At 43.4% G+C, this 72,089-nt stretch overlaps 1 pseudogene; it reads left to right on the top strand.

Annotated features, from left to right (window-relative positions):
• Nucleotides 1–33,586: 33,586 nt before the first annotated feature.
• On the top strand, nucleotides 33,587–33,705 carry LOC135052604 (5S ribosomal RNA; annotated as a pseudogene).
• The last annotated feature ends 38,384 nt before the right edge of the window (nucleotides 33,706–72,089 follow it).

Raw genomic sequence — 72,089 nt, 5'->3', positions numbered from 1 at the left:
GTCCAGTGTTTAGAAGGTCAGGCATCGCAACCGACACAATTGGACTCTCCTTGTGGATTTGTGATTTCGAAGAACGCACAGTTCTTTGCGGTGCTTTTGCCAGCTTGAGTCTTTTCATTTTTCTAGCGAGAGGCTGAGTGCTTCCATCCTCATGTGAAGCTGAACCACTAGCCATGAACATAGGCCAGGGCCTCAGCCGTTCCTTGCCACTCCGTGTGGTAAATGGCATATTGGCAAGTTTACGCTTCTCCTCCGACAATTTTATTTTAGATTTTGGAGTCCTTTTTTTACTGATATTTGGTGTTTTGGATTTTACATGCTCTGTACTATGACATTGGGCATCGGCCTTGGCAGACGACGTTGCTGGCATTTCATCGTCTCGGCCATGACTAGTGGCAGCAGCTTCAGCACGAGGTGGAAGTGGATCTTGATCTTTCCCTAATTTTGGAACCTCAACATTTTTGTTCTCCATATTTTAATAGGCACAACTAAAAGGCACCTCAGGTAAACAATGGAGATGGATGGATACTAGTATACAATTATGGATGGACTGCCGAGTGCCGACACAGAGGTAGCTACAGCCGTGGACTACCGTACTGTGTCTGCTGCTAATATAGACTGGATGATAATGAGATGAAATCAATATAATATCACTAGTACTGCAGCCGGACAGGTATGTATATTTATTATGTAATGACTGATGACGGACCTGCTGGACACTGTCAGCTCAGCAGCACCGCAGACTGCTACAGTAAGCTTCTATACTATAGTAGTATGTACAAAGAAGAAAGAAAAAAAAAAAACCACGGGGAGGTGGTATACAATTATGGATGGACTGCCGAGTGCCGACACAGAGGTAGCTACAGCCGTGGACTACCGTACTGTGTCTGCTGCTAATATAGACTGGATGATAATGAGATGAAATCAATATAATATCACTAGTACTGCAGCCGGACAGGTATGTATATTTATTATGTAATGACTGATGACGGACCTGCTGGACACTGTCAGCTCAGCAGCACCGCAGACTGCTACAGTAAGCTACTATACTATAGTAGTATGTACAAAGAAGAAAGAAAAAAAAAAACCACGGGGAGGTGGTATACAATTATGGATGGACTGCCGAGTGCCGACACAGAGGTAGCTACAGCCGTGGACTACCGTACTGTGTCTGCTGCTAATATAGACTGGATGATAATGAGATGAAATCAATATAATATCACTAGTACTGCAGCCGGACAGGTATGTATATTTATTATGTAATGACTGATGACGGACCTGCTGGACACTGTCAGCTCAGCAGCACCGCAGACTGCTACAGTAAGCTACTATACTATAGTAGTATGTACAAAGAAGAAAGAAAAAAAAAAACCACGGGGAGGTGGTATACAATTATGGATGGACTGCCGAGTGCCGACACAGAGGTAGCTACAGCCGTGGACTAACGTACTGTGTCTGCTGCTAATATAGACTGGATGATAATGAGATGAAATCAATATAATATCACTAGTACTGCAGCCGGACAGGTATGTATATTTATTATGTAATGACTGATGACGGACCTGCTGGACACTGTCAGCTCAGCAGCACCGCAGACTGCTACAGTAAGCTACTATACTATAGTAGTATGTACAAAGAAGAAAGAAAAAAAAAAAAACCACGGGGAGGTGGTATACAATTATGGATGGACTGCCGAGTGCCGACACAGAGGTAGCTACAGCCGTGGACTAACGTACTGTGTCTGCTGCTAATATAGACTGGATGATAATGAGATGAAATCAATATAATATCACTAGTACTGCAGCTGGACAGGTATGTATATTTATTATGTAATGACTGATGACGGACCTGCTGGACACTGTCAGCTCAGCAGCACCGCAGACTGCTACAATAAGCTACTATACTATAGTAGTATGTACAAAGAAGAAAGAAAAAAAAAAACCACGGGGAGGTGGTATACAATTATGGATGGACTGCCGAGTGCCGACACAGAGGTAGCTACAGCCGTGGACTACCGTACTGTGTCTGCTGCTAATATAGACTGGATGATAATGAGATGAAATCAATATAATATCACTAGTACTGCAGCCGGACAGGTATGTATATTTATTATGTAATGACTGATGACGGACCTGCTGGACACTGTCAGCTCAGCAGCACCGCAGACTGCTACAGTAAGCTACTATACTATAGTAGTATGTACAAAGAAGAAAGAAAAAAAAAAAACCACGGGGAGGTGGTATACAATTATGGATGGACTGCCGAGTGCCGACACAGAGGTAGCTACAGCCGTGGACTACCGTACTGTGTCTGCTGCTAATATAGACTGGATGATAATGAGATGAAATCAATATAATATCACTAGTACTGCAGCCGGACAGGTATGTATATTTATTATGTAATGACTGATGACGGACCTGCTGGACACTGTCAGCTCAGCAGCACCGCAGACTGCTACAGTAAGCTACTATACTATAGTAGTATGTACAAAGAAGAAAGAAAAAAAAAAACCACGGGGAGGTGGTATACAATTATGGATGGACTGCCGAGTGCCGACACAGAGGTAGCTACAGCCGTGGACTAACGTACTGTGTCTGCTGCTAATATAGACTGGATGATAATGAGATGAAATCAATATAATATCACTAGTACTGCAGCCGGACAGGTATGTATATTTATTATGTAATGACTGATGACGGACCTGCTGGACACTGTCAGCTCAGCAGCACCGCAGACTGCTACAGTAAGCTACTATACTATAGTAGTATGTACAAAGAAGAAAGAAAAGAAAAAACCACGGGGAGGTGGTATACAATTATGGATGGACTGCCGAGTGCCGACACAGAGGTAGCTACAGCCGTGGACTAACGTACTGTGTCTGCTGCTAATATAGACTGGATGATAATGAGATGAAATCAATATAATATCACTAGTACTGCAGCCGGACAGGTATGTATATTTATTATGTAATGACTGATGATGGACCTGCTGGACACTGTCAGCTCAGCAGCACCGCAGACTGCTACAGTAAGCTACTATACTATAGTAGTATGTACAAAGAAGAAAGAAAAAAAAACCACGGGGAGGTGGTATACAATTATGGATGGACTGCCGAGTGCCGACACAGAGGTAGCTACAGCCGTGGACTAACGTACTGTGTCTGCTGCTAATATAGACTGGATGATAATGAGATGAAATCAATATAATATCACTAGTACTGCAGCCGGACAGGTATGTATATTTATTATGTAATGACTGATGACGGACCTGCTGGACACTGTCAGCTCAGCAGCACCGCAGACTGCTACAGTAAGCTACTATACTATAGTAGTATGTACAAAGAAGAAAGAAAAAAAAAAACCACGGGGAGGTGGTATACAATTATGGATGGACTGCCGAGTGCCGACACAGAGGTAGCTACAGCCGTGGACTAACGTACTGTGTCTGCTGCTAATATAGACTGGATGATAATGAGATGAAATCAATATAATATCACTAGTACTGCAGCCGGACAGGTATGTATATTTATTATGTAATGACTGATGACGGACCTGCTGGACACTGTCAGCTCAGCAGCACCGCAGACTGCTACAGTAAGCTACTATACTATAGTAGTATGTACAAAGAAGAAAGAAAAAGAAAAAAACCACGGGGAGGTGGTATACAATTATGGATGGACTGCCGAGTGCCGACACAGAGGTAGCTACAGCCGTGGACTAACGTACTGTGTCTGCTGCTAATATAGACTGGATGATAATGAGATGAAATCAATATAATATCACTAGTACTGCAGCCGGACAGGTATGTATATTTATTATGTAATGACTGATGACGGACCTGCTGGACACTGTCAGCTCAGCAGCACCGCAGACTGCTACAGTAAGCTACTATACTATAGTAGTATGTACAAAGAAGAAAGAAAAAAAAACCACGGGGAGGTGGTATACAATTATGGATGGACTGCCGAGTGCCGACACAGAGGTAGCTACAGCCGTGGACTAACGTACTGTGTCTGCTGCTAATATAGACTGGATGATAATGAGATGAAATCAATATATATGTATATATAATATCACTAGTACTGCAGCCGGACAGGTATATATATTTATTATGTAATGACTGATGACGGACCTGCTGGACACTGTCAGCTCAGCAGCACCGCAGACTGCTACAGTAAGCTACTATAGTAGTATGTATAAAGAAAAATGAAAAAAAAAAAAACCACGGGTAGGTGGTATACAATATTATATATATATATATATATATTATATACAATTATATATATATATATATATATATTAAACTGGTGGTGGTGATTGATTATTAAACTGGTGGTCAGGTCACTGGTCACACTATCAGCAACTTGCAAGTAGTACTCCTAAGCAGACAATCACAAAATATATTATACTGGTCTGGTGGTCAGTGTGGTCACAATGGCAGTGTGGCACTGACTCTGGCAGCAAAAGTGTGCACTGTACGTTATATGTACTCCTGAGTCCTGCTCTCAGACTCTAACTGCTCCCCACTGTCAGTGTCTCCCCCACAAGTCAGATAATTAATACAGTCACACTATCTAATCTATATCACTTCAGCAAGTAGTAGTAGTATAGTAGTACTCCTCCTAATAATGCTCCCCAAAATTACTACTACTGTGTCTCTCTCTACTGTCTCACTCTCTTCTCTAAACGGAGAGGACGCCAGCCACGTCCTCTCCCTATGAATCTCAATGCACGTGTGAAAATGGCGGCGACGCGCGGCTCCTTATATAGAATCCGAGTCTCGCGATAGAATCCGAGCCTCGCGAGAATCCGACAGCGGGATGATGACGTTCGGGCGCGCTCGGGTTAACCGAGCAAGGCGGGAAGATCCGAGTCGCTCGGACCCGTGTAAAAAAACCTGAAGTTCGGGCGGGTTCGGTTTCCGAGGAACCGAACCCGCTCATCTCTAAATATAACTCTCTCTAATTACTGAGTTCACTTTATAACCGGATATACATACACTTTGCTCTTTGGTATATTACTTTTTAACCTCTGTCGGGTACCCGAATATAACTACTATACATCAGTGTCCCTGTCCCAGTTCTGTCCAGTAACCTGTGCACAATATTTGTTATTTTATTTGGAAAACAAGGTACAATCCCAATTAGATTGGGCCCTTCAATGCCCCCGGTCCAGTTATGGATGGTTAGTGATCCACAAGGAGTGGGAATTAACTTGGGGAACTGTGGTGGAATGTCACTTACAGTAAGTCTTTTCACAGCCTAAGCGTTTCCAACTGTATTAGATAGTGTATCTTCAATAGTAATCCTTGGGCAGATATATGTATAAAACGTTTCACCGTCTCTGGCCATACACTTTCTTACTGCAATCCACATGGGCATGAACAGTTTAATGGACTTATTGCTTGTAGAGAGTATCGCACTATGACTGGGGCACCTCAGTCAGCGTTCACTAGAGGTTTAAGGTGCAGTTATAACACAGCTTCCACGCCTCCTGCACTTCTGTACAGTATAAGGATATCTCTCCTAATAGGGCAGAGTCAACAGTGATGCGTATAATAAAGTCAGTGTTCCTTAATGAGATAATGGGTTACTCAGTTTCTGAGACTTCTGGGACTATGGCATGCAGTGCGGGGCACTTTGAATGCTAGATGCCACCCGGGGCAGCCAGAGCCCTTACCGGCCTCACTGGCGTCTCTGCTCCCGGGGTCTCAGCGTCCGCTAGTCCTGTGCCTCCTGTTCCTGTTCAGTCACTCTCCCGTTGCTGGGCGGTGTAAGGGATTTCCCCTTCGGTGCCATCGGACGCCTTACACCGCGCCGTCCATGATAGCCGCTTCCACTCTGGCGGGGTCACCGGCCAAGGACCGACCTCTCTGGTCACTCCAGGTGCCATCTGGTAAGGACGCGGGTCACCTCCAGTATCTCTACTCGCACGCACTTCTCCTCTCCATATCAGTTCTTCCTCGGCGTCTGATGTCACATTTTCCCTTTCAAACAATCCTGTCGCTCTCTGGCTTCCTGCTCTCTCCTCAGGCGTTTTCCTCTCCTGGGTCTCTAAGTCTGCCAGATTGTCTCCGTCTCAATTCTGAAGGTTGTCTAGCAACCAGTTGTATGTCAAACTCCATAGCCACACTTCTGTTACCCCCATGAGCGCGGGGTTGAAACCACAGTTTGTAATCCACTTAAAAGGGAAGTCCAACAACAGTGGGGTGTCACACCTGACACTCCCATGTGTCAAGAGCATGTTGCCTACGTACGACGGCTACGTTACCACACAGTTATGCTCTTTATTCACAAGTGGGCATGTGACTGAGTTGCTTACAGCTATGCATTGCCCATAATTGTGTATGTTTGGTTCAGGTGCATGTGCAATGCAAAAACATGCATCAATAAATGCATTTCACATACAGTAACTAACTGCAATAGTAAATTAAGTTGGAAGTTCTGGAGCTGAGCATTTTGTACAAGATGGAAGAGTTTAAGTTGGTGGGTCTGTAGAAATATAATTAACATATAGTACTGATTTAACTATACTGACTGCTTTTTTATCATGTATGTACTGATTCAGTGTTTCTAGTAAATGCATGCATTTTGGTTTAGAAGTATAAAAGTACTCTGCCTTGATTGGCAGCTACTGTATATATGTTTACATGATCCAGGTGTCTGCTTGCTGTAAGATAGCTAATAACAGGGGTGGCTGTGACAGCTGCCGTTATATCTTGTTAGTTGAAAAAAAAATAAAGTAATAATAAGCCTTTTGAAGAGAGATAAGTTGCTGTTTGCATGATTATGATGAATGGTGACCGCTAAAGTACTGACTCAGAGAGAGAATTCGATTCATGAAATTCTTGTAGCAGTATTATTCTATGAGGTGCCAGGAAACATTCACAAGTCCTCAGAACACTTGGTGCTCTGTGTAGCCTCACATAAAGCAACACAGAGCTCTTTGTTATGCTAAGTCTGTAATATCTTACTGCCAAAACGCAGAATGTGCTTTTGTTACAGCACACGGCCTGCTCATCTTCCCAAGGGTCTCCCTCAGGCTCCAATATCTCAGTATAAAGGTAGAACTAGCAATGTTTACTAAATAAGAAAGAAGGATTTAAATATTTTCTTGCCAATGAATAACGACTTTCTTTGACTCTGATACATTATCATAAGAGAGAAGTGCAATTTAAAACTTTCACCTAGTGGTATGACTTCATTTTAGCATACAGTACCTCATTTTACTAGCGGTTATTTTGTAAACGGGGGAGGAATAAAACTAGCTTTTTTAAAACGCACCTGCAGCTATTTTTCGTATTGCATTGTCATGGCCTGTTTGAGCGAGTATGTTGAGCATAATTTTCATACCTTCCAACATTTTACACATAAAAATCGGTACAAATTAGAAAAGGGGGTGTGACCATGGGTAAAGGGGTGTGGCCACATCCATTTTCCTATACTTTCAATGGAAGTTTGGAGAGCCAAAAATCGGTACAGACCATTAAAAAAAGGTACTGTACCTGGTAAAAAGGTACAGTTGTAGGGTATGAATTTTGCAACTAATTCAGAAATATGCCTACCTGCAAAATAAAAACTCAATATCAAGTGCATGTATTAGTCCGCCCCATTAATTTGAACTTCTCTGATGTGTCTTTTACAGTTCTGCTTGTCAGACCATAGTCACATCTGTAATTCATTATAGTAAGGGACTTAAAGGCTGCCTTTATTTTAACTGTCAATGTTACTTTTAAATAATTTTTTTCTTTTAATATGTGCTTAGAGAAAGTAAAGGGTTGCATTGAAAGCAGTGGAGGTGCAAAATAACCATTAGAGCTGGCCAGGGCCGGATTTACCGCTAGGCATCCGAGGCATGCACTTAGGGCCCGGTGAGTCTCAGGGGCCCAGCCGCGCCCGTCGACGTTGATAAGGAGCAGCACTGCAGAGGACTCGTGACTACTACGCTGCTGCCACCTAGGAGAGAGACATTACTGGTGTCTGTGCCACTCCGGCTGACGCGCTCTCTGCACTCCCTGCTCCGAGACTGCTGCGGGAATGGCAGCTCATTGTGTGCCCATGACAGTGTCTTACTGTTACAGTCAGTGCAGTGCTGCTCGATAGATCCCAGCGGCTCGGCTCCACGGTGCTCATCCGCCTGGCCCTACCCTCCCGCCCGCCTCTGTGCCCGCCCACCGGATCCCATAGGCTCCATGGTGACGGTCCTCCTCCGCCAGTCCCTCCCCTCCCATCTGCCTGCGTGCCCGCTTGCCGGCTCCCATCGGCTCCATAGTGACAGTCCTCCTCCGCTCGGCCCCCTATCCGTTTGATAGATAGACAGTGTCTAGTTAGACAGTCAATAGATAGACACCATATATTAGACAGACATTAGGTCGACGGGGTCAAAAGGTCGACAGGGTCAAAAGGTTGACACGAAAAAGGTCAAAAGGTCGACAAGTCAAAAGGTCAATATGGTCAAAAGGTCGACATGTAAATGGTCAACATAAAAAAGATAGACAAATGTTTTTTTTTTAATGTAACCTGTTTTTGGACTATTTCAGACTTTCTCTATCCATGTCGGCATAGAGTTGGTTATAAACCTTGTGGCGAGCGCAGCGAGACAGCGTGCCTGAAGCGTGGCGAGCGAAGCGAGCCCCACGAGGGTATGCCTTTCTACAATTGGGGGTCCCAGATGACAAAACTATCCACACAAACCACAAAAATGCAAAAAACATGGTGTCTACCTTTTTCATGTCGACCATTTTTATGTGGACCTTTTGACCCTGTCGACCTTTTGACATGTCGACCTTTTGACCTGTCGACCTTTTTTCATGTCGACCTTTTGACCCTGTCGACCTAATGTCTGTCTAACATATGGTGTCTATCTATTGACTGTCTAACTAGACACTATCTATCTTTCATACCGGAACCCTCGGCCCTGGGGCTATGGGCAACTTTGAGCATGCTGTCCCGGAACAGCACCCCTCCCCCCCGCGCCCCGTAGGATGGCTGAACAATGCTAGGGTCTGGGGGATAGCAGGGCTGTGTGTCAAACGTGTCCATGGTGAGTGAGAGGAGTAAAGTAGCGCCCAAGCGAGAGGTCCTGTTGGCATGCAGAGTGGGCCTGCCGCGGCTGTGCTGTGTGCACTGGGTACTGGCTCACTAGTGCAATCTCAGTGCAGCCTCATGACATCTAGGGAGAGCTGCAGCCAGCCTAGGAGAGGACAGTAAAACGGATGGTCTAATTAAATCCTACTCCTGCCTCTAGAGGTGAAGGGGTGGTATGTGCAAGTTGTCAGCGCAGGGAGTGGGGGGCGGGTTTGTCTGTGCAAATTGTAACGGGAAGAGAGGGGGGGTTGTTTGAGGAATTGGGGCCTGAAATCTGTGCCTTGCTTAGGGCCCCATGAGGTCTAAATCTATGTGTATGTGTGTGTGTGTGTGTGTGTGTGTGTGTGTGTGTGTGTGTGTGTATGTATATTGTGGCAATAGCACAGTGTGCTACAGAGGAACCAGGGGCGATTAGCTGTTAAGCCCAGTGAAGTCATGCATTTAGGGGATATAAAATGTGTGTCTTACCTGCTTGATTGACTTCAGTGCATTTCTCCCCTGAATCCTGGTGCAGCTGAAGGCAAGTGACTGATCAAAAAGAACAGCGGTGATTAACTCCCTTAAGAAGGCAAGTTGGGAGTGTCATTTGCCTGTCAGTCTGGGAGGGGGAGGAGGAGTTTAAGGTATAAAAATGACTGGGGCATTTATCTGGATGACTGACACTGGAAAAGTTGGCCAGTGGTTAGAGAGAAGGTCTCTGTTAGAAAATTATAGGTCATTTGAGAAGTCTCTGTGTGAAGCTGAGAACCTTTGTCAATGTCTCGTTTGAACATGAACTTTATGATGGTTACTGCTCTGTGGTCATCCTAACAAAATAAACCATAGGGCACAAATCCAGAGTCAGTGTGTGCTTCCACTACAGAGCTATGTTTTCACAATTGGTATGTGATGCTAAGGGATAGATTCTACTTCCTAACATACAAAGAAGCCAAAGCGGAGCAACTACTGAAAATACTTGTGAGTGGTCAGCAGCAGTAGCTTCACATGCAACAGCTGCAAAAATTGTGGTATGAACGGCTGCTACAGCAGTGCCAGCAACAAAAGCCTGGACTAAAAGAGGACCTCAAGCTTCAGAAAATGTCAGCTGATGATGACATAGAAGCCTACCTTGCCATCTTCAAGATAATGGCAAATAGAGCAAAATGGCTACCAGACATTTGAGTGGAGAAGCTGGTACCATACTTGTCCAATGATTACATATGGACCTTGAATAGAAGGCAGTGTTGGTGTACTTGACCTTAAAAAGAGAGATACTGGCTCATTTTGGCATTTCCAGGCCAGGCTGAGCACAGCTCTTCCATGAGTGGTGTTTCTCCAAAGAGACCCCAGTCAGAACTCAGTTGGCTGCCTTAATAAAAATACTGAAGAAGTGGTTGAAAATGGAGGAAAACTGTCCTTATTAATTGGTAAAGCAGCTGGCAACCTACCACTGTATCTGGACTTTGGACCGGGATTTGCAAAGTAGGTGATGCAGGCAGATCTCCAAACCCCTGAGGAGCTCATCATGCTGGTGTAGAAATTTGAGGGATTGCAGCAAATGGCCAAGCCCCTATGCATTGTGCCAAAATCTATGCCAAGACAAAAAATGGGTTCTTCCGGGATCTGCCCAGAGCCAACGATGAAAACCCTGTGGCTAAAGGGCTGGCTAAGTTCATGTATTTTATAGTGGGGATCCAAGACATCCGGATAAAATGTCTGACACTGCAGGAGTCTATGAACTGCTCCCTATCCCAGGAGGTGGGGCCAATGTAGCCAAGTTACTGTACCATGAATGTACCCCAGAAGGTCAATGTGTTGTTTTGGGTAACAGTACTGGTTAACAAAAAAATGGTCCAACTGGGGGTAATTGAGGAGTCTACCAGTGAGTGATGTAGACCAGTTGTGCTGATTAGAAAACCCAAGGGTCATTACAGTCTTTACAGTTCTGCAATGACTTTAGAAAGTTAAACAATGTATTCCAGTTTGATGCCTGGGTGGATGAACTGGTGGAAAGTTTGGCTGCCAAAAAACATTTAACCACTCTTGAGCTCACAAAGGGCTACTGGCAGATTCATCTACCCTTTGGTTTGTATGGGACACTGGTTACTTTCCGTAGGGTAATAAACAAGGTACTGAAACCTCATACTGCTTATGCAGCAGCCTATCTAGATGATATAGTGAAAAACTCTCAAGACTGGGCTACCCTGAGAAATGTGCAGTGGCCCTGAGAGAAGCTAAGTATTTAGGTTATGTAGTTGGACAGGGTCAGGTGAAACCTCAGATAGGAAAAGTTGAAGCTGTGAAAAAATGGTCAAAGCCTGAGACACAGTTGAGAACCTTCCTAGGTTTGGGAGGGGGGGGGGTGGAGGTTGTTACTGTAGGTATATCAGTCACCTTGCAACTAGAGCGGCTCTGTTAATGGACTTATTAAAAAATGCTGTCCTGATCATCTGGAGTGGACCAGCATTGCTGAAACAACATGGGAATAACTTCACATGATTTTGCCTGCAGATTCTTCCTCCAGACAGATGCCTCTGAAGTTGCTTAGTTGTATTTCTCCACTGCAGCCTGGTTCAGCTAAAGGCAAGTGACTGGTCAAACAGAGCAGCTGTGAGGAACTTTCTTAAGAAGGTAAGGTGGGAGTGTAATTTGCCTGTCAGTCTGGGAGGGGGAGGAGGAGTTTAAGGTTCTAAAAGACTGACTTTGGCATTTATCTGGTAGTCTCTGTGCGAAACTGAGAACCTTTGTCAATGGCTCGTATGAACACAAACTGTATGTTGGTTACTGGTCTGTGGTCATCCTAACAAAATAAACTGTAGTGCACAAATCCAGAGTCAGTGAGTGCTTTCACAACACAGCTTTGTTTTCACAGTATGTATGCATGTATGTGATTTTTCAAACAAAGCCTGTAAAATGACATTTACAGTAGGAGCTAATTGGTTGGTACTTTAATTTACTTTATCTCTCTCCAAGACTTGATACATCTCCCCCATAGTCACAAATATTTTCTTCACATACACTCACCAGTTAATCATTTGACTGCTAACTGAAAATGTTCCTAATACAAGTGCGTGATTTATGATTTGAACAATACTGATTTTTAAAAAAAATACAGGATGTTGGAAAGCCAAACCACCTGGGCTGTCTTGCTGCTAAGCCCAACCCCCATCATGACAAAACGCCACAATTCGTGAGTCCGCAGGGAATGGGCGGGGCTAAGTGGTGACATTTGCATCATTCAGTTCTCTCCCCTCCATACAAAGCCGGAATCCCAGGTACAATCTCCTAATGAGCCAGATTCCGGAGATTCGGCCACTCTTCCGTAGAGTTTCCACCAACTTGTGAAAGGAATATGCAAGTATGCCGTAACTGCTTTAGCACTTGCTAAAGGGGTTGTGGGCTCCGTTCTTTATTTAGCAAACACAGGTAAGCATACGGTCCCCATTGCTGGCAGTGGGCACCCACTAAAAGCCTTTTTTGTTTCAGAAAAGACTGTCATACTTTGTTGAGTACCCAGTGGCTGAAAGTATAATGCTCATGCACAGATAGCCATCACGCATGTGTAGTACTTAACAGCCCATCACAGTGGAGGAGGCTGACAAGTAGGGGGAAACAATGGGACCTTGCTTTCACAGGTAAGAGTGGCTGATAAATATGCCATCAGTAATAAGGATCATTAATCAATAGAGTCCTGGGAGGTAGATTCCTGGCTGAAACATAACAAGTCATGACTGGATTTGTTGTTGAGACCCAGGATTGCAAGCACTACTGGGAAATGAGCTAAAACGCCCATACTGAGCAGAATGATAATAGATGATAACACACTACTGTGCAAACCACAGAGCAGCTAACTAGAGCAAGAACCAAGAAAGGCGTCACCAAACATTCCATACACAAAGTACAATAGATAAAAATGTTAGGTTCTCAACAGATGGTGCGAGGAAGATGTAATACAAATGGACATAACAGTGGGAAAGAAGAAACATCAAAGAAATTTTTTTTAAATGATAAAATACAATGTATCTGTTTTTTGTTTTTTTCAAACCACCCAGGTGAGTATTGGTGTGAACTCCTACAAAGTGAAATGTTTTAAGGGTTAACTAACTTTATCAGAGCTCATAAGGATGGATACATGCAAGTGAAAAAAAACAATATAGCATAATATTGTATGAGCACAGTAGGATGTAGTAAATCATATTACACTCAACCTTTAAAGGGGTATAAACAGCCTTAATAAGAATGGTGGTTAATGGTTTTCCTTTCCAAATTACGATAGACACGAAATAGTTATATTTTCTTTTTCAGACAGATATTTATTCCATGTCACACAAAGTAAAGAGATATCTCACACAAGGATATGGGCCTGGTTTTTGCTTCCTACAACATACTGGTCCTCAAAGTTGTACAGTTATCAAGGGTAGGAGTAGTAATAAAAGATGCCCAAAGTCTTCCACCAACGCGTTTTGACTGATTAGGTCTTCATCAAGATGCCCACAAATCGACATGGATAGTTAGCAGCCATTCTTCTATTTAGACTCGAGGCGGGATTTATCATGCATCACATTTTGAAAGTGATATATCCTGCTTTCCTACCATATACGATGCATGATAAATCCCAATTCCATTTTGAAGAGAAAATGGCTACATGCATATGGTATTATGCACATAGATTTACTTACGGGCACATTTATTATTAAAAGCAGTGTCCCGCTCCCCGCAATAAGGAATCTTTTTCACCATAATGTATTAAAGACTACTCGTTGGGACGAGGGCTCTGATAAAAGCCTGTCCAAGCGATCAGTTAGAAGTAAAGTGATAAATCCAGGTTCAGAGGACTGGACATACATGGGCATATGTTAACAGAGAAAAATTTTGCATCATTTAGGCCAAAGGCTGCAATAGCTAACACTTTCTAAAGATGGCAATAGCTATCATGGTTAAGCTTCAAAAAGTTACACTTTCCAGAGCTTGGCTCATTTCCTATATAGCTGCTTTTGTAGATAAAAACGGAAGGACAGTATCAGTGGCGGATTTTATCTATGGGCTGCAGTGCAGCCCTCCCAGTAAATTCTGCCACTTCAGTGAGCTCAGCTGAGTTAGTTGCAGTCTGTGTGACTGCACTGGCTCAGTGGCTTCACTGTGCCTGGCAGTGACTTCCTATTGGAAATCCTACCTGCCAGTCACCCGCAGGACAGGCAGTCAGATTGGAAGGTGTTTTGCCTGGACCCAGCTGGTCAGAGCAGGTTCTCTCCTCTCCGTCATTGGTAGTGGCAGGCCACCTACCCAAAAAAGGTAGGAGCTGCTGCTGGACAGTACTTATTCCACATTACTAGTCCTAACCACTGTTATTTAAAGGGATGACAAAATGCAGGACTAAAGCAGGTACTCTAACTATAGCAGCTAGATACTTACTAACCAATGAAGTCTTAAATTTGGGACAGGTCAGGGCCATGGGTCTCCTTGGGGTGTTTCTCCCATTTCCGTCACTATGGTGATTGAATGATCCCCCATCCTTCCCCCCACCTGCAGGACACCATGGACTGGCGGAGTGAGAATTAGAAAGGTAGCAACACAAAAACAGGTAATTTCTATAAACCCATACAATAGTTTTGGCCAAGCTGGGCTCAAGGCAAAGCCTGGCTATAATGGCTAATATACATTCTCTAGCAAAATAAAACAAATATTTGTGCTTTATCATTTTGGAGACCAATATATAATATAGTATGTGTACAAGAAATACAACATGTAATTACACAGCACTATTACATGTTACATAAAGTTGTATACAATGTGTTTAACATTACATGCACATAGTTCTAGTCTGTTCAGGCAATGTCATAAAATCCATCCACAACAATGCTGAGAACAGATGCTAATGGGAAACAGGGATCCAATGGCTTTTTAAGGCTCTGCCTCTTATCACACAGCTCTAGGCTGGAGTCTGACTGCATTTCCTCCACCAAGCCGCACAGTACTATACTACAGGAGGCGTGCAGAGACTTTAAGTTTCTGTATTCAAACTTCAAGCATCAGATGAAAGATTATTTTTGAAATAGAAAATTTTGGAACCAAAACAGTAGAGTACCTAGGCCTAAATCCTAACATGTGTGTGGGTAGACGAGTACTGTAGTAAATTTATTGGTCTTTAGTCCATTGCATTACATTGCCCTTAACAACTACCAGAGCACATAAAGGGCCTACTTCAGTAAGGATAGCAAATTCTGCTAATTAGCAGAATTTGCTATCCTTTCCTATCATGCTGTGGGCCGCCCATCGCTGGGCAAGGCTGCCCAGCATGCTGACCGCAGCCTCTCCCCCCCCCCCCCCCCCCCCTCAACAAGCAGAAATTGCGATCATTTCGCAATTTCTGCTTGTTATCAGAAACAGGAGTGCCGCCGCCACGTTCTTGATCACGGTGGCTACCTGTGATGTCACGCAGCAGCCATGATCTCGCCCCCAACACGCCCCCATTTGCCTGCCTCCACCCCCCGTTCACGCTGCACCGCCCCCGCAACACTCCTTCTCCTTCCTGGAAATGGATCATTGCACGCCCCCTCCCCCAGCGCCGCCACTGCCTCTGTCTGATTGACAGGCAGCGGCGATCACATTTTCTGCGTTCCCCCCCACAGAAAGTGCAGCTTGCGCCCATGGGCCGATCATAAAAATTACGTTGGATCGCGATTTTCGGTCCAACTTGAATTAGGCTAAAAAATGCTAATGACTAACAATAATACAGGTTTGGGTACAAGGTATATGATCTTTATACCAGATTAAGCTCTTATCACATCACATATTAAACAGTTTTACTTCCCCCAATATATACAATTTATGTATAATGTGGGGGGAATGCACAGATATCCTCCTCAGTTATTTCTTAACAACTTCTAGTCCACCAACTTGTATAAGAATAGTACAGTAGTTTGAGAAATATTTACCCTTTATTGGGCCTAGAATGCTGACATCTGGGAAAACAGATGAGAAAACAATGAGCGTCGAACATTGAATGATTATCAACAGAGTTGATTGGATGAGTGTCTGTCCAATTAGTGATGGTGACAACTTTTAATGCCTTTTATTGACTTCCTCCAGCTGTCAGCCTATGCATCATTACTGAAAGCTGAAGCTGTATAGGCAGGGGTGAATTTAGTGATCAGGCTGCCCCTAGGCATCCCCCATCACGTCACTTCCTCTTTAATGCTGGTGCCATTTCCGATGTCCCCACACCACCACAGCAACCACAACCTCATCCCCCAACACCTCATGTACAATTTACTGCCCATTGCCCCCCACCCCGCAAGCTGCAAAATAAAAAAATAAAAAGTCATAATGACACAAAAAAGACTATTCGCGCCAACGATGTACATAAAAATGTAAAACGTAAAAATTATTAAAAATTATAAAAGTTTTAAGAAACAAGAACAACATTTAAAGGAAACTAGATGTAGCTTATCTGTAATGCAGGAGGTCATTAGGGGATGTCCAAAGTGTTTCGTAATATATATACAGGTTGAGTATCCCTTATCCAAAATGCTTGGGACCAGAGGTATTTTGGATATCGGATTTTTCCGTATTTTGGAATAATTGCATACTATAATGACATATCATGGCAATGGGACCTAAATTTAAGCACAGAATGCATTTATGTTTTATATGCACCTTATACACACAGCCTGAAGGTCATTTTAGCCAATATTTTTTATAACTTTGTGCATTAAACAAAGTGTGTCTACATTCACACAATTCATTTATGTTTCATATACACCTTATATACACAGTCTGAAGGTCATTTAATACAATATTTTTAATAACTGTGTGTATTAAACAAAGTTTGTGTACATTGAGCCATCAGAAAACAAAAGTTTCACTATCTCACTCTCGCTCAAAAAAGTCCGTATTTCGGAATATTCCGTATTTCGGATATTTGGATATGGGATACTCAACCTGTATATATATATATATATATATATATATTGATAAAGTTTGCATAGACAAAATGCATTGGCCATTCACTAATGAATTCCTGCATTACAGATAAGACACATCTAGATTCCTTTATATGTTGTTCCTGTTTCTTATAACTTTTATATATATATATATATATATATATATATATTGTATAGAGGTTAACACCCTCAAGCATAAAATGATTAACTGTCTCTCACTATTAAATTACATGTGGATTTTCTTTTTAATAAATTGAAGCAAGCAGCTAAAATCATGTAGTTTAGGCCTTTTTTTTATTCCTACAGTATCATTAACCTCAATAACATTAATTGACAGTAATTTCCAGTTAATTTTGGAGTATGTATGTCATGGAAGGCAGGTAAAGGATTGATTGATTGATTGATTGATTGATTGATTATGTTAAACGATTGATTAGAAAAGTAAAGATAATTTGTTCATCTAGATGACTTTTGATTCCAAAAATTAAAAATAGGGATAGGCTAATTTGGAGTTTGCAGTTCTGCTGCAACTATGAATTTTTTTGGCTTCTCTTTTTCTGAAATACAGGAATACACCCCACAAGCGCAACCAGACAGGCAGCCTATGGTACAGACACATGGATAACCTTAAACACAAATAAAAATGCTGATAAAGGAAATAGTGTGAAATAACCAATGGCAACAAACCATAAATAAACGGAATAAAAACAAAGTACTTCTCTCTTGTACCTCTTGATCTCAATACATTTTTTTGTGCATAAGGGGAGAAAGATAAAACACAACATTGTGTAATATTGGCACAAAAGATAATTAGATTTAGTAAACATAAAATAAATTAGCATTGCCTTCTGAGGAAGAGCTACATTTGCAGAGGGTGCAGAAATGGTGGATGGAAACTTCTCTATCAGTATGTCAGAAATGTCAGACTCACACATAGCTAACAAGGACACCCCTAGCCTCTCCTCAGGGATTCGTGAACATGCAGTTTGTTTCTTCCGCCTTAGTTTTCTTTTGGGCACTAATTTGTATGTTTTATAGGTGACACCTCTACCTCTTTTATTTAACTTTGTGAAATGTTTAGATTTCAGGTGCCCTTTCTTAAACTTTGTGTTCCCTGGACAACCTTTAGTAGATGTTAAAGTACTATCATGACTGACAGCAGTCACAGCACTAGTACTGGACTGCTGCTCCTGCTCTTCTATCAACTGATCCATATCACAACACTTTTAGTAATGGTTGCTCCTACTGAACATTGGGCCAGATGTATTAACCTGGAGAAGGCATAAGGAAGTGATAAACCAGTGATATGTGCAAGGTGATAAAGGCACCAGCCAATCAGATCCTAACTGTTAATTCACATATTGGAGCTGATTGGCTGGTGCCTTTATCACCTTGCACATATCACTGGTTTATCACTTCCTTATGCCTTCTCCAGGTAAATACATCTGCCCCATTATTTTTTTAAGTACAGTTCCTGAACAACACACGTTTTATTTTTTCAACACTGCAGTAATTAACGGTGGAATCTACTGAACATTACTCACCGTGCCTTAACCTGTCCTGAACAGACACATTTTATTTAATTATTTTATAATTATGATTTTCCTATCACTGGCACAATCACAGTGCTGCAGCCCACAGCCTTCACCAATGAAACTGACACAGTATCCCTAAGCTCTTCATCTTCACTGACAGTCACACTGCAGCACTCAGCCCTTCATGAATGACACTAACAGTGTGATACAGTCACAGAGAGTGTTGAAACCCACAACCCTATGTCACTGATGAAGATGATGACACTGAAACAGTGGCCCACAGCTGTTAAACTGCAACACACAGCCCTTCACTGATATTCGCTGACCCTGTCACAGACAGTGCTGCAGTCTGCAGCCCAAGTTCACTAATGACACTGAGTGTGGCACAGACTAGTATCCCACAGCTCTTAGTCACAGTCACAGTAGCACTTAATCCCAGTCACAGTAGACTCCCTGCAGCCTATCCCACACACTCTTCCTATGGTGTTCTGTGTGAAATGATGCTCGAACCACAATGGAGGGACTTTTATCAAATCCAAAACATGTGAGATCCAATGCCAAGAGGATGATGTTTTGTCTCATTTTTTAATCCAAGCCTGGTGGGAAAAATCGAGACTGGGAAACCGGTAGTTCAGGTGGTTTCGGCTTCCTTGGAAACCGAACCGCACATCTCTATTTAGAATATAATCTTTTGCAGGTTGGGCCCTATCTCGTTTTGTTTCTTTGTGTACTTATATAATCTATAGCCTGAAATTATGTATCCACATAAAGCTGTGAGCTATAGTCTTATTGTGTCACCTTTGTAATAATGTAACTTGTATATGTATGGCATTACAGAACTCTGGTGGAGCATTATAATGAAAGATTATAATCATAATCAAAATATACTACTACTACTAATAATAATGTCAGGACCGGCCAGCCTATTCTGCAGATACATCAATCTGAGAATCGCCACCAGTGATTTAGGGTTACCTCAGCACAAGTGGTTACTGAAAACCCAGTTACTGCCAACAGCAGAAGTCCCTGAAGTGATACCACACTAGGTAAGGTTTTGTTTTAACCATCATACAGAATTATTAATTGCACAATCATGCTTCATTCGTATCTTTGGCCTCACAGGCTCGTAGATTCACCAAGAGACATGGAGAATATGGTAGAATTAATTATCTATTAATTCCAACAAAATAATCCAAGGTTTGATTATAACAAAAATATGATTACAAATATGGGCAGAAATACAGTACATTAATCTCAGAAACCTAACACTTACGCAGAAAACTTAGGATTCTCATGTGGGGGACTTCACACTGGAGCTTCAAGATTAATTTCTCAGTGCATGGCTAAATCCCCAAAAGACAATGAATGCTGAGCTTTGTGGGAGAGGTGGAATTATACTGTTTTGCAGCCCTACTCCTGCCTCCCACCTTTGTGTGTTTTAACTAGCTCACTGCTGGACACTGGACATACAAGGGATCATGTCCTCTCAAGTATTTTGATCAGTAGCTAGGGGAGGGGGATTTAGCCCAGATAGGGGCACAGACATTCCATCCTCTTTAAGAGTTATTAATGACATTCTCCTTTCATTTATAACTCCTGGCCTAGCATGACCAGGTCTGGTTGTTTGAGGATAAAGGATGCAGTTTTCCACCCCCAAACATTCATAACTGGTACAAGATAAGAGATTGATATTTGTTCACTGAACATAAATTTCTCCCCCACCCCATTTCCTGTGATAAAGTTAGGTTGACTTCAGGACACAGCTTAGCAGCCATGTTGTTCCATTTTAATGAAATAAAAAACATCTTTTACATACTCTTACATAAGATACAATTCTGATACTGCTGACAGTGTGTGAATGTCACATCTCAGTCACAAATAATAATAATAATAATAATAATAACAACCATTTAATGGCAAATTGGTACCGCTACTTTTTTATAGGTTCTGAATCTGATGTTTTCAGCTACTTTAGTTGCTAATAGTGTAATACAGTGGGGTTGGTGGGTATGTCTAAGTGGTTATCACAGGGGTTGGGTGGCTATGTGACAGACCTTTCCCATGAAATGTTTCTCCCCATACCTTGTTCTGTTGTACCTTGCTCAAAGAGGTAGGATAAATTGATATGAAACAGGAGTGAGATAGCAATTCCAAGAGGATGTCTTTTTATTAAGCCTCAATAAACTCTTGGTTGTGGATAATGATTTGTTAATTGGCACAAAATATTAAATAATCACAAGAAGAATAAGGCATAAAAAGAAGATAAAGAGAGTAAAATTGACTACAGTTTAGAGATGAGCGCCTGAAATTTTTCGGGTTTTGTGTTTTGGTTTTGGGTTCGGTTCCGCGGCCGTGTTTTGGGTTCGAACGCGTTTTGGCAAAACCTCACCGAATTTTTTTTGTCGGATTCGGGTGTGTTTTGGATTCGGGTGTTTTTTTCAAAAAACACTAAAAAACAGCTTAAATCATAGAATTTGGGGGTCATTTTGATCCCAAAGTATTATTAACCTCAAAAACCATAATTTACACTCATTTTCAGTCTATTCTGAATACCTCACACCTCACAATATTATTTTTAGTCCTAAAATTTGCACCGAGGTCGCTGTGTGAGTAAGATAAGCGACCCTAGTGGCCGACACAAACACCGGGCCCATCTAGGAGTGGCACTGCAGTGTCACGCAGGATGTCCCTTCCAAAAAACCCTCCCCAAACAGCACATGACGCAAAGAAAAAAAGAGGCGCAATGAGGTAGCTGTGTGAGTAAGATTAGCGACCCTAGTGGCCGACACAAACACCGGGCCCATCTAGGAGTGGCACTGCAGTGTCACGCAGGATGGCCCTTCCAAAAAACCCTCCCCAAACAGCACATGACGCAAAGAAAAAAAGAGGCGCAATGAGGTAGCTGACTGTGTGAGTAAGATTAGCGACCCTAGTGGCCGACACAAACACCGGGCACATCTAGGAGTGGCACTGCAGTGTCACGCAGGATGTCCCTTCCAAAAAACCCTCCCCAAACAGCACATGACGCAAAGAAAAAAAGAGGCGCAATGAGGTAGCTGTGTGAGTAAGATTAGCGACCCTAGTGGCCGACACAAACACCGGGCCCATCTAGGAGTGGCACTGCAGTGTCACGCAGGGTGTCCCTTCCAAAAAACCCACCCCAATCAGCACATGATGCAAAGAAAAAGAAAAGAAAAAAGAGGTGCAAGATGGAATTATCCTTGGGCCCTCCCACCCACCCTTATGTTGTATAAACAAAACAGGACATGCACACTTTAACCAACCCATCATTTCAGTGACAGGGTCTGCCACACGACTGTGACTGATATGACGGGTTGGTTTGGACCCCCCCCAAAAAAGAAGCAATTAATCTCTCCTTGCACAAACTGGCTCTACAGAGGCAAGATGTCCACCTCATCTTCACCCTCCGATATATCACCGTGTACATCCCCCTCCTCACAGATTATCAATTCGTCCCCACTGGAATCCACCATCTCAGCTCCCTGTGTACTTTGTGGAGGCAATTGCTGCTGGTCAATGTCTCCGCGGAGGAATTGATTATAATTCATTTTAATGAACATCATCTTCTCCACATTTTCTGGATGTAACCTCGTACGCCGATTGCTGACAAGGTGAGCGGCGGCACTAAACACTCTTTCGGAGTACACACTTGTGGGAGGGCAACTTAGGTAGAATAAAGCCAGTTTGTGCAAGGGCCTCCAAATTGCCTCTTTTTCCTGCCAGTATAAGTACGGACTGTGTGACGTGCCTACTTGGATGCGGTCACTCATATAATCCTCCACCATTCTATCAATGTTGAGAGAATCATATGCAGTGACAGTAGACGACATGTCCGTAATCGTTGTCAGGTCCTTCAGTCCGGACCAGATGTCAGCATCAGCAGTCGCTCCAGACTGCCCTGCATCACCGCCAGCGGGTGGGCTCGGAATTCTGAGCCTTTTCCTCGCACCCCCAGTTGCGGGAGAATGTGAAGGAGGAGATGTTGACAGGTCGCGTTCCGCTTGACTTGACAATTTTGTCACCAGCAGGTCTTTCAACCCCAGCAGACCTGTGTCTGCCGGAAAGAGAGATCCAAGGTAGGCTTTAAATCTAGGATCGAGCACGGTGGCCAAAATGTAGTGCTCTGATTTCAACAGATTGACCACCCGTGAATCCTTGTTAAGCGAATTAAGGGCTGCATCCACAAGTCCCACATGCCTAGCGGAATCGCTCCGTGTTAGCTCCTCCTTCAATGCCTCCAGCTTCTTCTGCAAAAGCCTGATGAGGGGAATGACCTGACTCAGGCTGGCAGTGTCTGAACTGACTTCACGTGTGGCAAGTTCAAAGGGCATCAGAACCTTGCACAACGTTGAAATCATTCTCCACTGCACTTGAGACAGGTGCATTCCACCTACTATATCGTGCTCAATTGTATAGGCTTGAATGGCCTTTTGCTGCTCCTCCAACCTCTGAAGCATATAGAGGGTTGAATTCCACCTCGTTACCACTTCTTGCTTCAGATGATGGCAGGGCAGGTTCAGTAGTTTTTGGTGGTGCTCCAGTTTTCTGTACGTGGTGCCTGTACGCCGAAAGTGTCCCGCAATTCTTCTGGCCACCGACAGCATCTCTTGCACGGCCCTGTCGTTTTTTAAAAAATTCTGCACCACCAAATTCAAGGTATGTGCAAAACATGGGACGTGCTGGAATTGGCCCAGATTTAATGCACACACAATATTGCTGGCGTTGTCCGATGCCACAAATCCACAGGAGAGTCCAATTGGGGTAAGCCATTCCGCGATGATCTTCCTCAGTTGCCGTAAGAGGTTTTCAGCTGTGTGCGTATTCTGGAAAGCGGTGATACAAAGCGTAGCCTGCCTAGGAAAGAATTGGCGTTTGCGAGATGCTGCTACTGGTGCCGCCGCTGCTGTTCTTGCGGCGGGAGTCCATACATCTACCCAGTGGGCTGTCACAGTCATATAGTCCTGACCCTGCCCTGCTCCACTTGTCCACATGTCCGTGGTTAAGTGGACATTGGGTACAGCTGCATTTTTTAGGACACTGGTGACTCTTTTTCTGAGGTCTGTGTACATTTTCGGTATCGCCTGCCTAGAGAAATGGAACCTAGATGGTATTTGGTACCGGGGACACAGTACCTCCAACAAGTCTCTAGTTGGCTCTGCAGTAATGATGGATACCGGAACCACGTTTCTCACCACCCAGGATGCCAAGGCCTCAGTTATCCGCTTTGCAGTAGGATGACTGCTGTGATATTTCATCTTCCTCGCAAAGGACTGTTGAACAGTCAATTGCTTACTGGAAGTAGTACAAGTGGGCTTACGACTTCCCCTCTGGGATGACCATCGACTCCCAGCGGCAACAACAGCAGCGCCAGCAGCAGTAGGCGTTACACGCAAGGATGCATCGGAGGAATCCCAGGCAGGAGAGGACTCGTCAGACTTGCCAGTGACATGGCCTGCAGGACTATTGGCATTCCTGGGGAAGGAGGAAATTGACACTGAGGGAGTTGGTGGGGTGGTTTGCGTGAGCTTGGTTACAAGAGGAAGGGATTTACTGGTCAGTGGACTGCTTCCGCTGTCACCCAAAGTTTTTGAACTTGTCACTGACTTATTATGAATGCACTGCAGGTGACGTATAAGGGAGGATGTTCCGAGGTGGTTAACGTCCTTACCCCTACTTATTACAGCTTGACAAAGGGAACACACGGCTTGACACCTGTTGTCCGCATTTGTGGTGAAATACCTCCACACCGAAGAGCTGATTTTTTTGGTATTTTCACCTGGCATGTCAACGGCCATATTCCTCCCACGGACAACAGGTGTCTCCCCGGGTGCCTGACTTAAACAAACCACCTCACCATCAGAATCCTCCTGGTCAATTTCCTCCCCAGCGCCAGCAACACCCATATCCTCCTCATCCTGGTGTACTTCAACACTGACATCTTCAATCTGACTATCAGGAACTGGACTGCGGGTGCTCCTTCCAGCACTTGCAGGGGGCATGCAAATAGTGGAAGGCGCATGCTCTTCACGTCCAGTGTTGGGAAGGTCAGGCATCGCAAACGACACAATTGGACTCTCCTTGTGGATTTGGGATTTCAAAGAACGCACAGTTCTTTGCGGTGCTTTTGCCAGCTTGAGTCTTTTCAGTTTTCTAGCGAGAGGCTGAGTGCTTCCATCCTCATGTGAAGCTGAACCACTAGCCATGAACATAGGCCAGGGCCTCAGCCGTTCCTTGCCACTCCGTGTGGTAAATGGCATATTGGCAAGTTTACGCTTCTCCTCCGACAATTTTATTTTAGGTTTTGGAGTCCTTTTTTTTCTGATATTTGGTGTTTTGGATTTGACATGCTCTGTACTATGACATTGGGCATCGGCCTTGGCAGACGACGTTGCTGGCATTTCATCGTCTCTGCCATGACTAGTGGCAGCAGCTTCAGCACGAGGTGGAAGTGGATATTGATCTTTCCCTAATTTTGGAACCTCAACTTTTTTGTTCTCCATATTTTATAGGCAGAACTAAAAGGCACCTCAGGTAAACAATGGAGATGGATGGATTGGATACTAGTATACAATTATGGACGGACTGCCACGGTTAGGTGGTATAAAAAAACCACGGTTAGGTGGTATATATTATAATAATAATACAATTATGGATGGACGGACTGCCTGCCGACTGCCGACACAGAGGTAGCCACAGCCGTGAACTACCGCACTGTACACTGGTTGATAAAGAGATAGTAGTATACTCGTAACAATTAGGATGACACTATGACGGTATAAAGAATGAAAAAAAAACCACGGTTAGGTGGTAGGTATATAATAATAAATAATACAATTCTGGTCGGACGGACTGCCTGCCGTGTGCCGACACAGAGGTAGCCACAGCCGTGAACTACCGCACTGTACACTGGTTGATAAAGAGATAGTAGTATACTCGTAACAATTAGGATGACACTATGACGGTATAAAGAATGAAAAAAAAACCACGGTTAGGTGGTAGGTATATAATAATAAATAATACAATTCTGGTCGGACGGACTGCCTGCCGTGTGCCGACACAGAGGTAGCCACAGCCGTGAACTACCGCACTGTACACTGGTTGATAAAGAGATAGTAGTATACTCGTAACAATTAGGATGACACTATGACGGTATAAAGAATGAAAAAAAAACCACGGTTAGGTGGTAGGTATATAATAATAAATAATACAATTCTGGTCGGACGGACTGCCTGCCGTGTGCCGACACAGAGGTAGCCACAGCCGTGAACTACCGCACTGTACACTGGTTGATAAAGAGATAGTAGTATACTCGTAACAATTAGGATGACACTATGACGGTATAAAGAATGAAAAAAAAACCACGGTTAGGTGGTAGGTATATAATAATAAATAATACAATTCTGGTCGGACGGACTGCCTGCCGTGTGCCGACACAGAGGTAGCCACAGCCGTGAACTACCGCACTGTACACTGGTTGATAAAGAGATAGTAGTATACTCGTAACAATTAGGATGACACTATGACGGTATAAAGAATGAAAAAAAAACCACGGTTAGGTGGTAGGTATATAATAATAAATAATACAATTCTGGTCGGACGGACTGCCTGCCGTGTGCCGACACAGAGGTAGCCACAGCCGTGAACTACCGCACTGTACACTGGTTGATAAAGAGATAGTAGTATACTCGTAACAATTAGGATGACACTATGACGGTATAAAGAATGAAAAAAAAAACCACGGTTAGGTGGTAGGTATATAATAATAAATAATACAATTCTGGTCGGACGGACTGCCTGCCGTGTGCCGACACAGAGGTAGCCACAGCCGTGAACTACCGCACTGTACACTGGTTGATAAAGAGATAGTAGTATACTCGTAACAATTAGGATGACACTATGACGGTATAAAGAATGAAAAAAAAAACCACGGTTAGGTGGTAGGTATATAATAATAAATAATACAATTCTGGTCGGACGGACTGCCTGCCGTGTGCCGACACAGAGGTAGCCACAGCCGTGAACTACCGCACTGTACACTGGTTGATAAAGAGATAGTAGTATACTCGTAACAATTAGGATGACACTATGACGGTATAAAGAATGAAAAAAAAACCACGGTTAGGTGGTAGGTATATAATAATAAATAATACAATTCTGGTCGGACGGACTGCCTGCCGTGTGCCGACACAGAGGTAGCCACAGCCGTGAACTACCGCACTGTACACTGGTTGATAAAGAGATAGTAGTATACTCGTAACAATTAGGATGACACTATGACGGTATAAAGAATGAAAAAAAAACCACGGTTAGGTGGTAGGTATATAATAATAAATAATACAATTCTGGTCGGACGGACTGCCTGCCGTGTGCCGACACAGAGGTAGCCACAGCCGTGAACTACCGCACTGTACACTGGTTGATAAAGAGATAGTAGTATACTCGTAACAATTAGGATGACACTATGACGGTATAAAGAATGAAAAAAAAACCACGGTTAGGTGGTAGGTATATAATAATAAATAATACAATTCTGGTCGGACGGACTGCCTGCCGTGTGCCGACACAGAGGTAGCCACAGCCGTGAACTACCGCACTGTACTGTGTCTGCTGCTAATATAGACTGGTTGATATTTAAAGAGATATTAGTAGTATACAACAATACTATACTGGTGGTCAGGCACTGGTCACCACTCCTGCAGCAAAAGTGTGCACTGTTAATTAATATAATTGTACTCCTGGCTCCTGCTAACAACCTGCAGTGCTCCCCAGTCTCCCCCACAATTAATTATAAGCTTTTAATTTATACATTGATGACTGTGCAGCACACTGGGCTGAGCTGAGTGCACACAGACTGAGTCACACTGTGTGACTGACTGTGCTGTGTATCGTTTTTTTTTTCAGGCAGAGAACGGATATAGCAGAGAGAAGTGAACGGATATATTATATTAAATAAAAGTTAACTAGCAACTGCACTGGTCACTGACTGTGGTAAACTAACTCTGTCTGCGACTCTGCACAATCTCTCTCTCTCTATCTAATCTATCTCTATTCTAATGGAGAGGACGCCAGACACGTCCTCTCCCTATCAATCTCAATGCACGAGTGAAAATGGCGGCGACGCGCGGCTCCTTATATAGAATCCGAGTCTCGCGATAGAATCCGAGCCTCGCGAGAATCCGACAGCGTCATGATGACGTTCGGGCGCGCTCGGGTTAACCGAGCAAGGCGGGAAGATCCGAGTCGCTCGGACCCGTGAAAAAAAACATGAAGTTCGGGCGGGTTCGGATTCCGAGGAACCGAACCCGCTCATCTCTACTACAGTTCACATCACATTGAATCATTCAAAAATGCAAAAGACAATTGAGTCACAGATATTGGCATATTGTAATCACAGTCTCTAATGTGGTAATGAGAACAGTACTAAAAAAAACATACTTTTCAATAACAGTTCACTAACCAAGTTTTAATCTTCATAGGCAATTAACGTTGAAGCTCTTTTTAAATTCTGAGGTGCCACAACATTGCAATGGGGGAAATGGGCACACAGATACACAAGTAATCCTGGGTTGTAGGAATGGGGGTCATTCCGAGTTGATTGTAGCTGTGCTAAATTTAGCACAGCTACGATCATTTTCCCTGACATGTGCGGGGGGGGGGGCATGTCAGTGCCGCCCCCCCCCCCCGCACAAATACAAAAGCATCGCACAGCTGCAATGCCTTTGTATTTGAGGAGTAACTCCCAGCCAGTGCAGCTCCTGCGGCTGGCCGGGAGTTGTGTGTCACAGCTGCTGGCCGCAGCGGCTGCGTGAGACACCGTCACCCCCCCAAAGGTCTGGCCACGCCTGCATTGTCCGGACCGCACCTACTAAACGGCAGCTTAACGCCGCTGTTTAGTCCCCTCCCACCCAGCTACCGCCTCTGCCGGCACATGCGTAGTTCCGACCCGAACGCTGCGCTGCGACAAACTGCAGTGAGCGATCGGGTCGGAATGACCCTCCATGTCACTATATCTCTGTCCTATTAGAAAGCTAAGGGATTGTAGGGTCTCTGAATAAATGCAGCTTACTTGGTAATAAGGGTTTTTTGGCAAATAAACTCAGTATCTGTCTCTATATAGCAAGGGTGGGGAACCTGCGGCCCTCCAGCTGTTGTTGAACTACACATCCCACCATGCCTTGCAAAAGTTTTAGCATGGCCAAATAGCAAGACTGTAGCAGGGCATGCTGGTATGTATAGTTCAACAACAGCTGGAGGGCCAAAGGTTCCCCACCCCTGCTATATAGAGTAACTCACTTTTTTCTTGCATAAATAACTCAGTCTCTTCCAGGAAAAATAACTCCCTTTTGCTTGCATAAATAACTCTTATTTCCCAACAGTGGGGTAAATTTACTAAGGTGGGAGTTTTTCTTAGAATTGGTGATATTGCCCATAGCAACCAATCCGATTCTATCTATTATCTTCTAGAAGCAGATAACTGTTACGTAGAATCTGATTGGTTTCTATGAGCAACATCACCAGTTCTAAAAAAAAACACCTTACAACATTTACACCAGTGTTTAAGCATGAGGTGGTTGTCTTTGCTATTTTCCAACAAGGACTGACTTTCAAGATGTTGTGCTATGCTGTCTGTGCTCTTTATAGTGCACAGCATGTGACAAACTGAATACTGGCGCTGGATGTTTGGTTTGCCCATGGTTCGTGTTAATATCAGTCTCAATGTACTCACTCAGAAGTTTGTGGTAGAGGTATTCACTGTCTGAACCTGTTACAGTGGTAGCTCCCTATACAAGATGGCCGCGGTGTCCGCGCCTTTCACTAGGCCTGTCGATGTCTGGTCTCCCGGCTGCGACATCTCACATTCGCTCACCTAGCTCTCATCAGACTGCACATGTGCAAACACCCATTGCTGGTCAGAAATCCCACGGATCCCTCTCCCATAAAATTTTGAGATCTGCAGCCCATATACTATTGCAGTGACAATTTTGTTAAGTGCAAAAGCAGGCTGATTTGGCTTTTTAAAACTCTGCATTAAATTACGACTTTTGCTAAATCAGAGCTCATTAGAGTATTTAGTTCAAATTTCCAGTAGCATACATACCATTAGCTCATAACATTACTTTCCCGCAGTCTTCTCACCAATGTCATACAGTACATGGTATAAAGTATGAATGTGTTTTCATTTAAATCTTCATTAATCTCCCCTTTTATCCATAGTTATTATGTCAAGAAAATCTTATACAGTAGATCCATACTGAGATGAAGCATATTAAGGAGCAACAAAGTTCATGTGTGTAAACAATTTGACTACAGCATGTGAAATGTGCTAAAAATAAATAAATCTGTAGCATAATATAATCCCTGAAGGAGTAATCTACTCTACAGATGAAGCGGACATGTGTTTATTTATTGCCTTACAGTCTGGCTGCGAGCAGTGTTCTTATTTTATCACCTACATAGCAGAATTAGAGACCAGCAACTTGAGGATGATGTTCAGCTGCTTCATCCCAGAGGAATAGAACCTATGACAACATGGTAAATAAATATTAAATATACCTGCAAACAAAATTAAAACAAGTTAATATATATTTTTCTTAGAAAATATAGAGGATTATTTGCATAATAGTAATTAGCTGCTAACACCTAAGCATGCCAGAATCGTGTACTCAGATTGCACCTCACCAGGAGAATGGTAATTGAGCCAGATTCAGAGTTGTACTGATGTTTTCACAATTGTGTGATTATTGGTGAACTGCACATGCAACACTATCGGAGCGGCAGCAAATGCAGGAGTCTCTAAACTGTTTTTGCGGCATGTGTCATCAGCCGACTGCGATCCTGTATGCAGGAATCTTGTCTCAGTTGCAGCGGCTATTCTGAGTGATCATATACTTATTCAAGGAGTCTATTTTTTTTTTTGTATCCATACTGTGAACGTGTACACAGTGACGGACAGCTGTGAAGGCTCCAGTGGGCATCTCTATACAAATCCCATTGGCTGTTATAAGAGCATATTTTTCACAAATCACAAGTCAAAAACTGTGTCTGTGGCAACATTAGTGAACAACCAGAGGTTAAAGTGGGGGAACGGGGTGGACTAGTTCCACCTCCTACATGGCCCTGCACAGTAATTACAACAGAAAAGCTTCATCCACCACCTACATCAATAGATGATACAGGTGGTGCTGATGAGCTGCAGCGGCCTCCCTATTCCTCAGGTCCTGGTGGCTCCATGGTCCTCCTCCACTTGCGGCCCACCCCTCCCGGTACTCACACATTCTGAGACTGTCGCACAGCGTTCGTCCCCTCCTCAGGTCCCAGTGGGTTCCTTTTCTCGCATGGCACATGTGATGTTACGCTATAACCGCCGCTGAAGTGAAGAAAAGCTATGAAGACCAGGCTCTGTGCATGCTGAAGACAAGATGTAAGGGGGCTGGAGGGACACAGAGAGGAGGGAAAGCTGCTGGAGGGACACGGGGCATGGAGCTGTTGAAGGGACACAGGCAGTGAGTTGCTGGAGTGACAGAGGCAGACATGTAAATAAGGGGTACTACTGTGGGCATTATGTGTATAAACAATACTTCTGTGGGCATTATGTGTATAAACAGCACTACTATAGGCATTATGTGTAAGGGGCACTACTATTGTGGACACTATGTGTAAAGAAGACTACTACTGTGAGCATTATTTGTAAGGGGCACTACTAAAGTGGGAATTGTGTATAAGGATACTACTGTGGGCATTGTGTATAAGGGGCAATACTGTTTGGCATAAAGTGTATAAGTTGTACCACTGTGTAGCATAACATGAATATGGGGCACTACTCCGTGGCATAACATGAATAAGGGAATAAAGTGGGCGGAATGAGGTAGACTAGTTCTGTGTGGTGTAATATGAATGAGGGGCACTATGTGCAGTACTATTGTGTGACCACGCCGCTTTATGAGCCCACTGTCCCTTTATAAAGTATTGAAGGTAGGGCACAAATCTTAATCTCCCTGCACTTTTATAAAGCACTCTGCATTTTAAATCTGCTTCACCTGCTGTGCAGGGGCTTGCAGTCATGGTAGACAGGCAAGGTGGAACCTCACCTGTCATACTTCAGTATACTTCAAAGATTTGAAAAATATTAGAATAATACAAAGAAAATATTTATAGCTTTTAAATATCAAAGCACTCTGCTGGATATACAGGGACTATCAGGGAGAGACCAGAGGTGATGAAGCTATGAACTCAGCCTCCTCTGTGTTAAATACTGAAAAAGAAAAAAAAAGCACAAATGGAGGCAGTTATCATATCTGCCTCACAGAGGGGTGTGGCTTGATGCGGTGTCAGCTGAAATATCCAGGAAGTTCACCAGCACCAAACTTAGAGCAGCCAACATGAAGGAGAACCTGATAATCAAGATGGCTAAAATGCAGGGGAACATGCTGGTGAGTGACTGCTGGGGCTGAAGAAAGGGGACACAGGAGTCTAATGTGGGCAACATACCCTCCTACCAAAGGGTCTGCAACATATTTTATGTGTATTTTAAAGGGTTAGTACAGTATAGTGGGTTTTAAAAGCTTTTTAGTGTTCTCTTCCCGATCTTTTGAGGCATGTCTTATTTTGTATCTACAACTTTCTGAAACAAACAGTTTTTATGTTATTAGTTGGTAAGAAATTGGGTTTATATACAATATATACAATTTATTCTTCTCAGTTTCACTTAAAAGAAAGTTTTATTTTTCAAATTTAAGATGTCTGGAAGAGGGAAACAAGGCCAAGACTCGTTCATCACGTGCCGGTCTCCAATTTCCAGTCGGTCGCGTTCACTGTCTGCTGAGAAAGGGAAACTATGCTGATCGTGTGGGAGTCGGTGCCCTGGTGTATCTGCCCACGGTGCAGGAGTATGTGACGGCTGAGATTCTGGAGCTTGCCGGAAATGCCGCCCGTGACAACAAGAAGATCTGCATCATCCTCTGCCACCTACAGCTGGCTGTACGTAACGAAGAAGAGCTCAACAAGCTTCTCAGTGGTGTGACATCGCCCAGGGAGGTGTTTTGCCCAACATCCAGGCCCGGCTCCTACACCCAAGAAGACTGAGAGCCACAAACCAGCTAAGAGTAATAACCATATTCATAGTTTTATATATATATATATATATATATATATATATATGGAAACAGGGGGGATGGGGGCGCCAGCGACCAACGGTGTCTAATGGATTTAGATTAAATATGAAGAAGTGGCAGGATAAATTTATAAAATTACATTTAATTTATAAAAAGGTGGGATAAAAGTTTTAACAAGCATGGGGTAATGTTAAGAATACATCAGAAAAAAATAAAAAAACAGATATATCGTACAAAGCATGAGAATAAAAAACAACTATATTCTAAAAAGATAAGAATACAATGCTTATCTTAAAAATGGAGGGTCAGTTTAGAGGTACACCCAACGCGTTTCGTCCATCAGACTTCATCAAGGGGTAGGGTGCTAATGAACAAGGGTTGTATTTATAGCTGGTATCATGTGTTCCTAGATAATTATGACATCACTTCCTGTTGAAGTATAAACAGCATATAGCTGCACAATTCTGAATGTAAACATATGTATGCTGAAGAGGTAATGAAAATGTGTCCCATGGTATCACTTTTTTCAGAAAACGAGTCTTTAAAACTGTATTTTTTCGGACTGAAAGATCCAGGACGCGTCCCGCGTCATTTCCGCCCCGCTTCCGGCGTCCGCACAGGCGATGTGCGCATGCGCGTCAGGCCCCTCTTTCCCAGAGGGAGATGTATTGGATATTCCAATTGAAAACGACTCATCCCATGGGTTTTAATGAAGGCTACGAGATTGCACCGTTCCTGTGAAAAAAGACTCCGCTGGCTGTATATTCTGGTTTTTACTTTCCACCCTTTATAAGCACTTTATAAGCACTTGGCACTTTAAATTCGATGTATATATTAACACTATTTAAAAATCAGCATGTCAATATGTCTAATAAACAGCAGTTTACCGTGTTTTTGTGTCGCCTCACAACAAGATACAGTCATACCACACTGGCGGACGCCCAATCCCGCCCGATCTTGGAAGCTAAGCAGTGTAGGTCCCAACCAGTACCAAATGGGGAACCATTCGGGAAGATTGGGTACTGTACATTGTGGGTAATGGTGGGCCAGAATTAACTACTGCAAGATTGACACACTGAGTGCGTCCATAACACACAATACATATTACTGCTAATAGAATCTACAGTCTGTCAAATGCACATTTATTAATCATGCACTAACTTAGCACATAACACAACTCATCTAAGATGACAGACTTAATTAGTAGTCCACTTATTCTCACGCACATTTATTTTTATTGATGGACTCCTCATATATACTTTTATAGGCACTGTCTGTTGGCACCTGTATCATAATCACTGTATATTGGATCTTGGCGATGAGTCCTTAAACTATTTATTATTCTTAATGTATAAGCCTTATCGCTTCTTAATAACTCCAGTTATTCTATCCCTCACTTTTCTTGCAACAGTCTATCCACTTATTTTTTAATCACTATGTACATCTGGGCAAGGGGGAGTATACAGCACCTCTGCGCTCAATAATAATAAAAAAATAAGTCTCTCCACTCATAAAAATTAGTAGCACCATAAATGCTACCATTGCATTTTATCTAACTAAGAATACAGGCTCTAATTTTTGTTCTTGTTTTTATTTGTATCCTCTATTATGTACTGGTTCCTATGGAGACCGTGGTTATCCCACAAAATGTGTCTGCAGCTGTAATAAACTCCATGGAAATGGCCGCCGCGATGAGTGACAGCTTCCCCATCCAATAACGCCAAGGGACTAGCCGGGTCTCGTTCTTACAGGAAGTGGGGCACCTTCCATTAGATATAACAGACGGAAGTGGGAGAATGCAGTGCGCTCGTGCAACATCCGATACCGGAAGAGCGGCCTGACGCACATGCGCACATCGCCTGTGCGGACGCCGGAAGCGGGGCGGAAATGACGCAGGACGCGTCCTGGATCTTTTAGTCCAAAAAAATACAGTTTTAAAGACTCGTTTTCTGAAAAAAGTGATACCATGGGACACATTTTCATAACCTCTTCAGCATACATATGTTTACATTCAGAATTGTGCAGCTATATGCTGTTTATACTTCAACAGGAAGTGATGTCATAATTATCTAGGAACACATGATACCAGCTATAAATACAACCCTTGTTCATTAGCACCCTACCCCTTGATGAAGTCTGATGGACGAAACGCGTTGGGTGTACCTCTAAACTGACCCTCCATTTTTAAGATAAGCATTGTATTCTTATCTTTTTAGAATATAGTTGCTTTTTATTCTCATGCTTTGTACTATATAACTGTTTTTTTATTTTTTTCTGATGTATTCTTAACATTACCCCATGCTTGTTAAAACTTTTATCCCACCTTTTTATAAATTAAATGTAATTTTATAATTTTATCTGAACGTATCCTGCCACTTCTTCATATTTAATCTAAATCCATTAGACACCGTTGGTCGCTGGCGCCCCCATCCCCCCTGTTTCCACTTTTAAATCCTAGGTAGCTTATCCCTGCCTAAATCTGCTTGGAGGCTAGCTGACACCTTATATCTATCAAGGAGTGTCTACGGTTGGGTCTATTGTTATAACCCTATATACACTCTACTCACATAAGCCGGTGGCGCCGTACTACCACTATTTCACAATATATATATATATATATATATATATATATGAGTTTGCTATCTCTCTCTGGCTACACTTTTCACACCCCAAGAAAGTTTGCCTGCAACTGTCTTCAATGCAAAACCCCCTCTGTTAATTAGCTGAACATCCTGATGAACACACCTCCCACTGTGCCAGACATTGGTGTGCTCCCCACATTATCACACCCACCCGTACTGCTCCCATGAGAACAGAACATTTATAATATTATCAAATGAGTATTATTACAGTTTTCATCCTACCGTTGGTTACCTGCAGATGCGTTCTTACCATGTGTGTTTTTAAATTCTTACAGCGTATTTCCACCCCACTGTGTGCTATTCCTGTAATGTGTACCTCAACTGATTGCACACCCTGCCAGCAGCAACCTATGATTGCACCACAGATAGTTGCTTCGGATGGTTCCTCTGCGGGCAGGATGTACTTCACGTGGCTCAGAGTATATCCTACTACTACACATGTGTCAGTTTACCTATGCAGTATATGCATTGGGCCCTCCGACAGTGTAACCTTCGTAGTGCGCCCAACATGGCTGCCTCATTTGGTATGCTTGTGGATGGGATGAAAAATACATGGATCTGTTTTGTTTTGTTGGAACCCTACTCTTAGCGTTAGGACATTGCAACCACCCCATTTTATGTAATCTCTTCTAGAGGTAGACGGTTCTACCCAGGGTAATCCTATGCAATGCGTCTAAGATGGCTGCCTCACCTGGTACCTTGTGAGGGTGGAATACGCAACCCATGGAAATTATTACCCAAAAGGCCTACACCAATCCTGTATTATGCTTACTCTGCGCTCTAGATTTTCTTTTATGTCTGTGCGGCTTGTTTATTGCTGTATTACTTAAATCTTCTGTATTACGTGCATTGTTTTTGATGTCTGTAAAGCACCTTGAGTCCTGTTGGAGAAAGAACACTATATAAATAAAGTGATGATTATTATTATTGTTATTAATGAAGTATATACTACTGCACCTTTATATAATGACTACATGGTTCATATATGTGTGTGTAAATCTGTCACTGATACTAAACAGTGCCTAACCAGCAAGGGTACTGATGCTGTGCAAGGGTACACACTTATTTTCTCTTTTTTACTTTACTCCCATAATCAGGCCAACTCAATGATTCTCATGAGTAATATATTTTAAAGGTGCCGAGCAGTGGCCAAAGAAATGGGTCAATAAAGGGTTGATAGCAAATGTAACCATTCTGGAGGTATTCCCCCAAAAATTGTCAACTGAGATCTAGAGGAGGAAGCTGGCACATTTAGCAGTTGAGGTTTTGGTGCAATGGCATGGGGTGCAGTTAATGGACAATCAGTCAGCATCATCATCTCCAGTAATCCAATTGCTGAGGTGGCAAGGTGTCTGCACCACAAACATATGTTCAAGTTGAACTACGTCCTGCATGAGTGAAAGATGGTAACTGATGTACTTTTATGGCAGAAGTCGGCTATATTTAGACCAACTACAGCAGTGGCGTGCGTTGAGGTCCCTGGCTGGGGAGGCACTGAGATTTTATATATATATATATATATATATATATATGTATATATACAAAGAATTGGTGCGGCACTCCAATAAACCAGTCGTAAAACCTCCGTAAATCACAACGTTTCAATGCCGTTTATTAGATAGGCATTTTCATCAGGATACAAAGAAAACATAAAAACATCCTACCTTATATAGCAGATATCACCCTGTGAGGCGCCGACTACCGCAGCGGGACTGCACACCCGGCGGGAGCGCCTAAGAGATGACGTAATGACGTCCTGTAAGAGGAAGCCAAGCGTCGTGTGAGAGACCATCACCATAACAACGGATAACAACAACTTGCTAGCACCCAAGCGCAGGCGCAATGCGGTTGCTGACATACAAAGCGATACAGATAGCTAAATAGCAATATATCAAAGTGTAGCATAATGATTCAAAGAATAGATCAATGCCTAGATATTAGCAGCAATTGAATCATGTTAACACAAGGACTAAAATAGAATGGCCTAAGGTTAATACAGGTTGAGTATCCCTTATCCAAAATGCTTGGGACCAGAGGTATTTTGGATATGGGATTTTTCCGTAGTTTGGAATAATGAGATATCATGGCGATAGGACCCTAGTCTAAGCACAGAATGCATTTATGTTACATATACACCTTATACACACAGCCTGAAGGTCATTTTGGCCATTATTTTTTATAAGTTTGTGCATTAAACAAAGTGTGTCTACATTCACACAATTCATTTATGTTCCATATACACCTTATACACACAGCCTGAAGGTCATTTAATACAATATTTTTAATAACTTTGTCTATTAAACAAAGTTTGTGTACATTGAGCCATCAAAAAACAAAGTTTTCACTATCTCACTCTCACTTAAAAAAGTCCGTATTTCGGAATATTCCGTATTTCGGAATATTTGGATATGGGATACTCAACCTGTATATCACAATATAGAAAACGGTGAAGAAAAGGTTTGCCACTAAAAATACACCATCAATTACTACTGGCTAGTATGCCAATACCTGACTGTTCATTTAGACCCCCAGGGGCAAGTGTGCCCAAACGATAGATCCAACGTGCCTCACACTGCAAAAGTTTGAGGCCACGGTTGCCTCCTCTCAGTGAAGGAGGCACATGATCGATCATCCTATATCTAATGGTAGTTAGGTTGTGCGCGGCTAGCAAAAAATGTCTAGCCACTGGTAAGTCACTTTTACCTGTATTAATAGCTGATTTAATTGATGACCTATGTGCGGCCATCCTTTCCTTAAAAGGGCGTTCAGTTTTTCCGATATAGGAAAGGCCGCACGGGCAAATAATTTGATACACTGTAAACTTGGAGTTACATGTAAGTCTATGACGGATATGTAAGATCTTACCAGTATGGGGATGATAAAAGGTCTCACCTGGAATTAAAAACTTACAGGTGACACATGTGCAGCGAATACAGCCCAAACTACCTCTATATAAACTAGGGGGGGTATCAGAGATGTCTGACCGCACTAAAATGTCACGCAAACTACGGCCACGTTTATAGCATGACATGAGTTGAGTGTCAGATAGATTACACTCCGGGTCAGACCTTACAATAGGCCAATATTTATTTGAGATTTTGCTAATAGTCTGACTAGCTGGAGTATACTGTGTAACCCAAGGCATAATACGCTTTTGAACATCTTTCTTGGGATGTAAAAGTAACTCTCTATCAATATCCAAGGCCTTAGATCTAGCTGCTTGTAATACAGTAGAGTCATAACCACGTTCTAAATTTTTTTGGAATAACTTATCAATTTGTACTAATGCTTGTGTAGGATCTGATGTAATACTAGAGATGAGCGCCGGAAATTTTTCGGGTTTTGTGTTTTGGTTTTGGGTTCGGTTCCGCGGCCGTGTTTTGGGTTCGACCGCGTTTTGGCAAAACCTCACCGAATTTTTTTTGTCGGATTCGGGTGTGTTTTGGATTCGGGTGTTTTTTTCAAAAAACCCTAAAAAACAGCTTAAATCATAGAATTTGGGGGTCATTTTGATCCCAAAGTATTATTAACCTCAAAAACCATAATTTACACTCATTTTCAGTCTATTCTGAATACCTCACACCTCACAATATTATTTTTAGTCCTAAAATTTGCACCGAGGTCGCTGTGTGAGTAAGATAAGCGACCCTAGTGGCCGACACAAACACCGGGCCCATCTAGGAGTGGCACTGCAGTGTCACGCAGGATGGCCCTTCCAAAAAACCCTCCCCAAACAGCACATGACGCAAAGAAAAAAAGAGGCGCAATGAGGTAGCTGACTGTGTGAGTAAGATAAGCGACCCTAGTGGCCGACACAAACACCGGGCCCATCTAGGAGTGGCACTGCAGTGTCACGCAGGATGTCCCTTCCAAAAAACCCTCCCCAAACAGCACATGACGCAAAGAAAAATTAAAGAAAAAAGAGGTGCAAGATGGAATTGTCCTTTGGCCCTCCCACCCACCCTTATGTTGTATAAACAGGACATGCACACTTTAACCAACCCATCATTTCAGTGACAGGGTCTGCCACACGACTGTGACTGAAATGACGGGTTGGTTTGGACCCCCACCAAAAAAGAAGCAATTAATCTCTCCTTGCACAAACTGGCTCTACAGAGGCAAGATGTCCACCTCATCATCATCCTCCGATATATCACCGTGTACATCCCCCTCCTCACAGATTATCAATTCGTCCCCACTGGAATCCACCATCTCAGCTCCCTGTGTACTTTGTGGAGGCAATTGCTGCTGGTCAATGTCTCCACGGAGGAATTGATTATAATTCATTTTAATGAACATCATCTTCTCCACATTTTCTGGATGTAACCTCGTACGCCGATTGCTGACAAGGTGAGCGGCGGCACTAAACACTCTTTCGGAGTACACACTTGTGGGAGGGCAACTTAGGTAGAATAAAGCCAGTTTGTGCAAGGGCCTCCAAATTGCCTCTTTTTCCTGCCAGTATAAGTACGGACTGTGTGACGTGCCTACTTGGATGCGGTCACTCATATAATCCTCCACCATTCTTTCAATGGTGAGAGAATCATATGCAGTGACAGTAGACGACATGTCCGTAATCGTTGTCAGGTCCTTCAGTCCGGACCAGATGTCAGCATCAGCAGTCGCTCCAGACTGCCCTGCATCACCGCCAGCGGGTGGGCTCGGAATTCTGAGCCTTTTCCTCGCACCCCCAGTTGCGGGAGAATGTGAAGGAGGAGATGTTGACAGGTCGCGTTCCGCTTGACTTGACAATTTTCTCACCCACAGGTCTTTCAACCCCAGCAGACTTGTGTCTGCCGGAAAGAGAGATCCAAGGTAGGCTTTAAATCTAGGATCGAGCACGGTGGCCAAAATGTAGTGCTCTGATTTCAACAGATTGACCACCCGTGAATCCTTGTTAAGCGAATTAAGGGCTCCATCCACAAGTCCCACATGCCTAGCGGAATCGCTCCGTGTTAGCTCCTCCTTCAATGTCTCCAGCTTCTTCTGCAAAAGCCTGATGAGGGGAATGACCTGACTCAGGCTGGCAGTGTCTGAACTGACTTCACGTGTGGCAAGTTCAAAGGGCATCAGAACCTTGCACAACGTTGAAATCATTCTCCACTGCGCTTGAGACAGGTGCATTCCACCTCCTATATCGTGCTCAATTGTATAGGCTTGAATGGCCTTTTGCTGCTCCTCCAACCTCTGAAGCATATAGAGGGTTGAATTCCACCTCGTTACCACTTCTTGCTTCAGATGATGGCAGGGCAGGTTCAGTAGTTTTTGGTGGTGCTCCAGTCTTCTGTACGTGGTGCCTGTACGCCGAAAGTGTCCCGCAATTCTTCTGGCCACCGACAGCATCTCTTGCACGCCCCTGTCGTTTTTAAAAAAATTCTGCATTACCAAATTCAAGGTATGTGCAAAACATGGGACGTGCTGGAATTTGCCCATATTTAATGCACACACAATATTGCTGGCGTTGTCCGATGCCACAAATCCACAGGAGAGTCCAATTGGGGTAAGCCATTCCGCGATGATATTCCTCAGTTGCCGTAAGAGGTTTTCAGCTGTGTGCGTATTCTGGAAAGCGGTGATACAAAGCGTAGCCTGCCTAGGAAAGAGTTGGCGTTTGCGAGATGCTGCTACTGGTGCCGCCGCTGCTGTTCTTGCGGCGGGATTTCATACATCTACCCAGTGGGCTGTCACAGTCATATAGTCCTGACCCTGCCCTGCTCCACTTGTCCACATGTCCATGGTTAAGTGGACATTGGGTACAACTGCATTTTTTAGGACACTGGTGATTCTTTTTCTGACGTCCGTGTACATTCTCGGTATCGCCTGCCTAGAGAAGTGGAACCTAGATGGTATTTGGTAACGGGGGCACACTGCCTCAATAAATTGTCTAGTTCCCTGTGAACTAACGGCGGATACCGGACGCACGTCTAACACCAACATAGTTGTCAAGGCCTCAGTTATCCGCTTTGCAGCAGGATGACTGCTGTGATATTTCATCTTCCTCGCAAAGGACTGTTGGACAGTCAATTGCTTACTGGAAGTAGTACAAGTGGGCTTACGACTTCCCCTCTGGGATGACCATCGACTCCCAGCAGCAACAACAGCAGCGCCAGCAGCAGTAGGCGTTACACGCAAGGATGCATCGGAGGAATCCCAGGCAGGAGAGGACTCGTCAGAATTGCCAGTGACATGGCCTGCAGGACTATTGGCATTCATGGGGAAGGAGGAAATTGACACTGAGGGAGTTGGTGGGGTGGTTTGCGTGAGCTTGGTTACAAGAGGAAGGGATTTACTGGTCAGTGGACTGCTTCCGCTGTCGCCCAAAGTTTTTGAACTTGTCACTGACTTATTATGAATGCGCTGCAGGTGACGTATAAGGGAGGATGTTCCGAGGTGGTTAACGTCCTTACCCCTACTTATTACAGCTTGACAAAGGCAACACACGGCTTGACACCTGTTGTCCGCTTTTCTGTTGAAATACCTCCACACTGAAGAGCTGATTTTTTTGGTATTTTCACCAGGCATGTCAACGGCCATATTCCTCCCACGGACAACAGGTGTCTCCCCGGGTGCCTGACTTAAACAAACCACCTCACCATCAGAATTCTCCTGGTCAATTTCCTCCCCAGCGCCAGCAACACCCATATCCTCCTCATCCTGGTGTACTTCAACATCTTCATCTTCAATCTGACTATCAGGAACTGGACTGCGGGTGCTCCTTCCAGCACTTGCAGGGGGCGTGCAAATGGTGGAAGGCGCATGCTCTTCACGTCCAGTGTTGGGAAGGTCAGGCATCGCAACCGACACAATTGGACTCTCCTTGTGGATTTGGGATTTCGAAGAACGCACAGTTCTTTGCGGTGCTTTTGCCAGCTTGAGTCTTTTCAGTTTTCTAGCGAGAGGCTGAGTGCTTCCATCCTCATGTGAAGCTGAACCACTAGCCATGAACATAGGCCAGGGCCTCAGCCGTTCCTTGCCACTCCGTGTGGTAAATGGCATATTGGCAAGTTTACGCTTCTCCTCCGACAATTTTATTTTAGGTTTTGGAGTCCTTTTTTTACTGATATTTGGTGTTTTGGATTTGAAATGCTCTGTACTATGACATTGGGCATCGGCCTTGGCAGACGACGGTGCTGGCATTTCATCGTCTCGGCCATGACTAGTGGCAGCAGCTTCAGCACGAGGTGGAAGTGGATCTTGATCTTTCCCTAATTTTGGAACCTCAACATTTTTGTTCTCTATATTTTAATAGGCACAACTAAAAGGCACCTCAGGTAAACAATGGAGATGGATGGATACTAGTATACAATTATGGATGGACTGCCGAGTGCCGACACAGAGGTAGCTACAGCCGTGGACTATTGTACTGTACTGTGTCTGCTGCTAATATAGACTGGATGATAATGAGATGTAGTATGTATGTATAAAGAAGAAAGAAAAAAAAACCACGGGTAGGTGGTATAAAATTATGGATGGACTGCCGAGTGCCGACACAGAGGTAGCTACAGCCGTGGACTACCGTACTGTGTCTGCTGCTAATATAGACTGGTTGATAATGAGATGTAGTATGTATAAAGAAGAAAGAAAAAAAAAACCACGGGTAGGTGGTATACAATTATGGACGGACTGCCGAGTGCCGACACAGAGGTAGCTACAGCTGTGGACTATTGTACTGTACTGTGTCTGCTGCTAATATAGACTGGATGATAATGAGATGTAGTATGTATGTATAAAGAAGAAAGAAAAAAAAACCACGGGTAGGTGGTATACAATTATGGACGGACTGCCGAGTGCCGACACAGAGGTAGCTACAGCCGTGGACTACCGTACTGTACTGTGTCTGCTGCTAATATAGACTGGATGATAATGAGATGTAGTATGTATAAAGAAGAAAGAAAAAAAAACCACGGGTAGGTGGTATACAATTATGGACGGACTGCCGAGTGCCGACACAGAGGTAGCTACAGCCGTGGACTATTGTACTGTACTGTGTCTGCTGCTAATATAGACTGGATGATAATGAGATGTAGTATGTATAAAGAAGAAAGAAAAAAAAACCACGGGTAGGTGGTATACACTTATGGATGGACTGCCGAGTGCCGACACAGAGGTAGCTACAGCCGTGGACTATTGTACTGTACTGTGTCTGCTGCTAATATAGACTGGATGATAATGAGATGTAGTATGTATAAAGAAGAAAGAAAAAAAAAACACGGGTAGGTGGTATACAATTATGGATGGACTGCCGAGTGCCGACACAGAGGTAGCTACAGCCGTGGACTACCGTACTGCACTGTGTCTGCTGCTAATATAGACTGGATGATAATGAGATGTAGTATGTATAAAGAAGAAAGAAAAAAAAACTACGGGTAGGTGGTATACAATTATGGATGGACTGCCGAGTGCCGACACAGAGGTAGCTACAGCCGTGGACTACCGTACTGTGTCTGCTGCTAATATAGACTGGTTGATAATGAGATGTAGTATGTATAAAGAAGAAAGAAAAAAAAACCACGGGTAGGTGGTATACACTTATGGATGGACTGCCGAGTGCCGACACAGAGGTAGCTACAGCCGTGGACTATTGTACTGTACTGTGTCTGCTGCTAATATAGACTGGATGATAATGAGATGTAGTATGTATAAAGAAGAAAGAAAAAAAAACCACGGGTAGGTGGTATACAATTATGGACGGACTGCCGAGTGCCGACACAGAGGTAGCTACAGCCGTGGACTACCGTACTGTGTCTGCTGCTAATATAGACTGGTTGATAATGAGATGTAGTATGTATAAAGAAGAAAGAAAAAAAAACCACGGGTAGGTGGTATACAATTATGGACGGACTGCCGAGTGCCGACACAGAGGTAGCTACAGCCGTGGACTACCGTACTGTACTGTGTCTGCTGCTAATATAGACTGGATGATAATGAGATGTAGTATGTATAAAGAAGAAAGAAAAAAAAAACACTGGTAGGTGGTATACAATTATGGATGGACTGCCGAGTGCCGACACAGAGGTAGCTACAGCCGTGAACTACCGTACTGTGTCTGCTGCGACTGGATGATAAATAATGATATAAAAAATATATATATATCACTACTGCAGCCGGACAGGTATATATTATATAATGACGGACCTGCTGGACACTGTCTGTCAGCAGAATGAGTTTTTTATTTTATAGAATAAAAAAACACCACACAAGTCACACGACGTGTGTTTAACTTTTACAGGCAGACATTCACAATACAATATAGTATACTATATACTGGTGGTCAGGTCACTGGTCAGTCACACTGGCAGTGGCACTCCTGCAGAAAAAAAGTGTGCACTGTTTAATTTTTTAATATGTACTCCTGGCTCCTGCTATAACCTAACTGCTCCCCAGTCTCCTCCACAATTAAGCTGTGTGAGCACAGTCAGATATTATACATAGATGATGCAGCAGCACACTGGGCTGAGCACAGATATGGTATGTGACTGAGTCACTGTGTATCGTTTTTTCAGGCAGAGAACGGATTATATTAAATAATATAAAACTGCACTGGTGGTCACTGGTCAGTCACTAGTATAACTAACTAATACTATCAGCAAAATTCTGCACTCTCTGTCTGAGTACTCCTCCTAAGCTCCAGTAAATGAAGTGTCACTGTCTCACTCTGTCACTAGTATAACTAACTAATACTATCAGCAAAATTCTGCACTCTCTGTCTGAGTACTCCTCCTAAGCTCCAGTAAATGAAGTGTCACTGTCTCACTCTCACTCTCCTATCTATTTCTTCTCTAAACGGAGAGGACGCCAGCCACGTCCTCTCACTATCAATCTCAATGCACGTGTAAAATGGCGGCGATGCGCGGCTCCTTATATAGAATCCGAGTCTCGCGATAGAATCCGAGCCTCGCAAGAATCCGACAGCGTCATGATGACGTTCGGGCGCGCTCGGGTTAACCGAGCAAGGCGGGAAGATCCGAGTCGCTCGGATCCGTGTAAAAAAAGCTGAAGTTCGGGCGGGTTCGGATTCCGAGGAACCGAACCCGCTCATCTCTATGTAATACGTCTAGCCCGTATGAACTGCGAGTAGGGGAGGCCTTTAACAAGAGATCTGGGATGGCAACTAGTAGATAAAAGAAGGTTATTACGATCAGTAGGCTTAGTGTATAAATCTGTAGAGATATACCCATCACAGATTGATATTGCTACATCCAAAAAATGGATCTTGTCAGAGCTGTGGTCAAAAGTAAATTTTACAGGACTCCCTCCAGCATTATGGGAATTAATATGGTTAATTAGAACGCTACTATCACCTTTCCAAAAAATCAAAAGGTCGTCTATGTAACGACAGCAAAAAATAATGTTAGAAGAAATAGCGGAATCTTCAAAAAATACTGACTGCTCGACATCAAACATAAAAATATTTGAATATGAGGGGGCTACCGCCGCCCCCATCGCACAGCCAACCAATTGTAAGTAGAATGCACTGTCATAAAGAAAAAAATTACGAGTCAAAATAAACTGTAATAATGACAAAACAAATGAAATTGCTGGACCATCATAATCAACCTGATCATTGGCCCCACTATAGGAAAACATGATCCTGCATTTTGCAGGAAGTGGGTGTCCATTGCCAATAAATGCTCATTTGATCTCATGTTACTCATTATAGAATTCTCTAACAAAGAGGTCAGCATCATGCAAGATAAGATCAATGCATTTGAAACCATTCACAAACCCAGTCTCATTGAAGATACTAACACTGATTGGTATGCTAAATTGAATGCACAATTACAGGTATACAAAAGGGATCTTATTAAATTTAAGAAAGCCAAACAGGTTAAGGTGGATACCGACTATGAGCTTAATACTGTGTACCAATGGACATATCCGGCCAGGGGTAATGATTATAAAAAACCTTTCTTTAGATGTAATAGAGGAACTGGCGAACGACAAATGGATTCTTCCACCGATTTTTATTCATCTAGCGATAATGACAGGAGCAATAAAAGTAATAAAAGAAGTAACAAACGTGGTCAACCTGACCCTTTAGGGGTTACGACCCGGGCACAATATTCCCGCGACGACGGCGATACACCAAGAGGGGCGGCCAAAGCAAAAGGCAGGGGACGTGGAGGAAAAGCTGCAAACAAAACCTGATTGTGAATCTTTCATCATATGAATTGTCTGGTATTAAAACAGAAGTATTATCAAAAGGTCTATCTTTTGTACCTTCCACCAGGTTCAATTTGTTGGATTGGAGTGTTGAGAAATATAAACTACATCGCCAACTGAAACTTAGCGAATTCTATGGTAAACGCAATACCGCTGCTAATACTCAGGATTTGGATGAGACTGTCCCTAAAACCGAGATACCTCCACAATTATCTAAGATCCTCCCAAGATCCACATTTGAACCACAGTCATTTAACCCCTCCATAAAGACCTTCATGCGCCTTTTGGATGAGGACACACAGATGGCTATACCTAAGCTGCCACCACAACGGCATAATTTAACTCCTGGTCAACAGCTGGCTTTGGATAATTTATCCAACAATAAATCCCTGATTTTTCGTCCAGCAGATAAGGGGGGTGCCCTGGTCATCCAGGACTTAGCTCAATACAAAGTTCAAGTAGCAGTGCACCTGACTGATTGCACTACGTACAGGCGATTATCTCAAGATCCTACGGCACTGTTTAAAAGAGAACTGTCGACCATTCTTCAAACTGCTATGGAAAATGGAATTATCAAGGAACAACTAAGTAAAGCACTATTACCTGCATTTCCTCTGGTTCCGTTATTCTATACCATCCCGAAAATACACAAATCAGTTATTGACCCCCCGGGTAGACCAATCATCGCTGCCCGTGGTGGTTTGTCACAACCCATTTCTGTGTATCTGGACAGTCTTCTTCAGCCATTTATCATAAAACATCCAAGATATCTATTAGATACAACTGCATTGTTGGTTAAATTGAGAACGCTTCCAAGATTAGATCCAGATACGGTGTTGTTTACAATCGATGTTACTAGCTTATACACTGTCATTCCGCATGATATGGGTTTGTCGGCTGTAGGTCGATTTCTGAATGATCAGGTTGATTATGATGGTCCAGCAATTTCATTTGTTTTGTCATTATTACAGTTTATTTTGACTCGTAATTTTTTTCTTTATGACAGTGCATTCTACTTACAATTGGTTGGTTGTGCGATGGGGGCGGCGGTAGCCCCCTCATATGCAAATATTTTTATGTTTGATGTCGAGCAGTCAGTATTTTTTGCAGATTCCGCTATTTCTTCTAACATTATTTTTTGCTGTCGTTACATAGACGACCTTTTGATTTTTTGGAAAGGTGATAGTAGCGTTCTAATTAACCATATTAATTCCCATAATGCTGGAGGGAGTCCTGTAAAATTTACTTTTGACCACAGCTCTGACAAGATCCATTTTTTGGATGTAGCAATATCAATCTGTGATGGGTATATCTCTACAGATTTATACACTAAGCCTACTGATCGTAATAACCTTCTTTTATCTACTAGTTGCCATCCCAGATCTCTTGTTAAAGGCCTCCCCTACTCGCAGTTCATACGGGCTAGACGTATTACATCAGATCCTACACAAGCATTAGTACAAATTGATAAGTTATTCCAAAAAATTTTAGAACGTGGTTATGACTCTACTGTATTACAAGCAGCTAGATCTAAGGCCTTGGATATTGATAGAGAGTTACTTTTACATCCCAAGAAAGATGTTCAAAAGCGTATTATGCCTTGGGTTACATAGTATACTCCAGCTAGTCAGACTATTAGCAAAATCTCAAAGAAATATTGGCCTATTGTAAGGACTGACCCGGAGTGTAATCTATCTGACACTCAACTCATGTCATGCTATAAACGTGGCCGTAGTTTGCGTGACATTTTAGTGCGGTCAGACATCTCTGATACCCCCCCTAGTTTATATAGAGGTAGTTTGGGCTGTATTCGCTGCACATGTGTCACCTGTAAGTTTTTAATTCCAGGTGAGACCTTTTATCATCCCCATACTGGTAAGATCTTACATATCCGTCATAGACTTACATGTAACTCCAAGTTTACAGTGTATCAAATTATTTGCCCGTGCGGCCTTTCCTATATCGGAAAAACTGAACGCCCTTTTAAGGAAAGGATGGCTGCACATAGGTCATCAATTAAATCAGCTATTAATACAGGTAAAAGTGACTTACCAGTGGCTAGACATTTTTTGCTAGCCGCGCACAACCTAACTACCCTTAGATATAGGATGATCGATCATGTGCCTCCTTCACTGAGAGGAGGCAACCGTGGCCTCAAACTTTTGCAGTGTGAGGCACGTTGGATCTATCGTTTGGGCACACTTGCCCCTGGGGGTCTAAATGAACAGTCAGGTATTGGCATACTAGCCAGTAGTAATTGATGGTGTATTTTTAGTGGCAAACCTTTTCTTCACCGTTTTCTATATTGTGATATATTAACCTTAGGCCATTCTATTTTAGTCCTTGTGTTAACATGATTCAATTGCTGCTAATATCTAGGCATTGATCTATTCTTTGAATCATTATGCTACACTTTGATATATTGCTATTTAGCTATCTGTATCGCTTTGTATGTCAGCAACCGCATTGCGCCTGCGCTTGGGTGCTAGCAAGTTGTTGTTATCCGTTGTTGTGGTGATGGTCTCTCACACGACGCTTGGCTTCCTCTTACAGGACGTCATTACGTCATCTCTTAGGCGCTCCCGCCGGGTGTGCAGTCCCGCTGCGGTAGTCGGCGCCTCACAGGGTGATATCTGCTATATAAGGTAGGATGTTTTTATGTTTTCTTTGTATCCTGATGAAAATGCCTATCTAATAAACGGCATTGAAACGTTGTGATTTACGGAGGTTTTACGACTGGTTTATTGGAGTGCCGCACCAATTCTTTGTGCATACATCTTCTCGTGAGGGCACCCAGTCTTATATTCACTTTAAGTGGCTGTGCCGGACCCCCATCTGTCGTCTATATATATATATATATATATATATATATATATATATATATATATACACACACACACACACACACAGTGGTCGAAGTGGAAATTTTTAAGTGGGGGTATGGAGAAGTGAAGGTTGCAATTATGCGCTCACCTACGGAAAAGGGGGGTGGCCACTCAAACAGGGGTGTGTTCTTCAGTGTAGTAGGACCCCTTATACTATCTAGTACCGGCGCCCCTTTCACCTGATACCACACAGTATGAGCCGAAATTCACTTTACAGCATACGGTATGAGTCGAAATTCACATTACAGCACAAGGTATGAGCCAAAATTCACATTACAGCACACCATATGAGCTGAAACTCATATTTTACCACACGGTATAAGCCGAAATTCACATTACAGCACACGGTATCAGCCGAAATTCACATTACAGCACACGGTATGAGCCGAAATTCACATTACAGCACACGGTATGAGCCGAAATTCACATTACAGCACACTGTATGAACCGAAATTCAGATTATAGCACACTGTATGAGCCAAAATTCACATTACAGCACACCGTATGACCCGAAATTCACATTTTACCACACGGGATGAGCCGATATTCACATTATAGCACACGGTATGAGCTGAAATTCACATTACAGCACACGGTATGAGCCGAAATTCACATTACAGCAGACTGTATGAGCCGAAATTCACATTACAGCACACGGTATGAGCCAAAATTCACATTACAGCACACCGTATGACCCGAAATTCACATTTTACCACACGGTATGAGCCGATATTCACATTATAGCACATGGTATGAGCCGAAATTCACATTACAGCACACTGTATGAGCCGAAATTCCAATATTCATATTTTACTACACGGTATGAGCCGATATTCACATTATTGCACACGGTATGAGCCGATATTCACATTATTGCACATGGTATGAGCCGAAATTCACATTACAGCACACGGTATGAGCCGAAATTCACATTACAGCACACGGTATGAGCCGAAATTCATATTACAGCACACTGTATGAGCCGAAATTCAGATTATAGCAAACTGTATGAGCCGAAATTCACATTACAGTACACTGTATGACCCGAAATTCATATTTTACCACATGGTATGAGCCGATATTCACATTGTAGCACACTGAATGAGCCGATATTCACATTGTAGCACACTGAATGAGCCGAAATTCACATTACAGCACACGGTATGAGCCGAAATTCACATTATAGCACACGGTATGACCCACAATTCAGGGACAGGGAGAGAGTGACAGCAGGGACTGAGAGAGTGAGAGCAGGGACATAGGGAAGCAGGGGAACATTACCTGGTATGTGCAGCGGAGGTGCGGAAGGGACTGTGGTTGTCGGTGGAAGATGAGCCCATGGTCTGCAGGGGATGCGGCGGTACTAAGCTGTCCTTCGTTGCTGCGGCGTTGATGTCCCTCTGACCGCCGCCAGTTGTCTGCGGTGGTCAGCTTTCAGTGGCGGTGCAGCGTGCGGCAGTGAGCGCTGGTCAGCAGTGGGCGGCGGGCAGCTGTGATACAAATAAATAATTTTTTTACATTTATTTTATTTATTTTTCCCTGACCCTGCAGTACAAGTGATCTGGGGGTGAGCTGCAGTCTAATTGATCTTGCCCAGATCACTTGGACTGCAGCTCACCGCCAGATCACTTGTACTGCAGCTCACCCCCAGAGCACTTAGACTGCAGCTCACCCCCAGAGCACTTGGACTGCAGCTCACCCCCAGATCACTTGGACTGCAGCTCACCCCCAGATCATCTGGGGGTGAGCTGCAGTCCAAGTGATCTGGGGGTGAGCTGGCCAGACACTTCCCACCCCACCGCACAACTGCCCCCCCCCCCCCCCCCCGCCCACTTGCCTGGGTGGTCAGGTACCAGCGCTGTCCGGAGCCTCCGCGCTGTCCCCAGCTGTGGTGCTCCCGTTATCTCTGGAGCTGCCGCTGCTGTAGGCAGTTCCAACAACGGATCCCACCGCCGCCGCCGCTGCCCACACGCCGCGCTCCTGTGTATGCGGCTGTACTGTAGCGCCAGGTCCCGACGCTGCCGCTGCCCCCTTCCCCCCCTCCCGCCGCGGTCCTGTAGTGGCGGCTCCAGAAAGGTCCTCTCCTCTAGACGCTACTGGCGGCTCCACTGTAGCGCCAGGTCCCGCCGCAGCTGCAGCTCAATGCCTATGGGTGATTGGACCAGCGGATCCAGTACTGGATCCGCTGTCCAATCACATCTGCCTCGTTGACAGGGGCGGGTTTCCCCAGTCAACAAGGCACTGGCATAAGTGCCGCTTTCCCCATAGTTTTTTAATGGGCTTTCACAGCCCAGTGCTTGGCCCCGCCCCCCTTTCTCTCAACCTTTCCAGTTGTTAACGGGAGGCACTGCTAATAGTGCCTCCCGAGGTGATTAAAAATGTTAAAAAGCATAGTATAATATAAAGAGATTACTTATGACACAGAATATGTGTCATAAGTATCTTCTTTATATTATTTTAATCATTAATGGCTCATTAATGGCAGGGGAGGCACTGCCTCCCCTACCTCCCCTGACTGCACGTCCCTGAACTACAGCTTATGTGCATTGCACCTTCCATCTTTGGCAGATAATATATCCAGTAAAGGTGATCTGGTGGCGAAGTCCTTGGTTCCAAACACGTATTGGACCTATAGCGCAGACTGGGAAAATAGACACAATTTAAGTTGGCAAATAGGTCTCGGTAAGGATTCCCTGCAGCTACAGTACCACTTGCATTGCTTTGTAAACACATTACAGCATGAGCATCTAGGGCCAGCATTAGCAGCATGCTGACTGGCATCTACTTCTTCTCTGTGTGTAGGGACAAAGGTAAAGCAAGGGTGTTTACATAATTTCACGCATCTAACCAATTTGTAGGAGCAACAGGTTTTGTCCATTTTCCAGTGTTTGGGAGCGAATGGGCTATTGTCATTAGCTCTCATCCATTACCAGATTTTCATTCCAGCCAGCCAGATCTGGCAGATGATCTGACAGACAATTGTATCGTGTATGCCACTGGCGTATTTATAATGGGTGCAGTGTGTGCAGTTCACACAGACTCCCAGGATCCACCGCACACCCTGCAACCATTATTTCCAATACGTACCCGCCGGACTCCTGCGTCACAGCAGCAGCGCTGTAGAAATCAGGAAAATCACTGGTAAAATGAGACCTGTGTATGCGCACTAGACTCTGGGATAGCGCTAGGGTCCCCTAGTGACCCTAGTGCCCAGAGTCAAGAGTACTGCCGACTAGAGAGAAGGGGGCCTAGAAGAGACTGCACATGGGCCTCCTCCTCTCTGCAGACATTCCTGGTTAATGTCCAGCTTCAGTTTAGCTTTACACCACCTCCTCTTATTTCCATGCTAAAGGGAGATATATCGAAGCTTGGAGAGAGATACAGTGAAGAGAGATAAAGTACAAACTACTCAGCTCCTGTCATTAAATAGGCTGTGTTTGAAATTCGAGAGAAGTTGATTGGTTGGTACTTTACCTCTCTCAACTTTAGCTCTCTCCAACCTTTGATACATCTCCTCCCACATAACACAAATATTGTAGAAATCAGTCATGATTATAGCTGTTCTACAGGTTTATCAGATTATTGAGTTTAATATGTGATTTCAAATTATAAACAAGAAATATATTCTCCGCCACAAGGTTACATATATATATATATATATATATATGTATATATATATATATATATATATATATATACACACGCAGATATAATTGTGTTACAAATCTTTTTTACTTTATACAATTTTTTCACCTTACAGTAATTTAAATAACAGGGATTATATATGGACCAAGTTAAATTGAATGTAATTGATCTCTGTCTGTGTCGTGCCAAAGGGAAAAAAGTCCAACCTCTGCCACGGTTTCTGTAGAATCAGTGTTAATTTACGTTCGGTTTTCCTGTTTATTCAGATTTATTTTGTTTCAATATGTTGTATCAACTCAACAGCCCTACTTTGTAAACATGACCTTGTATAACTCCATTAGACATAGTGTTGTGTATTTACAGAGGTTCTCTCTCCCCATCATTAATTGTACAGTCACTGTGTATAAACCATGTCTTAATGTTTATAAACACTTTATTACTATCGCTCCTAGTCCTTTGCCATGTGTAACCTGGTTACCATTATAACCCTCATTAGACTTTAGCATTAGCAATTTATGTATGTTCCTGTACTGCATTTTTACATAAATCTGTGTAGTCTCCAGTTGGCTGCTCGCCCAGATTTTGGGTACTGGATCTAGGCAATGGTACATTTTATTGTATCCCTCTGGGGTGTTCCAGAATGTTTACGTTTCCCAGCCAAATTAAGTTCAACGTGCTCTCAAGCAGAGTGTCAGCTATCCATCGTAGTGACTGAGATGCCGGCTTTATACCAGAGTACTACAGGGCTCAAACTCCACTTAATCCCTTCAGGGCTTTCCAAGTCTGCAATACATTTCATTGCAATAAAAAAAAAAAAAAATTGAGGCTGCTGTCATGTCCTCAGTTCACCTTACTAAGTGGTCTTTTAAACATATGCAGCTTGCTTGTCAGTTAGCAGCGTATAGCTAGACTCTTATAGTAGATCCATACAATTCTATTGTAATCCATATTAATTCTTACTTACAATTACAAATCTGGAAGGGGACTGATTCAGACATGGGTACTATAGAGACACTCATAGGCAAACGCAGGGGGGGGGGGTTCTGGTTGCCTGGAACCCCCCCCCCCCCTCCACTTGGCAAATGGCTCAAATTATGGCAACAATAGCAATGGCATATAATATGATTAGGGGGGTCATTCCGAGTTGTTCGCTCGTTATTTTTTTCTCGCAACGGAGCGATTAGTCGCTAATGCGCATGCGCAATGTCCGCAGTGCGACTGCGCCAAGTAAATTTGCTATGCAGTTAGGTATTTTACTCACGGCATTACAAGGTTTTTTCTTAGTTCTGGTGATCGTAATGTGATTGACAGGACGTGGGTGTTTCTGGGCGGAAACTGGCCGTTTTATGGGTGTGTGCGAAAAAACGCTGCCGTTTCTGGGAAAAACGCGGGAGTGGCTGGAGAAACGGAGGAGTGTCTGGGCGAACGCTGGGTGTGTTTGTGACGTCAAACCAGGAACGAAACTGACTGAACTGTTCGCAGATGCCGAGTAAGTCTGGAGCTACTCAGAAACTGCTAAGAAGTGTCTATTCGCAATTCTGCTAATCTTTCGTTCGCAATTTTGATAAGCTAAGATTCACTCCCAGTAGGCAGCGGCTTAGCGTGTGCAAAGCTGCTAAAAGCAGCTTGCGAGCGAACAACTCGGAATGACCCCCTAGATTACTAGTGCTGCATAAACATCATGCAGTTTAAGGGACAGAGCAGAGTTGCTGCACAACCCCAGTGGTAGCAGCTTTTTCTACTGAGTTTGTTGTGTGTGTGAATCTGACTCCTCAATCCGTGCACTGGTCCAGAGGGTAGCTACCAGGAAGAAGAGACAGGAGCCTTACCATGAGGTGGGAGAATGTGAGCTTAGAAAGTGCAGTACTGGTTCTATTATGTTTGTGTAATTATTTATTATGGGATGTTTAATCTTTTCCTGACCACTTATTTTACATTATTTAAATGTTTGATGCATCCTATACTATAGACCATCTACAGTATTAAATAGTAATACTGTATTCCATACAATATCCAGTGTATAAAAAGACCATTAATATCCAGGGTTATTATTAGGTTCTTCTACCGCTCCCCCAGACTCCCACACTTGCTCTAATGTTCCACAGAGTGGGAGTTTGTGGACTGCATTTGGAAACTCCCTTCGAGAAATCCTGCGTTTGCCACTGACACTGCATCTTTGTTCCCAGTGAATGTGCAAAATTATACTAATGCCACAGGAGGCATCTTAAGAAAGAAGACGCCCACTGCTGGCATCTGCTGCTGCATCCAAAGAGGCAGAATCAGATGACCATTGGGCAGCCATCAGCCATCTGCGTAAGCCTTAGCTTACTCAGAATGGCCCCCCAAATTCTGCTGTCGAGGCCAGTAAGTAAACGTCGGAAGACACAGACACTGGCCACGGCATGTCCCTGTTTTCTGAAACGGACCCACTCCCTGCCAACAAAAGGCCACAGCCTTTCTATCAGGCAGCAGCTTCCCCGACACTGCGACCAGAGCTGCAGCACATGTGCATTGTGGCTCCAGTGCAGGCACACATCACCCACCAGCAGGAAATCTGTGGTACTCTCGTAGCTACCATCCACCTCTGAGTCCATGTCTACCTGTTGTCTTCTGCAGATTCTAAAATACAAATAACACTCAACAATAGACTGGCGCAAATGTAATGATGGTAGGAACAGAATAAGATAGTACTCTGTATAATGTGGTATAATGAACAAATAATATTATCTTGTCCAAAGTCTTATATAATGATAATCAGTTCTCTTTCTTGTCTCTCCAATAGTCCTCTCCGTGTTAGCCCAGCTGTATTCATACTTTCCTCCTGTTTTTCAATGGTACTTCAAATATTTCCCTCTTGATATAAGACTTCTCCCATTCATATATTACGTGTAGGGAGAAAGAGAAGGTGGCAATAGTGTGATAATGTTTTTATATCAATAAAATTTAGATTAAAGAGGACATGTTAAGCAGCATACCATAATTTGCGGTGTATCACACCATATCACGTTTAAAAAGCAAAAACTTTATTGGGTACCTCCATGGACTGGAAATCCACCACAAGACTCCTGGCTTGTTGGTATCTGCCTTAGATGTGTCTCCTCACCAACGCGTTTCGGCTTTTAGATGCCTTTATCAAGGTGTACTGGGATAAGCTTCCAAACTATTCATCCCCCTTCCTGGTCTCTAATTGGTGGGTCCGGCTCTGGGAGTGTCCATTACAATAAAGTGTTCAAACTGGTGAATATATAACATACATAATTTATAATTACCATCATTCAAAATCCGGTTTCCTTTTATCTCACATAATTAGAAAAAGTATACTTTAGAAGATAAAAACGGCTTTAAAATCCATTATTTATTTATCCCGTTCTACTTCTGGTTAATTACCGCTGGAAGTAGGGGGTGTTTGTTCAGGCGTCCCCCCTTGACTACAGCAGGTTCCCCCTGCTGACAATGCTTCTAAGCTGCTTTGTGGCTTTTACCGGAAGTGCATCATTTGACTTCCGATTTTTGTTTTCCACAACTTGTGGAACGCAAAGCACAGCTTCCTGTTTGTGTTCCAGCTCTGGAGATACGAAGCTGGAGCAGGAATTTGCACCGGATGAACATATTTTACTGTGTACAATAAACTTAAACAAATTAATATGTTATAAAATATATATTACTCAAACATTACAGAAAAACGTGTGATTATATGTGCATCTATTAGGCACAAAATATGAGTGTTTCCATAACATAAGAAATTCAATTAAAAGTATTAACCACCTAAACACAGAGACCTATACAATATCTCGTAGATTAAGTCGATAATGTATGATTCACTCTATAGAGTCGTGGAGCAATGATGTGGCTTTAATTGTGTATATCACAGGCATATGGTCATATATGAATCTGATTTCTTATGAAGTGAATTTACAGGAACCACTTCAGTTCGAAATCCGTATTAATTCCGGATGGGTACAGTGTTTTTAAATCGTATATGGATCTCATTTTCATTTTTGTAAGATTATTTTCTATTCCTTTTTTTCTCCAGTGTTTCTCTACTTGTTTTATTCTGAGAATTCTTTTTATACCTTTGATTGAACTGGCATGTTTATCCTTGAAGAGTAACGATAAGGAATGCTTTTCGTATCCTTTTTTGATATTTCGGAGATGATCCGTCCATCTTTCTTTTAGTGGTCTAGATGTTCGACCTGTGTATTGGAGGCCACATTTGCATTCTATGATGTACACACAGTTGCTGCTATTACAAGTGATGAAGTTTGTAATGTCGTATTTTTGTTTAGTCGCTGTTCAACAGCATTTTTCAGTTTTACTTTCTTGTTCCTGATGGTTTCTACATGTGATGCACAGTCCGCACCTATGGAAGGAACACTGAACGATCACAGTGCATGACTCGAAAGTGACCGTCACATGATCTGCCATGATCCAGAAGCAATTCTGAAGCCGCTGCAGCTGTAGGGAGCAGGTTAATGACCGCTGGGCAATCAGGGACTATACTGTATGTCAACATTCTATCATGTTGACATGATGAATTTTGAGATGATAACTGTTGACACACTGTATCATGCAAAATGTACACCCCGTTTAATAAACACCACAGGTGATCTGTTAATCACCTTGTAAGTGGTCTTTATATTTGCAAGTAAACATTTGCTGTTTTCCCTTTAACAAGAGCAAAACGATTTGACAAAGGTTTAGGTTGGCTGCATCTTTACAGATTGGGGCTCAGATTACAAATGAAAGAAAAAACTTGGTTTTTCATTTAATATTAATAATTGAGTCAATCTTGCTGCATCACAGCACTGAGACCATAGGTTCAATTCCAAACAGGGCCTTATCTAACACAACGTGGTCTATTCAGCAGGAAAGTCGATATTGCCCCAATCCTTATCAGGCAATATTGGCATGAAAAAAAAAAAGTGTTAACATTGTTTTTTATCATGCTATTCACCATAAAACTTCACAGGAACAGCGGTTGCGGTAACAGCTGTTCCTGCCAAGTTCTAGAAGGGTTTGTTTTTGGAAATCCGAAAAACAAAACCTTCTGGTTTTCATTCTGTGCATGCTCAGTCATGCTTTTAGTCTCCTATTCGCATTGTTAAGTCTGCAGTGTAACAAGCGGCAATTGATAGCCCAATTTCCGCTTGTCATAATATCCTGCAGGGACTGATGGAAAAAAAATTCCCTCTGTCCCTGTATTTTGGCAAAAATGTAAGATTTTCTTTATATAACGCAATTATCAAATGGCATTATATTTTGTGAAGTTTAACGTGTTTATGCTTGCTGAATAGCATAACACTTTAAACCGCAGTAAAGATCAACTGCTCCTAAAACGGGATCAATCCTTTTACCCACCTGTTTTTGGTTAGATCAACACAGAGGACTCGTGGACACTCGCTCAGGTTAGAGGAGAGGAGATTCTGCACAATACGGCGTAAAGGCTTTTTCACGGTAAGGACAATACGTGTTTGGAATTCCCTGCCCGAGGGAGTTGTAATGGCGGAATCTGTCAACACCTTTAAGAATGGGTTAGATAAATTTCTAATGGATAAGGATATCCAGGGGTATGGTGCATAGGCATGCATTATAGTTACTATAAATAGGGATAAAATGCAACGGCTGACAGCAGCATCAGTCAGAAATTTTAGTCAAATCATCATGCATAGGAGACCGCAAATAGGTTGAACTCGATGGACAATTGTCTTTTTTTAACCTCAGATACTATATTACTATGTAAAACATACAATCTCAATAGTGTGATAAGTTATATCATTAGCTTTATTATGAACAATTCTACGTAAAGTACATGTATGTCCTTGCTTGTCTAGTATCCATACGTTGTGAAGTGCAAGCATCTAGTCGCGTCTTATACACACGTGGCTGGTCACCGCTTGACGTACTCAGTCACAGCGTGGCGTATTAAGTCATGGCATCCTGTCCTGAGATGTAGGAGAGTGTAATACTGGTTATGTTCACCAGATGTCACTTTTGATAAACGCCATTGCGCATGCATTCAATATCCACTACCGTATGTAGTGAAATGATTCTTGTGGTACAAGAACTGCTGGCTGCTTAATTGGATGATATTTTTTCTTTCTGTCTCCAATGGTGTGTGAATTACTATATACTGTAAATATATTACAAAATACAGTACTACTGTAATGGTTACTAATAGTACTATTTATTTATTTTATATATTCTTTGCCTAGTATATACTATAAACTGTACAGTGGCTACTGCACAGTTTATGCATTATGGTACATGTTCTGCATCATAATATATGTTACGCAATGATTTGGGACAACTTACCTCCTGACAAAGTCTAGCGTCACTGGAGCTACCAGATGCTACTTTACTGGCTAACCCTGGCCAGGATCTCACATTGGGCAATGGTATATGCCTGATGCTTCTTCCAGTTACTTGCAAGGGGCATCAGCTCCTTCTTGGAGTAAGGGCACTGTCTCCCCACCATTATACAGTAATGTATAATAGTATACAGTAATGTACAGTATACTGTATGCAAAATACTTCAAAGATACTGGACGTTAACGTAGTGCAGTGTGCAAATGCTCAGGCCTTATTTCTGGCTAGCCAAAGAAATTACCGCTAGTTTGCTCCAAAAGTCGCACAGCCAGTGTATAATCTAAACAGATTTTTCTGTGCTGAGACTTGTAGTTGAGTGGGGATTTCATAGAACGCCCCTCAGCCCCACCAACCCGATCGTTCGTTTATCAGGAATGTCACCATTATGTGAGTGCCACAAATCACTGTCGAAATTGTCGCTATCTGCTAACTGTATAATGTGCACGGCACAAGTTGCGATAAAATCGCAGGGCAGTGTTTAATAGAATGAGTTGTTATCATGCTGACACTTGCAGTTGCCTGCTGCTCCACTGATTTCCTAGCCTGCAGTGCACTATTACTGTATTAAAAAAAAGACTTTACACTGTACAGTACGTGATTGGCCAGCCTGTCAGGGCTTGCTAATGTATTCTGTAGTACCATATCCATCCACTGCTATTGAATTCAGCACTATAGATTTCATTAGTGGAGCAATCGCCACCCAGTGGTGAAGCTGTGTATTGCATGCAGTGGATCCTCCCGTGCTTTACCACGCCTTACCATGAAAACCCACACTATTTTCATGCAGCAACTAAGATGCCTGTATCCCGTGACTACAGCAACAATGAGGTTGGACACAACTGTATATAAAGGACACAATAACTACCCAATAAAGAATGCTATATGCAAAGAATAATTATAAATGTATATATATGAATGATATATACATAAACATACACATAATGGAAAATATTTAAAGCTACTATATAAATCACAGTAAATAATGCAGTGGTGTCACAATACTCAGACAAAAGTAGTGAATTTGGGTGATAAATCTGCAATTGGGATATCACTATTAGAATGAGGGAAGATACATTTTAACCAAAGTCATCTCTCGGAGGAATCTGTGTAGAGTTGGGAGTAGTGTGCTTATCCTGTGCCCATAAATTAATTTCCTTTATGGATTGCTCTTATTAGCACCTGGGGAAAAAATGCTGCCTCCATTGGATCTTATGCAAACCAATTGTGTTTGCAGCTATACATGAGTTTAAGCAGTAGTTGTACTGTAATTCAGTCACTCTCCAGTCACATTGCATATAAAATGCTAAATCTTTGGTCTTAAATGTACTATCCACAATTTATACAGTTCAAACCTGCCCAAAGCCAATTCCAATAGATGTTTGGCAGTATATGCAGTAGGCTATTGATATAGCAATTGGCCAATCACCCCTGTATCTGTGAACAGACTTGTATGGTGACCAACACCGGATGACGGTACGGCTCCTGGAATATCAGCAGCTCTGAAGGACATCCAAAGCTTTTATCCAGGGGTTCAGCTTGAAGTAGAAAACAGTTCTTACGCATTTCTCCACCCTACACACTTTTTATTACAAACAGTTATTTTTTATAAAACAGAAAACAAAATATGTCCATGCTGTTTTTCGAATATAATACATGATGCCAGTGGCATGGCAATATTAATGCATATACGGTATGTATGGCAAATCTGGGTGTATCTAGCAAATAAAGGCAAGGGGACTTTGCACAAACAAATTTGATAAAAACATTTATGCTTGCAGCCCTTTGTCAGGGGACCCCAAAATCTCTGCAAGCCCAGTAGCATAAATGTCTTAAGGCCCGTATTCACGGCCCGATTTGGGGAGAGATGTGTGCCGAGTGAACCGCTCAGCACACATCTCTCCCTTTGCTCAGCAAAGCGCAATGTGTGCTGAGCGTGCGGAGAGAGATGGGGTGGCCGCTCATTTCACCCAGCGGGTGAAATGAGCGACCTGCTAGATTGAGGCCAATCTAGCACCAGCGATAGCGATGCACGGGGCCGCGCATCGCTGTCGCTGTGAGGGGTACACACGGAGCGATCACTGCTTAAAATCTAAGCAATCTAGTCAGATTGCTTAGATTTTAAGCAGCGATCTCTCCGTGAGTACCCCCCTTTACACGCCATTAAATTGCAGTTAACATCCATGCAAGGACTTGTTTGTTAGCCACACCCAGCTAGGACCTATATAGTCTGGACTGGAAACAGCTATGACAACACTAGGCACAATTTAGAAAGAAAACAAAGTATTGTACATTGTGCTAGCTGCGTGGCAATATAAATGGCATATACGTACAGTATACACCATATATGTAAGAAAGTGGTTCAATAAGTAAGGTAGCAAGACCTCTCACATGTGGAATGTTCTCTATCTCAGTCTAATTTCCCACGAGGCCAGAGCAGGTAGACCACTGTTTCACCTTACAGCCATTAGACTGCGCCTCATATCAGTCATACTGTCCCAACATCATTTGTAAAATGGCAGGGCTGGGGGAAACATGGTCAAACATTGAGGTGTGTAGTGTGATCAGATTTCTGCATCTAAAAGACACATTTGTTCTGAAATTCATATTCAGCTTGTGGAGGTGTACGCTGATAACGTCACTCATGTCACAGAAACAAGCTTGGGATTACTTACACTTTTCTGCAGCACTGCCTCTCACGAAGTCTCTCCGGAAGCTGAACAGGGAGACTTTTGCCTGTCCTCTGGGTTATGAATCTGCCCTTATGACCCAGACCTCTGACTGTAGCATCATTATTGAACCCTTATCTGTGACCCCCAAACAATTCTTGTGATGCTGTACCATACTGTAGGGCTGATTCAGGATGGATCGCAGTGATAAAAAGATGCGGGCGCATGCTCGGTGCCCATCCTGCACATGCACCCACATTTTCTCTGGGGGGGCGCAGAAAATGTGATTGCCTCTGCCTGTTAATCAGGCAGAGGCGGTCGCGGGGAGTGTGTGTGTGTGTGTGTGTGGGGGGGGCAACGCTCCATTTCCAGGAGGGAGACGGAGCGTTGCAGGGGCGGAGGCGTGTGAATGGGGGCATAGTTGGGAACATGGCGATCGAGAACATGGCGTTGGGCCTCCTGTGGGCGCAGCTAGTGTGCGCTGGTAGGAGGTGTCCTTAACTTTTGCTAACAAGCAGAAATTGCGATGCGTTCGCAATCTCTGCTTGTTGATGGGAAAGGAGGCGGCGGTCAGTATGCTAACAAAAAGATTGCAAATTCTGCTAATTAGCAGAATTTGTTATCCTTACTGAATTAGTCCCTGTGTTTGTCCTTTCCTTTGCACCCAGCTAGTCACATTAAGAGGGCAGGTAGAAGACTGTGACCTTTGAGCTCCCTGCACTTAAGACCATATCACCTTGCAATGATTTCTGTTGGAGACCACCTGACTCATGGTCCTATTTTTATTAACAGCAGTCTATACTCAGCAGCATGTTACTTGTCATTAGAAGTTATTAATGCTTAGAGACAGATTTATCAAATCTTGGAGAGCAATAAAGTGGAGAAGATTCCCATTGTAACCAATCAGCTTCTAACCAATAAGCAAAGTCTCCACTTTATTTCTCTCCGAGATTTAAAAAATCTCCCCCTTTCTCTTCCTAAATACTCAGCTACTAAATATGTTCTATTTTAAAATAAATAATCAGAAGCAAACTCTGGGGTCTATTCATGAAGCAGTGAAAAGTGTGGAGAAGTGAGCCGGTGGAGAAGTTGCCCATGGCGATCAGCTTTTATGTAACATTTAAAAATTGCATGCTATAAAATCAAACAGAGCAGCTAATTGGTTGCCGTGGGCAACTTCTCCACTGGCTCACTTCTCCACTCGTTTCACTCCTCTTCATGAGTAGACCCATCTGTCTCCATGTTTTTCATAAAATACAGACCTATGGCCCTCATTCCGAGTTGATCGCACGTAGAAACTTTTTGTTGCTGGTGTGATCAACTTGACGCTGCCTATTGGGTGTGTATTTTAGCATAGCAGGGCTGCGACCGCTTGTGTAGCCCTGCTATGCTAAAAAAGTTTCCTGCAAAAGAAGACCAGGGTCAGACTTACTTACACTGTGCGACTGATCCCGCGACAAAGGTCCCGTGATTGACGTCAGACATCCGCCCTCCAAACACCTGGACACGCCTGCGTTCGGATCTCCACGCCCAGAAAACGGTGAGTAGACTCCCCAGAACGCCTCCCAACTGTCAATCTTCTTGCGATCACACTAGCGATCACTTTCTTCTTTATTTTTGCCGTCGCGGGCAACGACGCGCGTGCGCATTGCGGCCGCCGCACATGCACAGTTCTGACCCGTTCGCACCGCAGCGAAGAACCGCAGCGTGCGAACGGGTTGGAATGACCCCCTACGTTTTCAAGAGGCCGTAATTAAGGAGGAGTGATAAGTGCCACCTGCCAGAGAGCAATGACATGCAGTCTACATGCCTGGTATACAGCTTCACTGTCTTCTAAGTGTGACCGGATTGTTTACTTACATCCCTGCTTCCTTAACACATAACATCATGACGCTGTGAATCTATAGTGCAGACAAGGAAAGTGGCCCATCTCCTGTACCTAATGCAAAGAGGAGAAGGGGTGGAGACATGGTGCTAGATGCATCATCGCTTGGAGATTGATAAATTGGAAAAAGCACCAGCCAATCAGCTCCTGTCATGTCACAGGCCCTGTTTGAAAAATGACAGTTAGGAGCTGGTTGGCTGGTAGTTTATCACTTTCCATTTTATCACTCTCCAAGCGATTATGCATCTAGCCCATGGGGTCTATTCATGAAGCAGTGACAAGAGTGAAAAAGTGAGCCAGAGGAGAAGTCAACCATGGCAACCAATCAGCATTGAAGTAACATTTATAATTTGCATACTATACAATTATACGGATCAGCTGATTGGTTGCCATGGGGAACTTCCCCACTGGCTCACTTCTCGACACTTTTCACTGTTTCGTGAATATACCCAAGAGAGAGAAGACCAATGAAGAGGGAAATTACAGTAAGTGGAGGTGGATCTATAAAGGAATGAGAGTGCACACATGTACGTTTTGGTCGCGATGGATTGCACCCGAATGAGGAGGGGGCAATGGTGCTGGGGGGAAGGATGGTTAGAAGGTTGGAGGAGATTTTAAACTAGGTGCCTGCGGGGAGGGATTAGAAAGAATTAGTGGAACAACTAGAGAGCAAAGAATAGTGGGATGGAGAAAGTATAATGGGGGTGGAGATGGGGGAAGGAGAGAAATAGTCAGCAATGGTAATTTAAGGGAAACCGAGGTTTCTAAGGAAATGTTATGTACAACAGAACTTGCGGATCAGGGAATTAATAAACCTAAGTGTATGATTGCAAATGCGAGAAGCCTAACAAGTAAAATGGGGGAATTAGAGGCAATTGCACTTAATGACCATTATGACATAATAGGCATTACTGAGACATGGTGGGACGATTCTCATGACTGGACGGCAAACATCGAGGGATACACTCTCTTCAGGAGAGATAGGATTAATAAAAAGGGAGGGGGTGTTTGTCTCTATGTTTAACCATTCTTAAAACCATATTTAAACGAGATAATTTACGAGGGGACTGGAGATAACGTACAGATGTAGCCACTTTCATCTTGACCGATTCTCCAGCTAGACGGCTGTCTAGACACGCTGGGGCGATAGCTGAGTTTAATCGCAGGCAGACGCGTTGAGGCGGTCTAGATACTCAGCATGCATTACACATCTCCACCACTGGGTGGCTAATGCTCCACTAATCCAGTACTTTCTATCGTACAGTATAGCGGTGGTATAGCATTGCCCCATAGCCTTCAAAACTACTGCTACTGTATCTCTCACTCCACTACTATCTCTCACTCCATCTCCGAGCGCTGGCTGCCACGTAGTGGGGGTTCAGGGGCGACGGCCATTTTGACAGTGTGCTATGCGATCAAGTCCGGTGTACCACAATGATAGACCTTGCTTATCCCTATCGCTTTGGCGAGGGGATTGTGACGCTTCTTCAGCATTGCCCCATAGCCTTCAAAACTACTGCTACTGTATCTCTCACTCCACTACTATCTCTCACTCCATCTCCGAGCGCTGGCTGCCACGCAGTGGGGGTTCAGGGGCGATGGCCATTTTGACAGTGTGCTATGCGATCAAGTCCGGTGTACCACAATGTGCATAGACCTCACCACTATGTATTTTAGCGAGGGGATTGTGACGCACCTTCAGCACTGCCCCGTTGTCCGCAAAATCTATGTCATCACTCGCTCCATAGCTGAGAGCCTCCATGGAGTCACAGGCAGTAGCCATTTCAATTGAGTCTGCACTGCTACAGAATTGTATGTGTACCGTATGGTGCATAGAACCTTAACAGTACATCTGCTGCAGCTTTGCCCTGGTTTATGTGATTAAAAAAAATTATAAAGTGTCTGGAAAAAACTAACATGCGTTCGTACTGTACTTTAGGAATCGAACACGGGACTCTGAGTATACTGTAGGAAGCGGAACACTTCACCACTTCGCCGCAGACAGATGAATAAATCCATTAGTTTTGATTAAGACAAATGGCTACGGGATTAGGATGCTAACATACTGTACAATATTCCTAATATCATTAGGCAATAATGAACTTCTAACACGTCCATTTGCGTCAGTGTACACTACTGGTTTAAGGTTGCACTAGTAAAGTAGTCCTTACTATACAGTACTGTGCAGTATTTCAGTATTATATTTTACGGGTGCCCACACGCATGCGCAGTGGTGATTGTAAAAAGCGACATCTGGTGGATGATCACAGGTATTACACGTACAGGTAACGCCAAACGTCAAATGTCTGTCTCCGTGCGATTAGATAGCCTCTCTGTGACTAGGCGCGCCTTGCTGCGCCCCAGTACGCTGCGTATGCTCGAACGGGACAAACGCCTCAGCCACTCAAGATAAAGGTGGCTACATCTGTAGAGTCATTATGGGTTGAGATTTCGAGTGGGGGTAAAGATACAAAAAAACTTTTAATAGGGACATGCTATAAACCACCAGATATTAGTGTGGCTGATGAATTACAACTCTTACAGCAAATCGAAAAAGCTGCAGGTATGGGGGACGTCGTTATTGTTGGGGACTTCAATTACCCGGACATAAACTGGAACACCGAAACAGTAAATACAGCTACGGGTAACAGGTTCTTAAACATGATAAAAGATCATTACTTGTCACAGGTAATTGAGGAGCCAACTAGGCAAGGGGCTATACTGGACCTAGTACTAACTAAAAATGAGGAAATAATAACAAATACTAAAGTAGGGGAGACCCTATGAAATAGCGATCACAACATGATCACATTCGATATCAGCTTTCAAAAACAACAATATAAGGGTGTAACCAAGATTTTTAACTTTAGGAAAGCAAATTTCACATTGCTGAAGCAAGCAATGAAGGAGATTAATTGGGAAATTGTATTTCATGTTAAGAATACTGCTGAAATGTGGGACGTGTTTACAACTGCGCTCAATAAGTACACTAATTTATATATTCCCAAAGTCAACAAAAACAGGAGTAGGAAATCCAAACCGATGTGGCTTAATAAGAAGGTCAAGGAACAAATGGATAAAAAGAGGCGTGCTTTCAAAGCATTTAAGTCTGATGGAAAGGTGGAATCATTCCAGTTCTACAAGGAATGTAACAAAAAATGCAAAAAAGCGATTAGAGCAGCTAAAATAGAAAACGGAAAACAAATCGCAAAGGAGAGTAAAACAAACCCCCAAAAGTTCTTTAAGTATATAAACTGTAAAAGGTTGAAAAGGGAGAATATTGGGCCCTTAAAGGGCTAGCTGGATGCCGTGATTAATGATGATAGGGAAAAAGCAGATTTATTTAATAAATTCTTTTCATCAGTATTCACGAAAGAGGACAGGTTGACGAGAGTAGAGCATAACATAAATAATAATAATGACCCATTGTTTGGTACTTGCTTGAACGAGGGAGTAATCCGGGAGAGACTAAGTAAAATTAAGATAAATAAATCTCCTGGGCCAGACGGACTCCACCCCAGGGTTCTTATGGAACTCAACGTAGAGATATCAAAACCTCTAGATTTGATCTTCAGCGAGTCAATTAGATCAAGAATGATACCAAAGGACTGGCGTACAGCAGAGGTAGTCCCAATATTTAAAAAGGGTATTAAAACGCTCCCCGGGAACTATAGACCAGTTAACTTGACATCTATAGTGGGGAAAATACTAGAAGGTATATTAAGGGATAGCATTCTAGAGTACTTGGATACCTCCAAGGTTATTACTAGGAATCAACATGGATTTGTGAAGGACAAGTCATGGTAAACTAACTTAATAAGCTTCTACGAGAAAGTGAGCGATAATATTGATCAGGGTCAAGCAGTGCATGTGATCTTTTTAGACTTCGCTAAGGCTTTTAACTAGAGATGAGCGGGTTCGGTTTCTCTGAATCCGAACCCGCGCGAACTTCATGTTTTTTTTCACGGGTCCGAGCGACTCGGATCTTCCCGCCTTGCTCGGTTAACCCGAGCGCGCCCGAACGTCATCATGACGCTGTCGGATTCTCGCGAGACTCGGATTCTATATAAGGAGCCGCGCGTCGCCGCCATTTTCACACGTGCATTGAGATTGATAGGGAGAGGACGTGGCTGGCGTCCTCTCCATTTAGATTAGAAGAGAGAGAGAGAGAGATTGACCTGATTTACTGGAGATTAGGAGTACTGTAGAACTGTAGAGAGTGCAGAGTTTACTAGTGACTGACCACAGTGACCACCAGACAGTGCAGTTTTATTTAATATATCCGTTCTCTGCCTGAAAAAAACGATACACAGTGACTCAGTCACATACCATATCTGTGTGCACTGCTCAGCCCAGTGTGCTGCATCATCTATGTATATATCTGACTGTGCTCAGCTCACACATCTTATAATTGTGGGGGAGACTGGGGAGCACTGCAGTGCCAGTTATAGGTTATAGCAGGAGCCAGGAGTACATATTATTATTAAAATTAAACAGTGCACACTTTTGCTGCAGGAGTGCCACTGCCAGTGTGACTGACCAGTGACCTGACCACACTGACCACCAGTATAGTTAGTAGTATAGTATACTATATTGTGATTGCCTGAAAAAGTTAAACACTCGTATCTGACTGTGCTCAGCTCACACATCTTATAATTGTGGGGGAGACTGGGGAGCACTGCAGTGCCAGTTATAGGTTATAGCAGGAGCCAGGAGTACATATTATTATTAAAATTAAACAGTGCACACTTTTGCTGCAGAAGTGCCACTGCCAGTGTGACTGACCAGTGACCTGACCACACTGACCACCAGTATAGTTAGTAGTATAGTATACTATATTGTGATTGCCTGAAAAAGTTAAACACTCGTCGTGTGACTTCACTTGTGTGGTGTTTTTTTTTTTATTCTATAAAAAACTCATTCTGCTGACAGACAGTGTCCAGCAGGTCCGTCATTATATAATATATACCTGTCCGGCTGCAGTAGTGATATATATATATTTTTTATATCATTATTTATCATCCAGTCGCAGCAGACACAGTACGGTAGTTCACGGCTGCAGCTACCTCTGTGTCGGCACTCGGCAGTCCGTCCATAATTGTATACCACCTACCCGTGGTTTTTTTTTCTTTCTTCTTTATACATACATACTACTACTACATCTCTTTATCAACCAGTCTATATTAGCAGCAGACACAGTACAGTACGGTAGTCCACGGCTGTAGCTACCTCTGTGTCGGCACTCGGCAGTCCGTCCATAATTGTATACCACCTACCCGTGGTTTTTTTTTCTTTCTTCTTTATACATACATACTACTACTACTACATCTCTTTATCAACCAGTCTATATTAGCAGCAGACACAGTACAGTACGGTAGTCCACGGCTGTAGCTACCTCTGTGTCGGCACTGGGCAGTCCGTCCATAATTGTATACCACCTACCCGTGGTTTTTTTTTCTTTCTTCTTTATACATACATACTACTACTACATCTCTTTATCAACCAGTCTATATTAGCAGCAGACACAGTACAGTACGGTAGTCCACGGCTGTAGCTACCTCTGTGTCGGCACTGGGCAGTCCGTCCATAATTGTATACCACCTACCCGTGGTTTTTTTTTCTTTCTTCTTTATACATACATACTACTACTACTACATCTCTTTATCAACCAGTCTATATTAGCAGCAGACACAGTACAGTACGGTAGTCCACGGCTGTAGCTACCTCTGTGTCGGCACTCGGCAGTCCGTCCATAATTGTATACCACCTACCCGTGGTTTTTTTTTCTTTCTTCTTTATACATACATACTACTACTACTACATCTCTTTATCAACCAGTCTATATTAGCAGCAGACACAGTACAGTACGGTAGTCCACGGCTGTAGCTACCTCTGTGTCGGCACTGGGCAGTCCGTCCATAATTGTATACCACCTACCCGTGGTTTTTTTTTCTTTCTTCTTTATACATACATACTACTACTACATCTCTTTATCAACCAGTCTATATTAGCAGCAGACACAGTACAGTACGGTAGTCCACGGCTGTAGCTACTCTGTGTCGGCACTCAGCAGTCCATCCATAATTGTATACTAGTATCCATCCATCTCCATTGTTTACCTGAGGTGCCTTTTAGTTGTGCCTATTAAAATATGGAGAACAAAAATGTTGAGGTTCCAAAATTAGGGAAAGATCAAGATCCACTTCCACCTCGTGCTGAAGCTGCTGCCACTAGTCATGGCCGAGACGATGAAATGCCAGCAACGTCGTCTGCCAAGGCCGATGCCCAATGTCATAGTACAGAGCATGTCAAATCCAAAACACCAAATATCAGTAAAAAAAGGACTCCAAAACCTAAAATAAAATTGTCGGAGGAGAAGCGTAAACTTGCCAATATGCCATTTACCACACGGAGTGGCAAGGAACGGCTGAGGCCCTGGCCTATGTTCATGGCTAGTGGTTCAGCTTCACATGAGGATGGAGGCACTCAGCCTCTCGCTAGAAAAATGAAAAGACTCAAGCTGGCAAAAGCAGTAGCACCGCAAAGAACTGTGCGTTCTTCGAAATCCCAAATCCACAAGGAGAGTCCAATTGTGTCGGTTGCGATGCCTGACCTTCCCAACACTGGACGTGAAGAGCATGCGCCTTCCACCATTTGCACGCCCCCTGCAAGTGCTGGAAGGAGCACCCGCAGTCCAGTTCCTGATAGTCAGATTGAAGATGTCAGTGTTGAAGTACACCAGGATGAGGAGGATATGGGAGTTGCTGGCGCTGGGGAGGAAATTGACCAGGAGGATTCTGATGGTGAGGTGGTTTGTTTAAGTCAGGCACCCAGGGAGACACCTGTTGTCCGTGGGAGGAATAGGGCCGTTGACATGCCTGGTGAAAATACCAAAAAAATCAGCTCTTCGGTGTGGAAGTATTTCACCAGAAATGCGGACAACAGGTGTCAAGCCGTGTGTTCCCTTTGTCAAGCTGTAATAAGTAGGGGTAAGGACGTTAACCACCTCGGAACATCCTCCCTTATACGTCACCTGCAGCGCATTCATAATAAGTCAGTGACAAGTTCAAAAACTTGGGCCGACAGCGGAAGCAGTCCACTGACCAGTAAATCCCTTCCTCTTGTAACCAAGCTCACGCAAACCACCCCACCAACTCCCTCAGTGTCAATTTCCTCCTTCCCCAGGAATGCCAATAGTCCTGCAGGCCATGTCACTGGCAATTCTGACGAGTCCTCTCCTGCCTGGGATTCCTCCGATGCATCCTTGCGTGTAACGCCTACTGCTGCTGGCGCTGCTGTTGTTGCTGCTGGGAGTCGATGGTCATCCCAGAGGGGAAGTCGTAAGCCCACTTGTACTACTTCCAGTAAGCAATTGACTGTCCAACAGTCCTTTGCGAGGAAGATGAAATATCACAGCAGTCATCCTGTTGCAAAGCGGATAACTGAGTCCTTGACAACTATGTTGGTGTTAGACGTGCGTCCGGTATCCGCCGTTAGTTCACAGGGAACTAGACAATTTATTGAGGCAGTGTGCCCCCGTTACCAAATACCATCTAGGTTCCACTTCTGTAGGCAGGCGATACCGAGAATGTACACGGACGTCAGAAAAAGACTCACCAGTGTCCTAAAAAATGCAGTTGTACCCAATGTCCACTTAACCACGGACATGTGGACAAGTGGAGCAGGGCAGGGTCAGGACTATATGACTGTGACAGCCCACTGGGTAGATGTATGGACTCCCGCAGCAAGAACAGCAGCGGCGGCACCAGTAGCAGCATCTCGCAAACGCCAACTCTTTCCTAGGCAGGCTACGCTTTGTATCACCGCTTTCCAGAATACGCACACAGCTGAAAACCTCTTACGGCAACTGAGGAAGATCATCGCAGAATGGCTTACCCCAATTGGACTCTCCTGTGGATTTGTGGCATCGGACAACGCCAGCAATATTGTGTGTGCATTAAATATGGGCAAATTCCAGCACGTCCCATGTTTTGCACATACCTTGAATTTGGTGGTGCAGAATTTTTTAAAAAACGACAGGGGCGTGCAAGAGATGCTGTCGGTGGCCAGAAGAATTGCGGGACACTTTCGGCGTACAGGCACCACGTACAGAAGACTGGAGCACCACCAAAAACTACTGAACCTGCCCTGCCATCATCTGAA

The sequence above is a fragment of the Pseudophryne corroboree genome, chromosome 2 (genome assembly GCF_028390025.1).
Source record: "Pseudophryne corroboree isolate aPseCor3 chromosome 2, aPseCor3.hap2, whole genome shotgun sequence".
Lineage (NCBI taxonomy): Eukaryota > Metazoa > Chordata > Amphibia > Anura > Myobatrachidae > Pseudophryne > Pseudophryne corroboree.
This window is presented reverse-complemented; position numbering and strand designations above follow the sequence as displayed.